Source organism: Nicotiana tomentosiformis, chromosome 1 (genome assembly GCF_000390325.3).
Source record: "Nicotiana tomentosiformis chromosome 1, ASM39032v3, whole genome shotgun sequence".
Classification (NCBI taxonomy): Eukaryota; Viridiplantae; Streptophyta; class Magnoliopsida; order Solanales; family Solanaceae; genus Nicotiana; species Nicotiana tomentosiformis.
In genome coordinates, this window is record NC_090812.1 from 18430473 (window position 1) to 18502561 (window position 72089).

The following is a 72089-nucleotide window of genomic DNA, read 5'->3' on the forward strand; positions in this document are numbered from 1 at the left end:
ATACATTACAAAGGGGTTCCGAGTGTTTGCCATTTTTGGACATTTTCAACACGGTTTTGGGGTGATGTTCAGAGAGAATTCACAGAAAAACATGAGGTAAGTTACTTGTGATCATTGTTAGTCAATAATATTGGATTATCATTGAGTATTTCGACTAGATTACGTATTTTTGAGGTAAAATTAGAGGATTTGGGCCTAGGGATTTGAAAATTATATTTGGAAATTTTAAGGTCGAGTTGTTGTCGGAATTTGGTAAATTTGGTATGGTTGGACTCGTGGTTGAATGAGAGTTCATATTTTGTAACTTTTGTCAGGTTCCTAGACGTGGGCCCCACTAGCAATTTTTGAGTGTAATTTCGGATTTTTGTGAGAAAAATTAGTATTTGGGTATGGAATTAATTCTTATAATTTGTGTTGCCTGAATTGAATTAATTGTGACTAGATTCGAGCCGTTCGGATGATTTTATGCGCATAATGGAATTTCTGGAGCACTTTTTAGCTTGCTCGATATTGGACTCGGCTTGTTCGAGGTAAGTAACTCTTCTAATCTTGGAGCTGAGGGTATGAACCCTAGCTATACGTGTTATGTGTTTGGTGTTGAGGTGACACCCATGCTATGTGACGTGCGTGTGGGCGTGCACCGTGTGAACTGTGACTCTGTTATTTCTGTGGTATTGTGTAGTTGCCTGAACTTATCTGTAATCATGAAATCTCTACGTACTAGAGTTATCGAGCTGTGATTCATGTTAGAAACCATATCTAGACTATATGTTTATCCTGTTTGGACCCACTGAGGTCATTACTGTTGTTGAGTTATTTGCTTACATTGAAATTTCATACTCAGTCGTGTCCATTCATTGCATATCATATCTCAGTCTCTATTATTATTTTTTGATACATCATATCATCATTCCGGGCTAGTTTTATGACATTGTGAGCCCGAGAGATTGATGACTGAGTGAGGCCGAGGGCCTGATTTTGAGATATTAATACTATAGCACGTGAGTTGTTCGTGCAACACGTGAGTTGTCCGTGTGGATCCAGATATTTATACTATGGCGCGTGAGTTGTCCGTGCAGCACGTGAGTTGTCCGTGTGGATCCAGATATTTATACTATAGCACGTGAGTTATCCGTGCAGTTTATAGCGCTTAAGCTGAAGGAGCCCCTCCGGAGTCTGTACACACCCCCAGTGAGCGCATGTACCTACAAAGTGCGAGTGTTGAGTGCGAGTGCCGAGCGATTGGGAGGATTGAGTGACTGTGAGGACTGAGTGACTGAGAGGACTGAGTGACTGGGAGGATTGAGTAAAATGATACTCTGAGAGTATGCATATGGTTTTATTACTGAGTTGCATCGCATTGACATGCACATTTAACATACAGGCATAGAGATGCATTTTTCCTCATGATGTACGATATTGCGTCATTCATGAATTCTCCTACATATTGACATGTAGGCATAGAGATGTATTTTCCTCATGTTATTTAAAAATGAAAGAATTGCGTGTTGAAAGTTTTGGAAAAAATCACAGTTTTCAAACTTACTCATAAATTGGTGATTTCGGTAAAGGATTTGGATTTTTACTAATATATTTGAAAAGCGGGACTATTTTTCTGGAACTATGAATGAGATGAGTATTTTATCTCTGAACTACTTCTTTTATAACTTCTATTATGTTGTTATGAACTGTTATTGGCTATTGGTGTTGAACCCTGACCTTTGTTCCAGCACGTCACTACTTTCAACCTAAGGTTAGGTTTGTTACTTATTGAGTACATGGGGTCGGTTGTACTCATACTATAATTCTGCACCCTGCGTGCAGATATTGGATGTTGATGTTGCTATGACCGACGAGAGATGGATTTGAAGATGTACCTGTGTTCCGGTCGTAGCTGCCTCTTGTTCACGGTATCATTAGATTTATAAAAATCTGTTTATGTACATTTCTAACAGATGATGTATTTATTTCATACCAGCTTTGTAAATTCTAATCTTAGAAGCTCATGATTTGTACTACAAGTCCTTGGGGAGTGTATTAGAGTCAGTTAAATATTAATTGAATTGGATAGTTGTTAATTAGCTTACCTGACGGGTTGGGTTAGGTGCCATCATGACTAGGTAGATTTTGGGTCATGACACTGACCCTGTTGATGCGGCGAGGCTGCTTCAGGAGGCACTTACTCGAAAAGGAATCTCTGGGCCTGCTTCGGGCGCAAACGTTTCTTCACAGAGTCCCCGGCAAGAGAACAAGCAACCAAAGAGAAGACGTTCCTCTGCGGCCAGGAAAAGAATAAAAGGGCAAAGGTTGATGCCCCCGAGTCATCTCTGGTGGCAATGATGACTGGTCCTCCTTCCGGGCTGGTCATAGACACTGTGATGATCGATTATGATGAAGAAGCTAGTGATGAGGGAGCTTCTTTACATAGAAGGATACGATCCTCATCATCTTAACATGATGCTCGACCTGTTGAGACAATTGCACCTACTGATGATGACGTCTCAACACTTTGGGGAGAATCTGATTTAGTTGAACATCCTAACTCCCGCTTTCGGGCCCCAATTGTTGTAATCGGTACCATGGGGCTGAGTACTGGGTCTGTGCCGTCTTTGGTTGGCAAGCATCAAACAACCAGCATTGTATTTAATGCAGCTGCTTCTCACTCTTCAAATCCATCAGCTTCATCTCCACCTTCACCACCACCAGCAACTACTACATCATTTCCATCTTCATCCACTCTTCCAACAGCGGTTGCTACATCATCTCCATCGGCCGCACCTGACCATGAAGAAGGTATCCCTCCTCCACAGTCCCCAGTTCATGAAAATTTGGGGAAAAATTATGTTGCCCCTTCTGAACCCGACCGAGCAAGCCTATTAGATTTTCTTCTACCCAAACTCATCCATGAATAAAGAGGAGATTCACTCCATTAATCAAACACTGAAAATATTTTATTAACAACTCTCATTAATTCCATTAGCAACTTCGTTCATAATTTCCAAAGTATTACAAGTTTATAGGTATAATGAAAAACATATTTGCCAAATAGCAACATTTCTAGTTCAATTCCCAATATAATACACCACCCACAACATGTCTACGTTGCCTCTAAATATGACAGAAGAATAGTATGGAAGTGCCGGCAACAAGGCCCTGGCTATACCTCAAGACACAAAGTGTAACATCAAGTGACATCGGACCCAGAATAGAATAGGGCTCACCAAAACCTACTGAATAGGGAGTAACTGCTAACGAGGACCAAAGTTGTACCGCTGATGAATCACCTGCATCCATTGAAGATGCAGCGTCCCCGACAAAAGGGACGTTAGTACATATAGAATAGTACTAGTATGTAAGGCTAACTATCCTCTTTCAAAATAGAATACCAATGTAAGAAGGGGAAATCCATAGAAACAACAAGTCACAATCAATGATATTCAAATGCCAAGTTAAAACATAATAATTTCTAAAATATGAAGATAACACTGGGAAGTGATAATCAAATTATGATGATAATATTATTTTTGGTTGGGATATCTTTAGCACTGATATACCACTATTTACAATACCAATATTCACAATACCAGTGTTCACAATACTGATGGTCAAAATATCAATGTTCACAATACCGATGTTCACAATTCCAATGTTCACAATACCGATGTTCACAATACCAATGTTCACAATATCGATGTTCACAATATCAATGCCAACGTACTTTTAGCACAGAGTCCGATCACGACTCGATCGGCTAGGCTATCTCATTAGAGAATCATCCACAATTACTATCAATACCAATACCACCATAATTTTAGCACGGAGTCCGATCACAACCCGATCAGCTAGGCTATCTCATTAAATACTCAACCACAATTACTATCAATACCAATACAACCGTAATTTTAGCACGGAGTCCCATCACGATCCGATCGGCTAGGCTATCTCATTAGAGAATCAACCACAATTATTATTAATACCAATACCACCGTAATTTTAGCATGGAGTCCGATCACGACCCGATCAGCTATGCTGTCTTATTTGAATACATCAACCAAAATCTCAATTTCAATTACAATTTCCAGCACAATCACCACCATGTGTGCGACATGGTGTCCGATCATGACCTGATCGGCTAGGCTGTCTTATTCGAGACATCAACCCTTTTATATCAATCAATCTTATCCCAATTAAGAGGAATAATTTTATCACATCAATCTCATCCCAAATAAGGGAAATAATTCACAAAAATAACATATGTACAAATGTATGTAACGACCCGACTTGTCATTTTAAAAATTTATGCCCCGCTCAGTGGCTTGAGGTCTCGAGAAGTTTCGTAATATATATTATAACCCGTGGGTGTGTTCGAGTTTAATTTTTGGAATTTAATTAAAAGAACAATTCTTATTTAGAAGCTTAAATGGAAAGAGTTGACCGGAGAATTGACTTTTGAGCAAACGACCCCGGAATAGAATTTTGATGATGGCAATAGCTTTGTATGATGATTTCGGACTTAGGCGTATGTTCAGATTTGGATTTGGAAGTCCGTAGGACAATTCGACATATTTTGGCGAAAGTTGGAAAATATAAGATTATGGAAAAGTCCGACTGAAGGGTGAATTTTTGATAACGAGGTCGGATTTCAATTCCGGAAATGGTAATAGCTCCATTACATCAATTATGACTTGTGTGCAAAATTTGAAGTCATTCCGGATTGATTTGATACGTTTCGGCGCAAAATATAAAAGTTGAAAGATTTGAAAACTTATAATTCGATTCGATGTGCGATTCGTAATTCCGACATTATTTGATGTGGTTTGAAGCCTCAACTAAGTTCGTATTGTATTTTGGGATATGTTGGTATAATTGGTTGAGGTCCTGGGGGCCTCGGGTGGATTTCGGAAGGTTAACGGAGCAATTCGGACTTGCAAGAAGCTGCTGGAAAATGGCAGCACCTGTTGGAATCGCACCTCCGAAATTTTGGGCGCAGGTGCGACCACACAGAAGCGAGGGAGCCATCGCAGAAGCAAAGATGGAAGGGCATGGCAGTGGTCACAGGTGCGAAGAAAATCCCGCACCTGCGGAAGCGCAGAAGCGGGAAAGAAAGGCGTAGAAGCGGCTGTTTGCGCAGATGCGGATGTTGCATCGCACCTGCGAATGCACAGAAGCGGAAAGGATTCCGCATGTGCGATGTGTTTGTTGGCAGTGGCCTTCGTAGAAGAGAGATTTCGCTCGCAAAAGCGAGCACGCAAGTGAGAAAATTAGTGTGCAGGTGCGAAACTGGGCAGAATGTTAAGGACCAAAAATGGTCATTTCGCCATTTTTCGATTGAGATTTTGGAGCTCGATTTTTGGGCGATTTTGGAGGCGTTCTTCAACACTTTGACTTGGTTAAGTGCTCTATATCCTAAAGTGATTATATTTCATGAATCTATGATTATATTCATTATTTAGTTCGAATTTAAATGGAAGAAATCAAGATTTTTATAAAATCTTTCAAAAACGAAAATTTAAGATTTGGAGGTTGAGTTGTTATTGGAATTCAATAAAATTGGTATGGTTAATCTCGTATCGGAATTGGTGTTTGGATTTCATGAAAATTATGTCGGATTCCGAGAGGCGAGTCCCACGTTGACTTTTGTTGACTTTTTGGAATAAATTTTTAAGTCGACATATTATTATCCGGAATTGTTTCCGATGAATTTTAATGAAGTTATACAATTAATTTGGATAGATTTGAGCTGATCGGAGGTCAATTCAAGCAAGAAGGCGATTTTGAAATATCGGCATAACTTCAAAAAGGTAAGTATCTTGTCTAACCTCGAGTGGGGGAATTACCCCTTAGGCATTGAGTCTTATGTGCAATTTGTGTAATTAAAAATTATGTACACGAGGTGACGAGTACGTACTTGGTTTATATGTGTAAATTTCATTGATTAAAAATCCTTAGACGCCCTTATGTATTAAATTGGAAATTATTGGCACTTATTAAATTCTCTATTTATCATGCCTAGATCCTTGTTTGTTGAAATTGTTTTACATGATGATTTGGTAGGATTGCCACCTTGATTTTTATGTGAAATATTATTTTGTTGAGTTGTTCACTTCCGGATATTTTGTTAAGTTTTTTGTGCTCATTATGGTCGAGCCATTGACTCCTTATTGTGGAAAAATAAGGTATTGTTGATTTTTGTGCTATGTTGTAATATTTAAACACTTGAGGTGCAGTTTATAAGATGTGATATTGGCACATTATATTGTGGGAGTTATGTTCGGGTGTTTGCACGAGATTTTTGTCATGCTATTATTACTATTGATTTATGCACATGCGGCGTGACAAGGCAGGCTATTTATATATGTATGTGGGTTTGCGCATGTGGCGAGACAAGGTGGGAACATTATTATGCACGTGTGGCGAGACAAGGCAGGCACTTACTTTATTATTGCACACGTGGCGAGACAAGGTGGGCTATGTCTGGGATTGATTTGTGATGGCCTGAGGTGTCACGACCCCAAATTCCCTCCGTAGGATGTCGTGATGGTACCTAGTCTCTAATACTAGGTAAGCATATCAATGCGGAATAATAATAAATATCTGAAATAAATAAACTACAATTCAAACAATTTCAACTCCCAAAACCCAGTAGAAATAAGTCACAAGCTTGTAAGAATTTATTCTCTATGTCTCTATACATCAGAGTCTAAAGCAAATAAGAAAGACAATATAGTAAGATAGAAGGGGACTCCGGAGTCTGCGGACGCTGGCAGATATACCTCGAAGTCTCCTCGTACAGCTAGTTTACTGATGCGTGGTTTGATAAGATGTACCTGGATCTGCACAAAAAAATATGCAGAAGCGTAGTATGAGTACATCACAGTGGTATCCAGTAAGTGCCAAGCCTAACCTCGGTAGAGTAGTGACGAGGTCAGGTCAGGCCCTACTGGAGAATAAATAATGGCATGGTAAAATGTTTAAATAATATTATAAGATAAAATGATAATGGAAATGAATCAAGTAGTATGTCACATTTAATTACATCAAATAATGGCAAATAAATACCTCGTGAAAACAGAACAGAATTCTTTTCAACTTGAAGAAAATCACAACAATAATCAAAGGCAACTGCGGCCATAAATCAATATCAATAAGGGCACTCCCGAGGTACCGCCTCATAGTCCCAAATCATAAACAAATTCACAATATCTCATTTCCTTATCTCACCGCGGGAGCCTTCACAATTTATTTGAAAGAAAATATTTTTGCCGAAATAGCATCCCGCGTTTTAACCACCCTTATCACACCGCATGACTTCTAGTAATTCCCCCTACTAGCCACACGTATCAAGCCACCCTTATCTCACCGCATGCGTTTCAATACCCAGACCTTATACCACCGCATGCGTATCAATATCACAATATATCACAATTTGCATCTCAGGGGCTCAAATAATTTAACTTGCCAAAATAATTCAACAACAATATTTTTTCAAAATAAAGAGCTCACAGCTCATGTCAAAATAATTCAACAATAATATTTTTCCTCAATAAAGAGCTCACGGCTCATGTCAAAATAATTCAACAATAATATTTTTTCACAATAAAGAGCTCACGGCTCATGTCAAAATAATTCAACAATAATATTTTTCCTCAATAAAGAGCTCACGGCTCATGTTAAAATAATTCAACAATAATATTTTAACACAATAAAGAGCTCACTGCTCCATCACAATGAGTACGAAAATCTTATAAAAATATTCAGGAGTAAATAATTAAGGAAAAATAATATTTTAAAATCTTTAATACGTTGCTTCAATATCAAGTTTTCAAATGTCAAATACTTCATATTAATAATATTTAATTTAAATAAAATCAACCTTCAAATAATGCACAAAATAAAAGAAATCAAGTTTCAACTAACAAGTAAAACAATTAGCAGGAAAAGGTCAAACAAATTTAAAATATAAACATTTAATCAATGATGAAGAATATAACAAGATAGAATATTTTAATAAATGCGCAACAATGATCTACACAATTTAAAAATATAATCCTTCACATTTAGCCTGTGTACACACTCGTCACCTCGTACACACGACTTTCAACACATTTCAATAATCACATCAATACCAATCCCAGGAAAAATTTCCCCCACACAAGGTTAGACAAGTCACTTACCTCGACTTGCTCCAATTTAACCAAGTATTATGCTTTTTTCTCAATTTTTCCGACTCCGATCGACTCGTATCTAGTCATAATTAATTCGATACAGTCAACAAAATTTATAAGAATCAATTTCATAAGAAAATATTACACTTTTCAATAAAATCCGAAATTAGCTCAAAGGTTGCACGTGGGGCCCACGTCTCGAAATCTGACGAAACTTATAAAATCCACAACCCATTCAATTACGAGTCCAACCATACCAGTTTCACTCAAATCGGACTCCGGATCGAGTGTCTTGACTGTACCTCGTCACTACTCTACTGAGGTTAGTCTTGATATTTACTGGGCACCGCCGTGGTGTGCTCATTTTACACTTCTGCACATTTTTGTGCAGATCCAGGTATTGTTCGTTAGCAGTTGTGCGGGTCGTTGCTGTGGAGACTCAAGATAAACCTGTTGCTGCGTTCGCAGGCTTCGGAGTCACCTTCAAGTTTTCATTTTGCACTGTTTATTCTTATTTTCTAGACAGTTGTATTTAGAAGCTTTCTAGCAAACACTCTGTAGAGCTTATGACTTGTACTACCGATTTTGGGGAATTGTAATTTTATTTTGGAGGTTTCCATTTCAAAGATTGTTAGATGTTATTTAATTATTATTATTATTTAATAAATATTAGGCTTACCTAGTCCCTAAGACTATGTGCCATCACGATACCCAACGGAGGAAAAATTGGGTCGTGACAAGTTGGTATCAGAGCTCTAGGTTCATAGGTGCTATAAGTCATAAGCGAGTTTAGTAGAGTCTTGCGGATTGGTGCAGAGACGTCTGTACTTATCTTCGAGAGGCTACAAAACTATTAGGATAATCCCACTTCTTTCATTCCATCGTGCGAGTTCATTGATCTCGAAGTTTGAACTTTTATCATTCCATTCTCTCAAGATGGTAAGGATACGAGCTGCAGTTGCTGATAACGTTACCCCGGAGCGGATATCGCTAGGGGCAGAGGCCGACGAGGAGGACGTGCCGCAGCCAGAGTAACTCCAGAGCAGCAAGTTCACATTGGTCAGGTTCCGGGTATAGTACCAGTATAACCCGTTATTCCGGTTCAGCCTGAGGTCAGGCCAAAGGCATTAGAAAAAGAACAAAAAAGGCTTGAGAGGTTTAAGAAGTATGACCCACCTACTTTCAGTGGCACAACTTCAGAGGATGCCTAAGGATTTATAGAAAATTGTCACTGTATTCTCCGTACTATGGGTATTGTGGAGGTGAGCGGAGTTGCCTTTACTACATTTCAACTGTAAGGCGCAGCGTATCGGTAGTGGCAAATCTATGAAGAAGGTAGACTAGCCGATGCCACACCACCAACTTGGTCTCAATTTTCGGAAATGTTCTTGAAAGAGTTTGTTCCCAGACTCTCAGAGATGCGTGGCACGCAGAGTTTGAACGGTTGCGTCAGGGCACTATGACATTGTCAGAATATGCTATCAGGTTCAGTGAGTTAGCCCGTCATGCACCTATCTTGGTTCCTACAATCGGAGAGCGGGTCCACAGATTCATTGAGGGGCTCGAATATGATATTAAAATATGCATAGCTCGAGAATTGAAAACTGATACTCCATTTCAACAAGTAGTGGAGATTGCAAAAAAGATTGAGGGTGTTTTGGGCGAGGAAAGGGAGTCTAAGGAGGGCAAAAAGTCTCGAAGATCTGGAGGATTCAGTGAATTTTACTCTTCAGTTAGAACCCATTATAGCGGAGGCTCGAGCAGTCGGTCAGCTCAGTCCGCACATCAGATTACTCGGGGTGCTCCAGTAAGTTCTTGCAATGCACCACCGACACGAGATTCTTACAGTAGTTATTCCAATTATCCGGCACAGACTCAGTATGAGCAGCCGCGACCTTAGAGGGGTTGTTATCAGTGTGATTGTACCACACGCATCAAGAGGAATGTCCCAGACTTGGAAGAGATGGATTTCATCAAAATATTTAGGCTACAAGCTTTATTCCAGTTAATACTCCACGTGCACAGTCAGCTAGAGGTGGGGGACAGGCGGGTAGTGGGCACCTAAGAGGTGGAGACCCGATACGTTAATTAGTCAAACACAAACAATTTCTCACAAAAAGTACTTTTAAGAAAAATACTTCATAAAATAAGCTGATTTTAGAAGTTTGGCCAAACGGGCTATAAAACTTCTTACATACATAGCAAAAAAGAAAACAAAGGGACTTCTTTTTTTTAGGGAGAAATTCTTTGATTGCTTGTTGACTTTTTTAGGGAGCAGTAGAAAAGATTCATCTTTTTTAGGGAGAAATTCCCCTTTTCCAGTTATTTTCATTTAACAGTAAATCAAACTAAATCGACGTATTATCAATTTTTAAAATTTAATACAATACGGAGAAACAAATCGACTTATTTAATTCGTTTGATGGGATTTTCGATTTGAATATCTCTATAGACTATACATGAGTAATTGATTCATTGGATTAGTAGTTGTATATTTCGGGCCGAACTTATAGCCCATAGGAGATAACATTTGACAGAAGAGAATCAGAAAAGGGGCAATTTAGTAATTAAGAATGCAACTTTAGGGTTGAAGCTTTGATCCTCTTATATATGTAAACCTTTTGTACTGCCCCCTTTGCCACTACTGCAGCTCCAGAGCACATCGCTTCGTCTCTTAACTCTTGAGGTCAGAAACCCTTATTCCTAAACTAAACTGTTAAGTGTTAACCCATGACTTTGGGCAATTTCAAATCCTACTGTTATATTAGTTTTTTCTTTAGTCTATGGGAAGTGTTAAATGGATCTTCTTACTCTATTGTGAAATAAAATATCTTTTTTGGGTTGGTGTTGGTTCAATTTTGGATGAGTTGACGCGATATATTTAGTATGAGGGTTTATGGAGTCTGTTATTGATTCTATTTACCTGACTGAGTTTCGTGTTCAACTTACAACAGGTTGCTGTGTTTTTTTGGGTTTAACATTTACCAAGAAAGAAATATGTCAGGGTAAGCTTGGTGATTTGTAAGCTTTCTCGTTAATTTCTGTTTTTTTAATTTCTTATGGTGTTCAAGTTGCTGTCTTTTTTTATTTTTAGTAGTCTGCACGTTGTAGAATTTGTATGGTTTGCTGAATTGCTTGATCCACAGTAAGATTAGTCTTTGCAAGTTCAATGTTCAAAATTGTCTGTATCTCTATTAGAAAGTGCTAGCCAGAAGTATTTCCTGTTGCGATGCATTCCCTGGAATTAAATTAATCTGTCATTATTTTGATTGCTTCAAAGGAACCCAACCAGTAGAACCATCCAAAACCTGGCATTTCGTAGGTCATTTGAAGCAGAACCAAAGACAATTAGCCGTATGACAGTTTCTTAACTCTATCTTTTGGCCACCTATTATGTCTCTGTAGCCTATTTATATACATATTATTTGTTGTTCGAATTACAAAACCCCTAAATTGTCATGCTCCGGATGCAGAGCCGACATATAGCTAGTGTTTTATCCAATTAGTGGACCACTTTATTTTCATGAAAAAATGGACATGTTACTGGATGTAGACAAAGTATCATGAAAAAATAGATTGGCTTAGCTTGCATATGGACATATTTAAGGTGGATTTGATTATTTGCTTTGATATACCGAGCTTTTCTGAGAAAGAAACTTGTTGTGATGTCAACATTCTGAATTATTCGAGTTTGAGGTTTTTGTGGCATTGGCTTTTATACCATTGTAATGTGACATTGGATGGTGATTTCTTGCTTCGCCAATCTGGTCTTTGATGTGTGCCTATCTTTAACTTTAGTGTAAGGTGTTCTCTAGCTGACAATTGTGTAACTGTAGAGAGGATGCTGCTGTTCCTGTTGTCGCTGCTGCCGAGACTCCTGCTCCAGCACTTGGGGAGCCCATGGACATCATGACCGCACTACAGCTGGTGCTAAAGAAGTCTAAAGCTCATGGAGGACTTGCTCGAGGACTCCATGAAGGTGCTAAGGTGATTGAGAAGCATGCTGCACAGCTTTGTGTGCTAGCTGAGGACTGTGACCAGCCAGATTACGTCAAACTGGTGAAAGCACTTTGTGCTGATCACAATGTCAGTTTAATTACAGTTCCCAATGCAAAAACTCTTGGCGAATGGGCTGGTGTAAGTAATTGGTCATTGCTTATCTATGACCCCAGTTACAGTATCTCAGTTTTTTACTATACACGAGTAGCTGTTTTCTGATGTGAAAATGAAATTGGTATGTGCCTTTACTAGATACTCCATCTTTTAGAAGGTGAAGTGTTTTAGGGACTTGTGATAAATAATACTCAGAATGCCATGACTGAAGCCTTAACCTCATGTTGGACTGTTTTTCGCACTTGTAATGGAGTGGAGGGGTACATGTGGGTTCTGACTATTAACTTGTTGACTCCTCTTTGAAGTGTTCTGTATTTCTCATTTTTGTTGAAGTGTATCATGTAAATCGAAATATAATCACTCATCGACTATGATCTTTCTTCGATTACAGTTATGCAAAATTGATTCTGAAGGGAAAGCAAGGAAGGTTGTTGGTTGTGGCTGTGTTGTCGTGAAGGTACATCCTATATATCCTTTGGCTTTACATGAGTAGTATAGCTGATAAGTTTCCAAACTGGAATTTATATTCCATTGTAATGATTTTTCTGATTGATTCTGCAGGATTATGGTGAAGAGACTGAGGGTCTCCATATCGTCCAAGAGTACGTGAAGTCTCATTAAACAGAAGCTTAAGATGGAGCTTTAAGGGAACTATGATGCTAGAGATTCCATGAGGCTATCTTTTTGGCATTTATTTAGAGTTGAATTTTTGAGATTTCAAACTAAGTTCCCTTATTATTGTGTTACTTCGAATTTTGTTTTCCCATCTGGGAAGATCTAATAGTTTGAAACTTCCCTCTAGTTTATAATCTTGTTGCCTGCATCAGCTTAAAAAAGTTCGCATTTAAAAATAAAAAAAACATTAGCTTTGCTTATACTGCTTATTTGTCCATGTAAAGTCGCGGCACGCAATCTCAACAACGGCTGTATAATTTCTGAAGTAGTAGTATCGTAGCCTTTGTTTGTGGTTTCTTTGAATAATTTTTTTTCTCCATGTGCGTGCTTAAAAAAGCTAAAAAAAGATAGGAGAATTACTATAAGCTCTCCATTCCTGATATCATGCATTCTGTTTACCTCTGCTGGTCGATTAAGTTGTTTTCTGAGCTTCTATTCTTTCCGGCATATTTTGATAGCTATACATGGATTTCAACCTAAATGCTCAACTCAAATTAGAGATTCCAAATAAAAGATTGACATCGGCAATTTGACAAAAATAGTAGCTTTTGTAGAAAAGGAGAGAAAAATTAGAATCAGAAGGATATGAATTACACGAACCGTTTTTAAGTGGTGATTGTTGTATTCAAGGCTATTATTTAAAATAGAAAACTCTCACCATTCCGCATCCTTCTTTCCTTTGTCATTCCCCCAATTTTGCCCGTTCACTAGCGGTTTACCATCATTCACCGTCATAAATGCCCCTCGTACATTTTTAACTATTGATCATCTAATTTTTATAAACAGCATCATCATGTGAAAATAAACACAAGCATCATCTTCAAGAAAAACAGTTTTCAATCCTAGTTAGGATTGAGAGAGAATGTCTAATTCTTATAAAAAAAATCTAAAATTTTACTTTCCTTCGTCCTCTAAGTTCATCAATTAACTCTAAACAAGTAACAACACATTTCTAATGATCAAATTTATTCATTTATGGAGAGTTTTTTCTCTATGGGTTGATATTTGCTGGTTTTGGACAAAACTTTTGTCAACAAACGTTTTCAGTTTTGTACTTTTGAGTACTTTAATTTAGAACATTACGGTTTATGGCTCTATGTACTAGTTAGTATTCAAACCGAATAAACCAAAACCGAAAGGAGAAAAATCAAACCATACTGAGTTTAATTAGGTACGGTATTGATATAGAATTTTAAGAAATTGAATACTGAAAATACCGAATCGAAATATCTAAATAACGTCACCCCTACCTAGAAGAGGGGGTATAATTTGACAATAAAAGATTGTAAGTTATAGTAGTTTATTTTATTAAATTGAGATAAGAATGTCGTATTTGTTTAAATGTAGAAAGACTTTTAATATTTTATTCGTCTAGTTGATATTCCTTTTATCTCCTTTCCTCTTACAGATCGTTTTGTTTATAATCAGGAAGATCACACAAATCTTTCGAAAGGATAATTTAATACATGCTAAAGAATAAAGTGGTTTTCTTTTTAAGGAGACTTTTGTGAAATTGAATATAAGAATTAGACATTCTCTCTCAATCCTAACTAACAAACAGTTTTCAAGAAAATAATTAAAAGAGTAAACTCAAATATGTTCTTTATGAATTTATGTTTCATTACTACAAATTCTTGAAGGATAAAAATTCCCTTCCTTTTTATCGTTAAGTCCCAAATTGAATTCCTTCCTCTTCTTACATGGATGGAGACTCGACAACACAATACAACTCGACATTGACACGACTCACGAGCACAATTAATGTTCAAGAAAAATAAGACATTACATGATCGTGATTTGTCATATTTAAGTACGACGAAAATTTGTCTAATCAAAACTTTTTACATTGTAATCAAAAACTAAAACCTAAGAATTGTATGATGTTAATTGTTAACCACGTTGAATATAATGTTTCATTTCCAAAATCACGAAAAGCTAGCATGTCGGGTGAATTAATCTCTTAAAAGAAGTAGGGAGTAGGTAAAAATAAGGAAATACATCAAACACAAATTTTCTTTTTATTTTTATTTTAATTATCTCACTAGTCAGACTAATTTGGATTTATCTTCATAACATTTATTTAATGCGAAAGCGTTTCTTACCGAATTATAAAACACATATGTTGAAAACGCGAGTTGCAAAATAAAGGCAACAAACATTATCCCCAATGTAAATGTTGGAGAAGTCTTGCGTATTTGACACAAGAATTTCCCAATAAAAAGCCATAGATAGAAGCGTAACATCACAAAAGAATGACACGGCATATTTAGAAAAACACACAAAATAATAGATTACAATATCTCTACCTACTTTTGAGAATCTTGTGTTTGGAAATAATGCATGCGCCTAAAAGTCGACATTTCCTTTTCTATAATCTATAGTAGTACGTGATTGGTAATCTCATCATTGACCCACTCCGAGTTTCTCCACTCAACCGATCGAGTCATCCCCTCTCATTGACTCAGTTTGGGTTTTGCTCAAAACGGAATTCCCCAAAAAGTAGGATCGGAGTTTTCTGCTTCGATAAAAGCAATATAATCGTAACAGGCAATTAACCTCATCATCAATCATTCATTACTCTGAGGTGGATATTACATTATCTGCTAAGTTCAATTGAATCAACTAATTTTGACACATAACATGAATATTCAACTAAAATTAGTAAATTTTGTAATAAACGTTAAACATGCAATGAATTCAACAACAAGAAGATAAAGATTGAACGATTGAACTCATCAAATTGATATTCTGGATCATCGTCTGCATCTACTGTATGGCTTTATCCGCCAATATCTCCCTAATCAACAACTTCCCTCTTGACATATCCATTTCTACCTTCCCTTCATGTTGTGCACAAGTCTTGGCAACTGTGGTAGTAATAATAATATTGCAATCTTTTCTGCATCTTTTTCGTTTCCTTTTCAAAAGTGTAAGGCTACGTAATATATTCCACAAAGGATACTTAGTTGGTTCTATTATCACATTCTCCATTTCCTTCACAATTTCTTGGATTGATGGTCGAGTTATTTTCTTTGGAGAGACACAACGTGTAGCAATGCGTAACATGTTCTTTATCGTGGCTTCCATATACCATGGCACATGCATTCTTTTGTCACAAATTTCCAAATCACGTCCTTCTTTAATCAATATGATTGCCCAATCAACTATAGAAACGGGTGATTTTGAAACATCAATCACTTTTCTTGAAGACATAATCTCAAGGAGTAATACTCCAAAACTAAATATATCATTTTTCGTGCTTAATTTGCTTGGTTTGGTGTAACTAGGATCTAAGTATCCGATCGTGCCAGCAGGTCGAGTCACCGAGTTGGAACGATGACTCGGCGAGTAGGGATCGTCATCTTCGCAATCAGTTTTCAACCTTAGGGCAAGTCCAAGATCAGCTAACTTAGCATTCCAATTTGAATCAAACAAAACATTAGTAGACTTAATATCTCTATGAACAATTGAAGGCTTAGTTTGGTGAAGAAATTGGATAGCTTTGGCTACTTGAATTGCCACTTGGGCACGTTTAGGCCAAGGAGGAGGGACATTTTTTGCATGTATCATTTCATGTAGAGTGCCATTTGGCAAGTATTCCATGATCAGAAAAGTTTCATTCTTGGCCGAGTTGTTATTACTCGTTCCAAGAAAATTAACGATGAGAGAGTTTTCGAACAGAGATGATAAAATACTTACTTCATTTTCTAATTTGGAGTAGTCTTGAATTTTTTGAAGTCCCAATGATTGCTTCTTTATGGCTATGATTTTACCATCTTCTAAAATGCCTTTGTATACATATCCATGGCTTCCTTTACCAATGAGTCTTGATTTTGAGAAGTTCTCTGTGGCTTTTTCAAGCTTTTCATACTCAAATACCTTCATTTTTTTCTCGTCTAGACCTTCTGCTGCTTCCTCTTGTTTGACAAGAAGATGTAATGAAAATCAGAAACTTTGGTTGTTGAAAACCATATTTTGGTTATTATGAAATGAACATTCTTTCTGTTGTGACTTTGGAGGTTTAATATATAGAAAACAAGGGAATATTTATGGCTTACACCTTAGGCAGCTAATAATTTTTCTTAGTTTATTCGAGTTTGCTTGTATTTATTGTCATTCTAAATTCAGTAATATATACACAAAACACGTAAATGTATCTGCAATTACTATTGATTTGTGTAATCATGATGCTTGTTTCTTAAAACGACCAAATCTAATGAATTTAAGTTTTATATATTGACAACGTTAATATTTTTTTTAAATATATTATAATTTAATTGGTCCCAACATATCGCGATTATCTACCACAGATCACGATTATCCACCACCTTTCTAGGTTAACTACACATTTTTAGGGTAACCACTTACTTTAGCCGAATTTTTAGAAACTAAGCGTATAAATACTTTCCGATTAGTGGAGAAAACTTATTACTATAGCTGATGAAACATAAGGTGTACTACCTTCTTTTCTCATTCATGTTAAGTTTACAAAATTGCATATTAGCAAACCTAAATATCGAAAGTCGTGGTAAATAAATGGAGTGAGTAGGAAGATGCTACAAGTACAATTCCAACTAGAGAAAATAAGATTATTGGGCTTTTTTCAGTGGTAGGGTTAATAAAAAAATAAACTAAGGAGCAGAAAAGAAAAAGTGAAGAAATTGGGCAGAACAAAAGGCAAAGGTACTAGTATAAGAGAGTGGTAAAATTAGCTGGTTCTTGGCCCCTGCTCTCCTTTAGTGCCTTTTTCAGACTTTTTTGTGTACCAGATTGGCCAGTGAAAATTTTCTGGGGATCTAAAAACGATTCTCATTTTATGGAATTATTAGGTCTTAATATGCTCATATCGCTTTTGTAAAAGCTGAAGAAATCTTTTTCATATTTTAGTTTCGTTGTCTCGGGCTGTCTCTTCCTTTTTTAGCTTTTTGAACTTTAGAAATTCCATTCTCATTTTACTCCTGGTCACAGCCACAATCACCCATTAACAACAATTCTTACGAAATGTTCTGATTCGATCTCTCGTATATCAAAATTCATGATTTTTTTTTTTCAGATCGAAGGAGTTGGTCTTTTTCTTATTCTCTAGTTTAAAATTTTGTTTTCCAACCTCAAAATGTCATTAATTTTTTTTATCAACCAATAGTTTAGGAAACTAATCTCTAGTTTTATTTTTTGGAATACGTTTAGAAAGAGTGTTAGTGTTAATTATAACGTGAAAACATAACCAGTACATTTAAGCAATACTTCTCCTTGTCCAAAGTGGGTCAAGCAGTTTCTACACTTGGTAGATATCAGTAAACTATTTTTTGAAATGCCAAAAATTGCGTTATTATTAACACTAACAGTAACACTTGGTACTCATATTACAGACAGTTAAAAAATTTAGGTAATGTTTTCATAAATCATAACCATGCTAGTTTAAAACTTCACCTACAACTTTTTATTTTATTTTTTGGTTTCAAGCATTCAATATTCAAAATTGGATTCGCACAACAAAGGCACATATAGAGTAGTAAAATGCTCCATGCCGAAGGATAACTCTATTTTCATGCTCGGCCCAACTTAAGATTGTGGATGTACTGGATTTTAGCCAACAATTTCTACTGGCAATAGGAAGCAAGTGAGCTGTTTATCTCGTTGTTACAAGTCCAGAGCAATGGCACTAATAAAAGCCCAGTACTCAACAAACTAGGGATCTTTACACAAATAGCCGATCATATTTATCGTTTACTTTTTCTAACCATATACATAGATTATACATTTATTATACATAATTATATACATATAATACATAAATTATACATACATTATATCTCCAACGAAAGCTATAAAGGCAGGGAAAGAAGAGCCTGTTTTAAAGCCCAAAACGTCTAATATTTGAGTTTGGGATACTTGTTACCTTTTCTTTTTTGTCAAGGGTAAGAAGCCATTTAAAATATTTTTGCAAGGAAGTACATTTACAATACTTATGTAACACCAGAATGTTAACATAGGAGTATAATTTAACAAGAATACTCATACCGTGGTGCAATCTGATAATACTTCTACGTCTCAGAATCTTCGTTTATACTTGTTAATCATTAGGTCAAGACTTGACTTGTTTCAAATTTAAAAATACCTTACCTTTATTTCACCTCCCATATGCTTCATTGTCAAATATTCATGAGCTTATTCAATTCAGTCAATGTAAAACATTTTTTTGGTTTCCCACCCGATATTCGGTACCCATATTGGGGCCCGACTAAATGTAGATTCGCGCCGAAAAATCCCACATTGTGGGGGTAAAGCACTCTCTAACAAAGGCGAATCCATACTCAGGGACTCGAACCCGAGACCTCGCCGTTATAACTCTCTCTAAGATGCTCGACATCGACCTTGATGTACGACGACTTCTCGACCTTGATCTTCGCTTACTCTTCGATCGCACCCTCCATCGCTTCACGGACCACTTCGACCTTGGGCGCGTCTTTGTTGAAGTCGTACTGATAACACGTGGCAGTCTGTGAATGCCTCCTTAATGTTAACATGATTTGATCATATCGAAGATAATTTTTTACCCATACAGAATTCAGGAAAGGAAAAAATCCTTAGTAGAAAACGCTTCTCTCTTTAATTAATCTCATGCACACAATTTTAGACTAATTGAACTGGTCGATACTGGATATCTGTTATTAAGCAAAGAAAATAAGTGATATCTGAACCAATTTACACATCTTGATTAATCCTACTTGCATCACTGTGAGCTCTCCAACTACTAAGCATGAAATATTTCTACCGAGCAAAACTAAGATAAATTGAACAAATTAAGAAACAAAAAGGGAAGAAACCAAATAAGATCAGCAAATAATCTTCATTCGCTTTAAACTTTTTGATGGACAATTTTTTTCCAATGAGAAGAGGCTTTCCACTCAGTTTTAAAGGGGTTTTAGGCCTTCATGGCCTTTTACAATATTTGAATTTAAAAAAATATCTTTTTCATATCTCTTATGTGTAAAAATAAATCTCTCTTGTATAAAAAAAGATATGATGTCATAAAACTAAGTACAAGTTTGTAATGGGCCACAAAATCAATTGACCCAACATTTTTCGAAAAATATTTTCCCATTTTTCACTGTTTGGTTGCACAAAATAGTTTAAAAAATATTTTCCTAGATATCACATTTTCCTGAAATTGGAGGAAAATGACTTTCCTAGAAAAAGTTAAGAAAATATTTTCCCCACCTACCCTCACATCTAACCCCAACTCCCTCCCCCCTCTCTCCCCACCCCACCTCTCCCACCTCCTCTCTCCAAAAATATTTTTTTTTCAGATTTAATTTTTTTTCTTTTTCGTCACCACCCACCGGCTAACCCCCGATCGAAATTTATTTTCAATTTATTTTTTGTATTTTTCATTTTCTGTAATTTCTTCTCTACAGCACACCGCAACCCCCCTCCCTCCGCCCGTGCAATTGTTTTTCTTGTATTTTCAATTTTCTGCAATAGTTTGGAAAATATTTTCCGCACCACCCACTCCCCCTCCCCCCGCATGTTTTTTTACTTTTTTTTTTTTGTATTTTCAATTTTCTATTTTTTCGTTTTTCTGCACCACCCACCCCCGTTACCCCCCCTCCCCACGATAATTTTTATTTTATTTTCAATTCTGATATTTTTATTTTTCAGTTTACGGTTTCAAAATTTTACGAGTTATAAAGTTATGAGTTTAGAAGTTTGCGGGTTTAGAGTTTAGAAATTATAGAGTTTACGGGTTCGAAAGTTTAGCGGTTCGGAAGTTTATGAAATTTGTGGGTTCGGAAGGTTGTTGGTTCAAAAGTTTATGGCTTCATGTTTATTGTATCTAAATTATTTATGAATACTTTAGAGAAATTATATTCCTTAATTTGAGTACCAAACACCGAAAAATGAGTAAGATTACAATTTGTTTTTTAAGAAAATATTTTCTTGAAAAATATTTTACATGAAAAATATCTTTCGTGTTACCAAACACACCCTAAAGTTAAATCTAGCAATGTTTTTAATTTTGATATGTATAGATGTACAAATAGCACGGGGGTATACTGTAAGTTACATAAAATTTGCAAATGGACCATTCTACACAGTAATAAGGGTGTGTTTGGTACGAAAAAAAATATTTTCAACCATTCTACACAGTAATAAGGGTGTGTTTGGTACGAAGAAAAATAGTTTTCGAAAAATATTTTCCAATTTTCAATCTTACCAATCTATTCCCCATCCCTACCAACCCCCCACAAACCCACCCCAAACCCCCATCTACCCACTCCAACTCTTACCCCCACTACACCCCACCTTCCCTAGCCTCGTCCATCACTCACCCTAAATAAAAATATTATTAATAGTATTTTCTTTTTTATGTCATAGATACATATTTTTTTTCATTTCATCAACTGAGTATTTTCTTTTCATAATATAAAAAAAAGTATTTTTTACATTTTAACAAAAAAGTTACTTTCTTTTCATGATGTAGAAAAAATATTTTCTTTCATTTCAATAAAATAATGAAGTAAAAAGTATTTTTCTTTCATTTTAACAAAAAGAGTATTTTCTTTTCATGATGTAGAAAAAGTATTTTCTTTCATTTCAATAAAGTATTTTTTTTATTTTAATAAAATGAGTATTTTCTTTTCATGATGTAGAAAAAGTATTTTCTTTTATTTTAATAAAATGAGTACTTTATTTTTTAACTAAAAAAAAGAGTATTTTCTTTAGTTATGGAGCACAAATTTCAATGTTGTTTTTGCGTAAAAATATAAAGCATCACATTAGTTCCTTTGGGTTTGTGTGAATTTTTTGAAAATAATTAAATTCTTGAAGAAAATAGAGTTCTGAAAACGTTGGGTACTTTGGGGGAGGGGGGTGGAGGTGTAAGGAAACATGTGGACTTGGGAAAAAGGGGGTGAGGAGAGTACCATAAAAAAATATTTTCCTAAAAAAATATTTTCTACTCTCTAACCAAACACTAGAAAATATTTCCGAAAATATTTTTCTACTCACCAACTAAACAAGGGAAAATAAGTGATAAAGCCACTCATTTTCCATGAAAACATTTTCTGTCATATCAAACACACCCTAAATGCTGTACAAGGAAGCAAGTTCAAAGATTAGTACTATCTTCCTAACCTGTAGAGGCAATAATGTTTCATAAAAGAAGGAATTGGACTCTTAACCAAGATGGAAAAACCTTGAGGCAAAATAAACCCCTTTCTTTTAAGGAATTGTCACAATTCTAAACTTATAGGCTTTGTGTTTTGTAGTATGATTCTTTAGGTCCATTCCTATTTTAGAATTTTAGAAGAATCCTTTTTATTTGGAATTGTAGTAGTGATAATGCTTGTATTGGCATCTTGAACTAGAATTCTACCAATTATGCTATAACCTTCTTTGTTGCGAATTTCAATAATGAATAAAAATAAATTAATAAATCTCTTACATTGATGTATTTTCACTATTTTTATGACTACTTGACCAATAAATTCACAAAGAGTGTCAGTATAAATCCAGCAAATTATGACTTTTGGTTGATATATATTAGATGCAGTAGTTGTCATAAGTTGGGTAAAACCCACATTTATCATTCTAGTACTAAAACAATTAGAATTACCACACCGTAATCATTGCCTTGCCCCTGTACATTGCTTTTCTTCTTTTGTTTTTTAAAATTGGGAAAGTGTTCATGCAAAATGGTAACTATTGATTTGAGTTAAAAAATATTGACTACATAATTTTCACTTTAGATGCACTACTCTCTTTAATTAGGTTGGCTATCTTTTGGACTTTTCTCATCTAAATGCAATCTTTCTTTTCACCACAATCTATTAGCCTTTAACCCACAAATGATTGCATTTAAACGTGTAGCTTTGCTATTGATCATTTGAACTAATAAATATCTTTGAATCATTACTTAAATATCTCCCCTCATTTCAATTGTTAAAAAGCCTTCAATGTTGAATTCTCTGCTATTTGGTTATATTTCTTAGTTTTTTTTTCCCCTATGGTCTAACTGGGTACCCTGGTGAATCTATACTTTACTAGTGGAGAACATATAAAACTGATAGAGCTCAAATATCTATTTCGTTGTTATTCTTTGTCGTGTTCCTGTTTTACACGTCCCTTTAAAAAAAAATAGGAGGGATTTGGACTATTTTACTTTTATTTATATCTTAAGATATAATCTTTCTTCATTGAATATTTACTCTATTTATGAGTTATCTCCTTCTTCAAGAATTGTTATTAAGGATAAAATGAAAAAAATATAATTAATATTATATCGAACTTCTAAAATGACAAATAATTTGAAACAACTATTTTTAGAAATATAACAGATAATTTGAGACGGAGGGAGCACAATTCATACACTTTAGTTCACCTTTTAGAAATATAATTAGTGTATATATGTGGTGAAAAGCTTAATAAATTGACTATTCCAACATTTGTGCTTGATAACAAAATTAACTCAATGGCAAAAAAAAAAAAAAAAAAAAAAAAGGGAAGAAGAAGAAGAAGAAGAAGAAAAAGCAGCAGCTGGAAAGTCAGGATTATATTACAAAATATCGACATTTGCACTTGATAATAGAATTTACATCATTTTAAAATGGTGGAAAACCCATTAGCAGCCCAATTGATCAAAATTTAAATATAATTAATTTGAAGCCCCGGAAAAATTCAGACAATAATTATATCTTTTGTACCAAAAGGGTATTCAATGTAGATATATTTTTTATACCCCCATTGTGGAATTCAGCTGTACAAAACTAGTAAAATGAAATGATTGGGGGGTGGGGGGTAGCAGAATTCAGGTGCGGTAAAATTCCTATTTATTACCCTAATATGGTAAGTAACTGGGTCAAGTTCACTCACCACAATTACTTTCAAACAAAAAAAGAATATTTAATCTTTGACTTGGTTATAGGTGCATTGATTTTTTTTACCAGCATATATAGTACAAATCAGCTGATCATGTGGTACCAATTGAAATATTCAGAAAAACTAGTCAGTCAATAATTCCACACACACGTACGTACAATTTCATCAGAGAAAAATGAGAGAGGTAGTTTCTTGCAATAAATTATCTCATGGTAGGGTCAATTTTTAGGTACTGTATCTCTTTCTCTTTTTTCCCTCTCGAGTGTCGATTCTCAAACTGTTCAATAACCTTGGAAACGTACAATCAACTAAAAAAGGCGAAATAAATAAATAATAAATGAGATGGAGTTAAATACCTCAGTGGTATGAATTTGGACTAGTTAAAATCGGCTAAATTAATATCATAATAATTACTGGGTCAAAATGGACAAAAAAAATGTGCAGCAATTTAACTCGCCTAATACTTGATTTAAGTTATATTTTTATTGGTTAATTTTGATACCCTTAAGATCACCCTATATACTTGATGTGGGATATATATACCTTTATATAACTTAAACACCAAACTAATGTGGGATTAAGTCACAATATTTGTTGCTGTATATCCCTTACCTAAATGTCCGACATTTTAATTCTCTCAAATCACTGGGAAAGAAAATATTACCTAAATTGTAAAAAATACCCAAAAATAACTCATGTGGAAATCTTTGTAAGGTTGCTAGAAGAAACAAACTCCAGAAACCAAAATGGAGAAAAATCTTCTTAAAACAAAAGAAAATGATAGCATTTCCAACCAACGATTGTACAACAAAATTGAAGCTCTTACTATAATCAAGTTGTTGAAAAGAAAGGAGATTAATTGAAGAAAGGGACATTGATAATGAGAGCCAAATTACCAGTAGCTGTCTAGCTTGAAATGACTTACGTGCACCATTTTATAGGATGATAATAAAGTCTTATTCCATCAATAACAGATTTCACACCTCTAATTGAATTTTTTTTTTTATTTTTTTATTCTGATGATCTCTAGTCTTCTAGCATGTCCATAAACAACAACCACAATAATAGCAACAACTCAGTATATTCCCACTAGCGGAATCTGGAGAGGGTAGTGTGTACGCATATCTTACCCCTACCCTGGGTTATAGAGGCTATTTCCGATAGATCATCGGCTTCCTCCCTCCAAGAACTCCCCACCTTGCTCTTATGGTGACTCGAACTCACAACCTCTTGGTTGAAAGTGGAGAGGCTCACCACTGGAGCAACCCACTCATATCCATAATAAGATTCTAGAAATGATTTGCTTTAGCTTATTTGTTGTTAAGACAATAACCTATTATGAACAGTTTAAGGAAAGGTGCCTCTATATTCTCCTTTTTTTAAAAAGAAAATCTTCTTCCAAATAATTTCTTAATTAAAAGTTTACGGTGTCTAGTTAGGTATACTCATAATCGACCTATTCTTGTGTCCACCTCTCTCATTATTGATACTAATATCTCTTGAATTTTGACAAATTAATTTAATAAAGTATTCAAATATTTTATATGGAAAAGGGACAAAATTATTCCTAACCTATTCGCTTAGGTTTAAAAATACTCTTCGTCCACCTATTAAAAATTTGGTACCTTATTGTTTATTGGTCAAAATTAAAAATTCCACTCTGACCCAGATCTGATCCGTAAATAACACGATTCATCTTAGTCGTTCCAACCGCTAAACCCCTTTTAGCCCCTCAAACACCTGATTCCGTACACGACTCATAATCCTATCATTATTTAGGTTTCATTTGTCAAAATTTCATTTTTTTTTTATTAATTTATTATTTGGTACCCTATCCCTTTCCCCATTCATTTTCCCCAACTTAATCACCGCCAACAGTTTCCCAACCAAATCACTGTGAAGCTAATTTGCTCACATATTTCAATTAACTCCAAAAAACTACATGGTGGCACAACAAATATAACTTTGACAGAAAGATAACTTATTAATTTAATTCCAAAGAATATCAGATTTCACTCAGAAAATTGATTTAACAAAAAGATGTTAATTAAAATAAAATTAAGGCTGAAAATTCTGTGTGGAAGAGGGAAATCCATGGGTATTGAAGGGTAAGATCTGAAAGTTGACGTCGATGTTGGTCCTCTATCGACATTGGTGAGTTAGTATGCTTTGTCCACGGAGGAGGATGATTAGAGAAAATATGGAGTGGGAGGGCAGGGATGGAAGAGGAGAAGTTGAGAGGTGAAGTTAGACCATTTTAAAATATGGATCATGGATCTAGTATGTATATTTTGGATCATGGAGTGGGTTAACAAGTGGATGTGGGGTGAGGTTATAATTTAAGCCAATAGAAAATTAACACATAATAAGTAATAAAACTTTTTCTTAATCAAAATAGGGTCGTTCATTTTTTCGGGTAAGAGTGGGCCGAAATGTTAACATTAGGGGCAATTTTTACAAAATAGGCGGACAAAGAGTGTTTTTAAACCTAAGCGAATATGTTAGAGACAGTTTTGGTCCTTTTCCATTCATATACTCCTCCGCTACTAAAAAGAAGGAAGTGCAATGAAATGATTGCGATTAATTCACCTATAACAACAAGTTTTAAGTTCGACCTCTAAGAATATAATAAATGGAAAATATTTTCGTAAGAAACATTTTACCGTGCTAGTAAGCTTTCGTATACTAGTATAAATGGTTAAATGGGAAGAAAAAAAATAAGGAGTACGAGAAGTACAAAATTTGCTTCCTTTTCTTTTGTTGGTTTCTTTGATAAATGATACTCCAATTTTGAAACAACTAACTTGATGAATCCCACCAAACCTTCTGTATTTTCACCACAGTGAAGGTACACTTATGATTTGCTATTGGACCATTAGGACAAACCCCTAATTGATGTTGAAAGTGACATATGATATATTGACACTTTCTCACAAATGCACTAAAATAAAGGGGTAGTTAAGAAAAAAAAAGAAAAAGAAACTCACTTCTTTATAAAGTTTTGGATTAAGATAAAGTTATCGACTACCCAGCAAACTTTTATAATTAAATACCGTTCTGTATGTTGTATGAATTATAGATTAAATGTTCAAATTGTAAAAGCAGCCAATAATGCTTGCATTAGGATAGACTGTCTACATTACATCTTTGAAGTACGGTCCTTCACTGTACCATGTGCGAAGTCAAGATGTTTTGTGCACTAACTTCCTCGCGATGCAAGTACACTTTTTCTAAAGGACTTACTATTATGTTTGCATTTACTTTTACCTCATCACCAGATCACAGATTTGAAATAAAATATATAGAGAAAGGGCGAGAGAGGTAAAGTTGCAGCTTTCAGTAACTTTAGGGTAACTAACCCCACAAATTTCAGTCTCTTTTTTTTTTTCTTTTTTGAGTCATTCTGAACAGCAATGTTTTTTTTTTTAACCTTCTGAGGAAAGGAAATGGTAAATATTTGGAAGTGAAGAGGCAAAAAGTGGAACGTCAAAAGGGAACAGAAAGAAATGAGGATCAACATTGAATTAACATTATAACTGCATAGTAATTTGACACTTCAGTACACAATTTTCAGGAGTGTACTGTCCAATAATAAGTAGTACTGTTTCTTGTTTTGCCCAAAGGGGTTAACCCCTAGCTATAGGTTTGAATATTTCTGATACTATCAATTACTTCGAGTCCAGAACGCATTTGTGGTTCTTCTAGACAAATGTGACGGAAATGTATATTAAAAAAAAAAAAAAACCTTTCTATATGGAGTTTTGGCCGTTAAAGTATAGCACCCTTTAAAAGAGCGCTATATATATAACGACACTGTAAACTGCGCTATATAGTACTGATAAGACAGCTATGCATAGTGCGGTATATAACTGCGCTATATATGTAAAGCGCAGTTATATACCGCACTATACATAGATAAATAAACGTTCCCCCCTCCTTCTTCCCCACATTCAAACCAGACGACCTCCCCCCTCCCCTCCCAAATTTTCTTCTAAAAAATTGTAGTGGACCCCACCCGTCACACAAAAAGATGAGATTGTAGGTCCCACATCCTAGCCAAGCCTTCTATTATTGTGGTTTCCTCGTTTCGGGCTCAAATTTTTAATTCATCGACTTTCCGAAAAAACATAAATCGAAATATTCCGATTTAGTTTATGTCGAAACTCGTATAATAATGCATATTAATTATTTTGAATGTGTTTTTGTGATTATTTATTTACTTAAAAACTAGTGCCCTTTTAGCGTAGTAAAATGTAGAGCCTTTTAGCGTAGAATTCATGTAGTTTAAGTATCTTTTATACTGATAGATCAAACACAAACTCTGTCCAATTTACAAAAAAATAATTATTTAATTTACAGATCAAACATACAAAATTACGAAAATAATAAAATTGACACACATAAGAATTCAGGATAGCTTGGTGCTACTGAGCCTCAAATATCGAGCCTGAAACCCATAGATATATACTCTGTCCAATAAAAAATTGTATAATTATAAAAAATAATTATTTAATTTACAGATCAAACATATAATTAATGTTGTTTAATTTACAGTAGACGACATGGACGTGCCGCCTATGCATCCCGGACCTGTCTCCGATGAGCTATTAGTGTTACAGGGCGATCATAGGTCCGCCTACGTATGGGAGGGAGAGTTACTGGCCTAGACTCTCCACGCCAGGAGAGTGGACGACATGTGAAATTTTATGAAGGACAGAGATCTCCATCCCCGTGTAGTCCATGCGGGATAAGGGCTTCTACAGGATTTTGGAGATCGGGCGGCTGCAGCTCGACTGGTCTTTGATCACGGCCCTGATAGAGCGGTGGCGACCAGAGACGCACACTTTCCACCTGCCCATTGGCGAGGCCACCATCACGCTGCAGGACGTGGAGGTTTTATATGGGATGTATGTTGATGGACTGCCCGTTACACTGCCTCAGGCCATGAGAGAGATGACGCATGAGCAGTATTTGGACTTGCTGCAGCAGCTCACTGGATTCATGCCACAGGATGAGACTGCACACTCAGGGGCCAGTCGCATGAGTTTGACAGCTATTCTACAACATTTGGAGATATTGCACCCCGACATCACCGGCGAGACAGATGATCTGCATATTCATCGGTATATGAGGTTGCTGCTGCTCTTTCTGTTTGGGGGGGTCTTGTTCCTGAACACTTCGGGGAACCTAGTAAGCTTGCGATTTCTTTATCATCTTCAGCTGCTAGATGATTTACCCCAGTACAACTGGGGTGCTGCTCTTCTCGCCTACTTATACAAGCATCTGTGTCGGGCGAGCATGTGCACCCAACATGGCGTATGTGGATTTTTTCCGCTTCTACAAGTGACAACATATTCGAATACTCTATTCATTCCTTCCAATTCTATCTAGTCAAAATTTATCTTAAACTTTATATCAACTTTGTATGTTAGGTTTCGGCCTGGGAGCGGTTCCTACAGTTGCAGCCACCTCTACTACCATTACCTCCGGATGTATCATCTCCGTTTCTCCCTCTAGTTAGGAGGTGGGTTCTCCGGCATGGATATGTACGAGATTACGAGGCTCGGTATAATCTCCCCATTTGCAGGGATGTGTTGGATATGCTGGAGGGCGTACAGGTAAATGTATACCTAAACTTACTTCATACTCACGTTTTCTGTTGTTATTTGATAGATCATCTGGACGCCATACATCGACGACTTGATAGGTGGCTTGCCCGATTATTGCTCGGCCGACCGACTGATTTGGAGCACTTTCGTCCCGCTGATGTGCCTCGATATTATAGAGCATCATGTCACGGAGCGGGTACTTTGCCAGTTTGGTCGTTCGCAGTATATACCGAGGGGGCCTAGATGGGAGGCCACACATTATCAGCGGGATGATCGTTCCAAGGCGGACGACGCATATGTAGCATGGCTAAAGGCGCAGGTCCATACTTGGGACCAGCGAGCTGACCTGATTCCGCCCCCCTTCACAGATCCAGACGGAGACTATTCAGCTCTATATGCCTTGGTACCGCCGCGTTACCTGACTTTTTGTCGGGAATCCCATTCATCAAGCTGGCGGTCGGTACGTTCCATACGCCGGGCGGTATGAGGCCCTGGTATATTTTTTGTTATTATTAATTATATAATTATAACTTAATATTCTGTAGTTTATATTTTATACGTTGTGCAGGCTATTGGCCTACATATAGTCTACCAGATAGGACTGCAAATGCAGTAGCATGTCGGCGAGGGAGCGGCCGCTTTGCACGATTACGGCCGGCAGGTTGCAGAGATGGCTGCCCGGACACTGCAGCGAGCTCAAGAGGATCAGCGCTTGGGACACGACCCTGCTTATGTGGCGCCAGAGTAGTACCATCGAAGTAGGGGTATCGCACGAGGTAGGGGTGCCCCACGAGGCAGGGGTGCCCTCGAGGTGGGTGTGCCCCACGAGGCAGGGCTGCCGCACGGGGTTGAGGCCCCTGTTGATGATGTTAATGCTGATCTGCCGGGTGACCTACATGAGCCGAATGAGTATCCAGTAGCATGCCGTCATATAGCCTTACCGGAGAGGATTGGGAAGCATACTTCCCAGGTTCATCGACCGCTACTGAGGATTGGCCGACCCAAGATTTGGATAGTGGGCATCGGCTGAGTTATGGCTCATCATCACAGGCGCAGGTATGTTTGTATTAGTATTAAATTTAAATTTATTTTTTCTTTTCTCATTTATTTTCCATAACTTTATTAATTTTATTATTAAGGCTTCATCCTCGCCCGTCACGGAGGCCTATTTGTGCGATGCTGACATGGCTGCGACGGATGATTATATTCAGGAGCACGACGAGACCATGGTAAGACAATTTAAATTGTTGTGACTTAATATATACTTTCCTATACTGAGATGACTTATTCTTCTGTAGGTTTATACTGGACCGATGACCCCTTCTACCGATCCTGCCAGCACCACTGATGATTATGCTGCAGCGCATCCTGCTATAAAGAGGCACCGTGATGAGGATGATCCTGATAGCGTAGCTGAGCGGGATGGGATGCGCCTCAGGCCAGCGGCTGCATTGAAGAACACATGTTGTAGGACACGTTGATTTTTTTTTTTTTTTTTGTATTTTATGTAAATAATAACAATAATTTTTTATGTTTACATAATATGCGCATTATGTTTTTATTTCCCTATTCCTTCTTTATTTTAATACTACAACACAAACACAAAAAATAGCAACTTAACATAATTTAAATTCAGTATAACTAATGAAAATACATGACACAGGAACATAAAGATAAAGTAGTACACTCAACACATACATGTCATTGTTTAGTAACTGTCGCCCATTATTCTCTGCTCCAACCACTTAAATTTCTCTTCCATCTTATTTTTTTCTAATTCTGCCTCTTTCAGTTTCTCCTTCAACTCCGCAATTTCTTGTTTATATTCTTTTTCATATTCACACTGTTTCAAATCATGAAGATACTGCAAAGATCGTTTGTAGCATTCCTGCTTATAGGGTTCATCAATCCATACCTCAAAATTGCAAAAAGGTTCGTCGGGAATCCTATAAAACTTGTTCACACACATCCAGTAGCGGCGTCCAACTTCACCATCATCCCAACAGTCATTCATCATATATTTTTTGCCGCACTGGCACCTTAGTACATAAAGGCGTTCAGACATTTGTTAAAGCGTAAAAAAAACTTGCTTTTATGGTAAGTTTTGCTATTGGTTATTGTTAAGCACAAAAAATAACTAGAATGCGCCCGTTATTTATAGGCAAGGCAACACACATAACGTAGTATTTAACCGCGCTATATATATATTCACATAATGTAGTATTTAACCGCGCTATGCTTTGCGTATTAAATATTCTTTCAGATAGAAAATAACTTTTTCTCAGACGGGCATCTTTTCAGTTCGACAAGACAATACGCGTAATGTAGTATTTAACCGCGCTATATATATTCATATAACATAGTATTTAACCACGCTATATATATTCACATAACGTAATATTTAACCGCGCTATATGTATTCACATATTTATCAAAAATTTACCTTTAACTCAACTATTTTTTAACTATATTTATCAACTATATTTATCAAATATATTCACATATTTTTCTATTTTTTAATCCAATACTATTTTTGATTACATGAACGGGAGGGAGAAATGCATTAATTTAGTCAACTAGAAAATGTTAAATATCAATAAGATTTAACAATAATGGAAACATAATTTTATTTGATACATCTTGCAACATAAACAAAACAGCTACTTATTACAACATAAACTCATTGATAGTTGGTCACATTAGAAGAACACCCACCACGAGCTTGATTACCACCGCCACCCAAACCACCCGAAGGACATTTTTGATGGTCGTGTCCTGTTTGCGAGAATATACCACATTTGCGCGCATAAACGGTATCGCTAACATCCATTTGGTTCCGTATACGCGCTCTCTTCTGCACTTGTATTCGACGCAAATAGTCCTTGTTACACACCATTTTAAATTATTCCGGTGGCCAATAATGCTCAGCACCCACTGGCTGCAAACTGCCCACTATAGGTGTTTAAGTAAGCAGCAACACTATATTGTTTATCAACGTAGTTGTTTAGCCCTAAACTTGTATGTTGAAAGCACCTGATGACATGTGAGCATGATATGTGGTAGATGGACCATTTCCCACAAGAGCATAACCTTCTAAATTTATTTATGGTATATACATTATTCCCCCGATTTTGATAGATAGCGGTGCGAACTTCAAAATATTTCTATCGTGATTATACTGCAAAAATGAATGCCAATGTGCTCGCCGCTTGCATTTCTCAAATCTCTTCATCGGCAGTGGCATAAATTCAACACCCCTTTCCATCAATGACGTTGCATTTGCATCCCTTTCAACAAACCTCTCTGCCATTTGCTTGAACGACATTCGCACCATGGCAGTGACAGGCAATCCTTTTGCCGACTTCAATAACCCGTTGAAAGACTCTGACACGTTTGTAGTCAGAATTCCCCATCTTCTTCCACCATCCGCATGCAAAGTCCAATTGTGAAGCTCATGTCGCATCAACCAATGATAGGCTCTCTCATCTTCCTTCCTGGTAGATTTCATGTGCCTCCAGAATTTATGCTCTTGGTGGTCTGTTACTGCCATCCACATTAGATCATGCAGATCCTTGTTGGGATGTGCCTTCTGGAAATTGGCCTTAAAGTGCCTGATACAATAACAGCGGTAGGCATAAGGTTCTTGCCATGCAGGCAAGTTCTCTACAGAACTTAAGATACCACCATGCCGATCAGATATTAGACAAATGTCGGAACGTTGTTTGACAACGTGCTCTTTCAAATGGTTCAAAAATAACGTCCACGTCTCTTGGCTTTCATTGGCACAAATAGCAAAAGCTATAGGAAATATTTGTCCATTAGCATCTACTGCAACGACTATCAACAACTTGATATCATACTTTCCATAGACATGAGTGTCGTCTATGGATATTACCGGCCGTCAATGCAGAAAACCATCAATTGCTGGTTTAAATGCCCAGAACACGTAATTGAATATATATTCTGGTTTTCTCGGACTCCGCTCAAGCTTCCATTCAACAACAGTCCTGGGGTTAAAGTGTTGCAGTGCGACCATGCACTTGGGTAGAGCTACAAATGACTTATCCCAATTACCATAAATAATTTCAATCGCACGTTTGCGCCCGAGAAATGCCTTTCTTTTGGTAATGGTATGGCGGTGGACTGATGTAATGCACTATTTGATTTTATACCTTATAGACGCTTCAAGGTGTGGAATAAGGATAAGAGAAATCAAGTCAATATCCAAGTTGTAGTGATTCCCATTGAATGTGTCCATTTCATATATGTGGGTGGGAATGTATTTACCCACTTGCCACAAATCTGTTTTCTTCTTGCTCGCACGCAGCATCCAATGACAACCCGTAAACCATCTACGGCAAACAACCTTGTATACCTCCGGAGTAGACTCCTATACCGTCATCTCACGACACTCTTTTATGTTGTGCATTTTCGTCGCCCTACTTAGGCGCGCTTTATCAGGAAAAAGTATGCCATTTGCCAGTACCGTTGGTCTAGAATCATCCCACATTGCTGTCCGAATTTCATCAAAATCCCTTGTGAGAGCATCCACATCTTGCGTACTTGGTAAGTTATCAAGGTAGAAAATCTTCCTTGAATGAAACGACACTTGGGACTCGTACACTCTTGGTCTAACGGGGGGTGGAGCATACTCCCTTGTTAAATTAGGTCATTCATTCTCTTCCTCCTCATCACCATCCTCACGAGGGAAGGGTGTGCCATCTCCGGAATTATCGGCATTGTTGTCATAATCTTTGTTCTCTTACTCACTCTGTGCATCTACCAGATCCCGATTTAATATGTCGTCTTTGGGCAATTGAGTGAGGACATGTGGTTCAACTTGCTCGTTTTCACTGCACAAACAACAAAATAATAAGCTACTTCAATTAATAAATACTTTCCATATAGCTGTATCACTTCACTTACAAGTCGTAACGTGTTTGACATCCCTTGATGGACATTATTCTGTTGGTGATGACTCCCGGATGGACCACCATGATCCAACACACTAGAACTACGCATATTCCAACTGGGCGTGGGTTCATAACTTGTAAAAGTCATATCTGGCCGGTACCCCTTGTGAAATATATGAGTGTTAATACAAATTCAATACAATAAAAATATACATCGTAACACTAAGGAAAATTGAAGTTTACCACTCGTCTTGTGGATTATGTAAAGCAGGAGAGAAATTATTTCCTCGATCCTTATTCGCCCGTGGTGATAAGTTTAAATCAGGGAAAACTCTTTTATCCGGAACTTGTCCGGCAAAAACTGCTCCAGAATAACCACCCAATGACTGAGGGTTATCCCTACTATGCGCAACCTCATTATTGCGAACGTCTTCGACCTTGACGTACATTTTCAATATTTTTATCATAAGAAATTCCCGGTATTCATTCGGAGTCCTCAAAATATTCCTCAAAGTTTTATCATCGTCGATGTTAAACTCAGCGTAACAAGCAAACCCTTTGCGGAGTGACGGATTACAGATATCTTCCGGTTACTTTAAGGTTCACCGAACGTTTCCTCACACTCATTTTATTACATAACAACGATACCAATCTATCGTACTCCATTATAAGTGGCAACTTAACATGACACTGCAGAGATAAACTATAGCTCACAGAGTTATTCGCCACCATAACCTCACCCTCCCCAATATAATAAAACCCTTACTTTTCGCACTTCAGACATTATGAAAAAATGCTTGAGAATTTAACAAGAAGAAAAATTTGAACGAGAGTTAGGAATATTTTTGAATGAATTTTTGTAAAATCCTAACGCCTTTAAATAAGACAATGCCTAGCTCGGGGGGCTGAATTGTTTTAGGTATAGCGCTCTTTAGAGCGCTATACCCATTTGAATTATTGTTATGTCAGTTAAACGCAGGAGACTTATTTGTGGGACCACAAAACGGGTATAACGCAGTTTACAGTGGCGTTATATATATATATATATAACGCTCTTTTAAAGAGCGCTATACTTTAACGGCCAAAACTCCGTTAAAGTATAGCGCTCTTTAAAAGAGCGCTATATATAGAAAGGTCTCTTTTTTTTTTAAACACACATTTCCGTCACACTTATCCAAAAGAACCACAAATGGGTTCTAGACTCCAATTACGCCTACTAGTTTTTTTTTCTTTTTCTTTTGGAAAAATATTGTGATGTCATTTTCTTAAATTTTGTTAATTAGAAAAGGATTAAAAAGAAAAAATTGGAAGGTCTCAATCAATAACTCCTTTACAAATGGGAAATCAGACAGAGTTTGGGGTATGTAACAGTAAAATCCACAGTTACCACTGTCTTTGCTTAGCAAGCACAACAGTGAGCAGTTTTCTCTAAATTAAGAATAGTAGTAAGCAATTTTGGAATTGATATCTGGTCCCAATTTTAAAGAAACTGAACTCCTTCCTTCCCAATTCAATATGGTATTTGACCAGACATGTCGTTTGAAACATTTATCTTAATTAGTGCTCTCTTCGTTTCAAATTATTTGTCATGTTTCTCATTTATACGTTCATAAAAAAAATCTTAATTAGAAGGAATTTTTGACTATTCTACTTATGTTTTTCTCTCCGTAGAATATTTACTCTACTTATGTGCTATTTACATTTTCAAGAATAATTACTACTAACGCTAAAATAAAAAATATTTGATTATGTCTTGAACTTCTAAAATGACAAATAATTTGAGACAACTATTTTTTAAAAATTATGACTAATAATTTGAGATAGAGGGAGTAATATAAGTAATTACTCTTTTGTTCACTTTTACTTGTCCTTTATATTAAAAATTAAAAAGAAAAATTCGGTGCATTAAGATCCCGCTATGCACGGGGTCTTTCATATTAAAAATATATTTTTATTTTTATTTGTCCATTTTAACAAATCAAAAAAAAATAATAAATGAAATTTTCATATCAAATGTTAAAATTGAATAATTAAATAATTTTACACAAACGACAATGTTCTCCAAAAGAATTTCTCAAAAGATTATTTAATAAATAATTTTTCTTTAAAAAACTTTTATAGACAAAAATTCTAGCGAAAACTAAAATCAAACGCCTGGGGATCCTAACAAGTAAATCTATAGAGGTGATGCACAGAATCTTTACAACTAATACCAAGTCAATTTAGCACTACTATTTTAATGCATTTGTAAAATGAGTAAATATATACAATGAAAACTCTGTTGTTCCAAAATGAGTGGGTGAATTCAACTTTAAAAGCAGAGTCTCTTAATTGGGACAAAATGGGAACAAAAAAAGAAGAAAACATATTCAAAAGCAGATGCTCCAAATCTAAAAACCTCGAAATATCATGGCCAGAAAGAAAGAATAAAAGAAGCTTGTCTTCCTCTTTTCTTGCCAAAAATTAATGATGTAACTAATTTTTTAAATTATCAACGACATTTTAATACATTATAACCGATTTTGTTGTTTTTCTTTATCATCAAGTCTTAGTCAGGATTATTATACGCAAGTATATGCTCTTATAGTCGATTTAATTTGATAGTGTAAATTTATAACGGTGCACATAAATTAACCTCTTTATTGTTTGATTCTCAAAATATTATAATTGGCTTAAGATGATTGAGGATGAGGATGTGGGTTGGGTGTTACCTTATGCTTATTTATTTTATTATCTTTGTTTAATCAATGGGATATAGAGGAGTGGGTCCAGATGGGACTTGTCTGGCTGATTATTATTACAAGACTTTTTAAATATTTGTTGGGTTTTTGTTAAATATTTTATTAGCACAAGATAATATGACTACGGGCTACGGCCCTGCTCAATAATATTTTTTTTTTCCAAAAGTTTATTGGATTTTTGAAATGATAAGTGGACAAGGCTGTCCTTTTCCAGTGATGATAACTTCCCCAAAATTAAAGATCTTTGAATTATTTTAACAAGAAATTTTAGCAGGTATAGAGTTAGGACTTAGGAGTAATACCCAGTATAATTCAATCATTTATTAGAGGATTTATTCTCATTTAATGTCAGATCAATATGTTTAATTTTAGAGTTGTAACTCGTAATCAAAGTAAAAAAATACATCATTTAAAAATAATTACTAGTTTAAAAAAGTTATATGCAAGTCATATGTATTTGATAATTAGCACAAATACTAAATGCGAGTAAAAAATTTCAACCAACATCTTATGAATTAAAACCGCATAAAATAAAGACGTCAAAAAATGAAACGTCAGTTTAGTAAGCATTGTCATTACTCTTTAGGTCTCTATTGTTTTGCATATTATCCAATATTTGTAATAATTTAAATTATTATATAAACATTAAATTTTTATCGTAATCATGTAACAATGCTAAATTTGTTAAGGAATTAAAGCGGAAAAATGCACAAAATGAAGAGGGAAATAGGCAATTCCTGAATATTATATAAATTTTATTATTTAAACCATTCTTTTACACACCCAAAAAAAAAGAAAGAGAGGTAAGTGTAATATTTCAAACGATAAAGGAGATTAGTGTTAAAAAGATAAATTTGAGAGGCCGCAATTTATTGCAATTTGTATTAAAAACTTAGTCCGCTAATAAAATATTATTTTTTATCCTAATTTATGTGATAGTTTTTGGTTTTCGAGATTCAAACTTCTCAATTGTGACCACATATTTGAACATAAAATCTTTAATTTTTTTCTATTTGAAAACTATATTAAAAGTACTATAAATCACAATAATTAATAATTTAAAATATGTAAAATACATATAAAAGAATTGCGGTCAAAAAATAATTCGTTTGAGTCTTAAGATTCGAATATCGTTACATAAATTGTGACATAGGAATAACTTTTAAAAAGATTTTCCAAATAAATTCAAAAACAACAACTCAATAATAATAATAACAACAAAATAGAATAGAAAATAAGAGAAGTGTAGGGTTAGGTTGGTATGAGTTGTCCTACATCATTTGATGCCCCCCCCCCCCCTTCCCCCCAAAAAATTAAAAAAATACATCCCGCTTTGATGTCTATCTGCCGATCTGGACTCATCTCCCTCCTCAACCTTAATATTTGGCACTTAATCGTATAATCCTACTACTAATTATGCTTAACCCACAAGACGACTGCGCAACTAAACATCATTTATTCTGCTTTAATAATGTTTTTTTCAATCCAGCGATTGTCAAACTTGAAATGCAATTAACCTCTGTGTCTTAGCTTTGGGTTTCGCAAATGAAGATGATAATGTTATACTAATGCACACATAATTAGAAATGGTGCATCTATTGACAGTTTGACACCTAGTAACAATTACCATGATTAGGTTATACTGAAATGATGAAGTAAACAGAAACTAAAGCAAAGCACTTGGCACACTCCCTGTTGTTCAAAGTATAGCTGTCTTGTGTTTATTTCAAGATATTCAAACTTCTCAGTAACGATATTGTTTGTCCCGATATTTTTTTATGATTATAGTGAAATATTATTTTAAAAATATATATAATATAAGATAACATGAAAAATTAATTTTTAAAAAACTTGACCATTAATAGTAAAATAATATTATAAAAATAGATGTTATAGAGAAGTTTGACTGTATATATTTGATATTTATAGAAAATAAAATTTTTATTTCTTATTTCTTTCAATTATTGTTACATTAATATATTTTTGCCTTGCCCTCTGAAAAAAATTGAACTTTAAACAATTTTTTTTTGATTCAACCATCTAAAGGAGATATAAATTATTGTAATATAAAAGGCATAATAACAACATATCCACGGCCTATATTGTTCTAATAACTTATCTACTTGCATAATAAATACTTCCTCCGTTCACTCTTACTTGTTCACTTTCGATTTTTCACGGTTCTTAATAAATAATAATTGTAGTATGTATTTTACCGTATAACCCCTAATAATGATAGTATTTCAAAAAGTCTTAGGGATTAATTTTGAAAATGAGTTATTAATGATACCGGTAAAACATAAAAAAAGATCGTCTTTCTCTTGATTTAGTATTGTGGACAAGTAAAAATAAAAATGTATCTTTAGTATAGTGGACAAGTAAAAGTGAACGAAGGTTTGAGTAAACTCATAAAATTTAATTGAGTTGCATTGATATTTAAGCACATCAATGAAATCTGTAAGGAGTACAACATTCAGCACAACCTAATGTACTCAACCTTTATTGTTTGCTAGAAATGTAGTATCTAAGTAATTAATTATCGAAGATCAAAATGTGAGTACGTAAAATCCTATGGCTATGTGTATTTTATTTTCGCATTTTCCATGCCAGTCTTAAATTATAATTCAGGTGGGCACCTAGCTACGTGGATGATGACGACAATCTTTGTCTCAATTTTCTAACAAAAAATTCATGTCGTAAAGATTGAGATTGCAAGATAGAGAGTAGTGCTACTTAAATTGTTTGTATTTGTGTGACTAAATTACATAACCACGATATTTATGGTCCCTTCAAATGCATGTAATAGTAAAATAGCGTTTACTTACATGCGTTCAACATAGCAGTATTTCACAGTACTTAGAAACAAAAGAAGGATAGTACGTAGTACTTTTTTCATGAGTTTAATTTTCTTAAATTAAAAGTGTGAACAAAAAATTTGGCACTATTGCATCATTTAAAAAATATGTGCAAATATTAGAGTAAAATAAAAAATAACGCATTATTTGTTATAATATGTTTTACAATAACATAAAAATAAGTTAATTTATTTAATTCCCCCATTTCTTCTTAAAATATATCTCCTTATATAAGCACTTCTCTATAACCCCCTCCCCCCCCCCAAAAAAAACACCGTACCCCCACAAACAACTTTATCAAACTACAGAGTTTCTTCTTTCTTCCTTTCAGAACTATACATCTGCTTCTTTCTCTCACTCTTGGAAGAAAACAAGAGTCAATCAGAGAAGAACCTAATGAACCCCACAAAAACTCTTTGTCCAAGTTAGACCCCTACCCACCCCCTTGTCAAATACCACTCTCTCTCTCTCTCTCTGTTTTATCTTTTTCTCTCTTCCCCACCTTTCTCTCTTATCTCTTTCTTGAGTTTGGAAGAAGAGAGGGGGGAGATGGAGATGGGGTTGCTGCGAACTTAGAAACAAAAATCATCCGACAGAGAAAAAAGGCAAATAAAGAAAGATCAGTTTTCTTGAACCCACCAACAAAATTCTTGATTACCCCACCCACCCCCACATTCCAAACCCAGGCCACCACTCTCTCTCTCTCCCCCCTAAAACTAAAATTATGGAACTCTCTGATTTACAAAACAACAATACTAATAGCACTAGTAAACAAAACAACACCACCACCGCCACTTCCACCACCAACACCGCCCCTTCTCAACCTCTACACCACCAACATCAGCACCAGTATCAGCTCCTCTCCCACCACTTTCAACAGCAACATGGCCGATCATCTGTTCCTTTTATGACCTCTATCTCCATCCAACCTTCTGCTCCACCTGGTCTTAATAATTCTGCTAGTCCTACTCCTACTGCTGCTACTAGTGCTTCTCCTTCTACTTCCTCTCCTACTCCTCCACATCAGCAGCAGCAGCCACCTCATCTAGTTGATGCTTCTCTTGCTATCGCCACTAGATCCGACTCCCTGATTGACCAAAACAAGAAATCTCAACCCCAACAGCAGCAGCTGGCAATACAGCAAACACAACTTGTGCAACAACAACAGCTGCAACCCCAGCCGCCGAAGAAACAAACCAAGGATCGGCACACCAAAGTTGACGGACGAGGGCGGCGCATCCGAATGCCAGCCGCCTGTGCAGCTAGGGTTTTCCAATTGACTCGAGAATTAGGCCATAAGTCCGACGGAGAAACCATCGAATGGCTCTTACAGCAAGCCGAGCCAGCTATCATCGCTGCCACAGGCACCGGCACCATCCCAGCCAACTTTTCCACTCTAAACATATCTCTCCGTAGCAGCGGCTCCACTCTGTCGGCTCCGCCGTCTAAGTCAGCTCCACATTCGTTTCATAGCGCTTTAGCCCTAGCTGCTGCTCACCATCCGCCTCATCCTTTTGAAGAAGGTTTCTCTCACATGCTAGGGTTTCATCAAAATCCTCATCTTCTGACGGCAAATCCAATCGCCGAATCAATACAAGGAGGTGGTGGCGGTGGTAGCAGCGGAGATGGTGGTGGAGGACAAGAGGGAACGGAGAATTACCTTCGGAAGAGATATCGAGAAGATTTGTTCAAAGAGGAAGGTTCAAGTAATCCGCAAGGAGAAGTTTCTGGAGGATCTAGTTCACCTTCAAATAAGCAATTCAAGGGAAATTCTTCGCAATTGCCTAAACCTTCCCAAGAAGCTGTAGCTGGACCATCATCCAATATGCTTCGGCATGCTAATATGATGCCAGCAACTGGCTTGTGGGCAGTGGCACCACCGCCCACCAGTGGAACCACTGGTAGCCCGTTCTGGATGCTGCCAGTCACTGCTAGTGGTAGCGGACATACGTTGTCCGCACCCATGGCAAGCACGTCAGGAACTACTACACTCGAGTCTCAAATGTGGCCTTTTTCTATGGGTAGCTCAAATACGATGCAAGCACCATTGCATTTCATGCCTAGATTTAATATTCCAACAAATCTCGAATTTCAAAGTGGGAGAGGAAATCCATTGCAACTAGGCTCAATGATAATGCAGCAGCAACAACAATCTCAACATCTTGGGTTGGGAATGTCTGAAAGTAATTTGGGCATGTTAGCAGCCCTTAATGCTTATTCAAGAAGTGGTTTGAATATGAATTCGGACCATCAAAGTCACTCATTGGAACATCATCAGCAACATCAACAACAACATCAACCTCAACCTGCGGATAGCGAAGAGGATGATCCAAACAGCTCTCAGTAATAGTTTGAAGTAAAATCTATATTATTGGTCAGTTCTTGATTCTTAGTTCTTTTTAGTAAATGCATATATCAAATCCTTAAATTCTTAATTCTTTGTTTTCATAATTTGTTATGAATAATGGGTTGAATTTGTTATGCAGATTTTTAAATTTCTAAAGTGTGATGAGTGAAAGTGCTTGAAAGATTCAGTTCATATGAATGAGGACTTCATGGAAGACAGACAGAGAGGTATATGTTAGTTGTCATTTGGTTTTGTCTGTCATTATTACCTTTTTTTCTGTTTGTTTGTTTCTTTTTGAGAACTTTTTGCTAGAGAGTTGTGAAGAATTTGAAATGTATTTTGTTAGTTTTGGTCCTTTGGGATATTAGCTAGGACTGAAGAGAGAGATTTGTATAGGAGGATATATTTGTGTTTAGTATTTTTCAAAAGCTCAGCTTGCCGTTGTGTGTATGAGAAAAATGCAAAAACAGTTCAAAAAAGAATTATAGAGATAATTCTGTACTATAATATCCAAGTATATTTGTTTAATTTCTTGCATTCTTTTTCAAATTTTATGTAGTGGATATAAAAACACCATTTTTTCTCAAAGTTACTGACAATGGATAGAGTAAAACAGGAAAAGCCCTTTTACATCATCTCTTTTTTCCCCACTGTGAAAGATGAGGAATTGGCAGCTTTACTTTTTAAATTTTCTTTCCTCCCTTTTTTTTCACTTTTGATTTTCTAATTTCCAAGTTTTTTTTTAAATAAAGGGAAAAAAACAGAAACTCTTGCTTCAATAGGAATGCATATAGAGGAGGATGCTATTGTATTTATGGTACTACTTACCTTTTTCTGGTTTCAATAATTTCCTTTTATTCTTTTCCATGTCTTGTGTTTACTGAGGAAACCCCATGTGACTTCTCTACACTTTTCTGGATAGGAATTTCAAAAATACAAAATTCTGAAAAATCTAGTGTTAGTATTTGTGGAAAGAAAGCATTTCTCCAGCTAGTGTTTCTTGGATGGAAACTAGAGAGTGACATGAACTAGTTGAATGAATAGGATAAAACAATAATATTTTTTTTGTATGTTAAAATCGCTTATAACAAATTATATACTGTATATTTTAGGTTAACAATCAAGATTACTGTAAACAATTACCTGCAGAAGTAGTTAATCTTAACTTGATGTTGGTAAAACATTTGTACACGTCAGTGCATAAGTTAAACTCGTTTGGTCTCAAACTGTGTTCTCTTCTGAGGACTGTGTTCACACGTTCTGAGAGTGACATTTTGTATTTGACCTGTACAGTCAATTCACATAGACTTTCTCGTTTTCATTGCTTAATTGCTTAATCATTTTCTCGCATTAAATTATTACGGGTGAGGGTAGTTTTGTCCTTTTACTCAAGTTTTTGGACTATTTCTGCTTGTCTCCACTTAGTTTTTAAGTATTTGTTTTAGCACATCTGGCAGCCCCATTTTGTCGTTAATTAGTTATTTGTTCGTACTAATAAATCATTTTCACGTAAGCCCAAATGTCATTAATTATGAGATTTTAATACACCTCTGGCAAAATCTTGAATGGCACATAACAGAACAGACATTGTGTTCAAGATTTCGGTTTGTAAATTATAGTAGTGGGTCACATGCGACTACTGACTACCAAAAATTTTATACGGATGAATAATTATTTTCCACTTGTGTCTTTTCTTTTCTGGTTTTGAAAGTTTTATTTGATGTACTCTCGCACTATTTATTTGTAATGGTTATAGTACATTGGATTCTCTTTTGGATGGATGTTATTTATTGTGACGATTTTTAGGAATTGTATTCGCAGTCTCGTAAATTTATGATTTTGTTTTTTTTTAAAAAAAAATCTTGCAAGGTATAATATAACAATGAATATATGGTATTTAAAATCGACCATAGAGAAAACTAGGTCTATGACAAAACTTCGCTTTAATCAAATTATTTACAAGGAATATTAATTTTTAAAAAAGCACAGAAATGTGCTTTGGGATGTGAAAACAATTCGGCGAGATTACACAGATACCACATGTTTGTCTGAAAGGCTGAGCAGCCACTATGAACTAGCGAGTCTTTTTTATTTTTTAAGTTTAACTTTTGGTATTTAAAATCCATTGACGGACTAATCTAATATACCAAATAAGTTCATTAAGAGGGGCACAGACGTACAGTACTTCCTATGAAAAGTGGTTAATTCAGAGTTAAACTTAAAATCTCTATGATTAAATTTAGAGGGATCATAATCATGCCTTGCGTGACAAGCTCTGATTGAAGACTGTTGGTGAGGGAAATGACAAGCTCTGATTGAGAAGACCGATGATGATGAGGAAAATCGATCCCAAATTTTACATATAAAAAATTGCTCACCCAACCAAGGCAGTGGACAATTTGATTATTCTTACTACTACTTGTCATAAAGAAAGACTTTGCCTCTAAATTAAACTAGTTGGAAAAGTTATACTACTACTAGACTAGTAGTTAAGCTTCCATTAATCCGTGATTTTCGCAATGAAAGGCTGCACTATTCTGCCGATTGATGTTAACTTTATGGACTTATTTAATTATTACTCTTACGGCGGGGAAAACAAACATTAACGTTATCCTCATGGTTTACTAGTGTTTCTGTTGACCACCAATTCACTAGGTGATAATTTGATCAATTAATTTGAAAATCAATTTTGAGTAGTAACTAGTGTTTGACGAAAAATTTAAAAAGTGCTTCTAAGTGTATTTTTTTCTCAAAAATATTTTTCAAAAAGTGTGTTTGTGAAGAAGTAACTTTTGTCTACTTCTCAAAAACTAGTTCTACTTCTACTTAAAAATACTTTTTTTTCTAAAAGCTTGGCCATATGCCTTAACTTTGGAAAAAAAAAATACTTGGCAAAGAAAGAGCACAGGCTATAAGCGGTATCGCATTATGAGAATTGCAAATTCTCAACGGAGAGTAGTTTACACTCCTTAGCGAGCCTATCTAGTACAAATCCGAATTAATTAGAACTAATAGATATTGAATTCCATATGCCTAAAAATGAAACTGTACTTGCATGTTCATTTTACGTCAATTTTTTTAAATTGGTGTTGACCACTCAGGCCTCACATCTTTGGCATTTAAAAACAAATCTTATTACATTGTGGAGGTTACTGTTTTGGGAAACAGACTGGAGGACCACATTTCATGACTTCTTCTATTTCTTTTATCTTTGAGTATATAGATGTAGTTTAGAGAATAGTATTTTAAGTGTATTTAAGTGGACGAACGGTTTTGCCAAATGGTCACGGATGAAACAGTAGTAGTACTATATATATGCAACAAATGCATAATATATGTCATACATGTGTCTGTATGTGTGAGTATATAAATATATTCCGACTATTCTTTTGAAATTGGAGTTGTTGTTATTATGAATTTGTTCCTTCACCCACGGTCTTCACGTGCACCCACTAAATGTACATTTTTTTTTTGTACATCCTGTTTTGTTATCATTCACTCATTCTTTGCAGTACCCTCCTACTCTTAAAAAATAATCTTGAAAATAAAAAATATTCAGCATTCGAACGACACTTATTTGACATTATGTAATTGATGCATTGAATAGTAAATATATAGTAACTAACCGTTGTTAAGTAATAAAAAAGGTGTATATAAAATATATGTTATATATTCATTAATTTTATGTAAATAGCACATACACCTAATAAAAGATTTCCTGTGTTTTTGTGGCACTAGATGTAGTAATCCTCAGTGTTTTCCATTAACTATACTTGATTACAGTTGATAAATATTGAGTAAAGCATATATATTTACGTCAAGACAAGTCATTAATTTTCCACAAAAAATTAGTGGGCGCAACGGTATTATGCACTGATGCAAGATATAATTCTTTCATACACACATTTATCGGTTACTTATGGTTAAGTGATATGTATTAAATCACTTTAACTTTTAACTATTAATATTAAATTAATGTTTTATGTAAAGATGGAAAACTATTTTCCCTTCAAATAATTAAATGCGGAAAAAATTATGATATTGCCCATTCCACATGTTTAGCTTCCACCATATGAGCTTAACACACTCTGGAAAGTAAAATTTCCGCAATCTTTGGAAGGCACGAAATCCCTTTCTTACTTAAAAGACCACAAAGAAATTTTCTACAAAATATTGACTAACCAGAAAAGCAGGAGTGGAAAATCTTAAAAAGTGAAAAAAAATCGAAAGCTCAAATTTCAAAAGTTTTGATATTCCATCAATCCACATCATGACAAAGATATTTCTATCGATTCCTCACAAGTTAAAAATAGTGCTGCTTTTGGTCTTAGCTCAATCAGATTATTCTTCTCTTTTTGTCCATAGCAAAATTAACTCACACTGTTAGTTTGTTACCTAGTTTTTAGATCTATCTCTCATTCCACTCTGTTCCACAAGTTCTAACTACTCGGTATTCGATAGAAAGGAAAGAGTAGTCTGTATTTTTAGTTGGGAATTTTTGAGAAAAAATTGTCATATTCTTTTGATTCCTTATAAAAGATATTCAGTCCGTTAGAATAGAAGTTAAAGTCACTATGATTAACTTTATACTCTAAATAAAACTAGAATCGATTTCTATTATCTTACACACATATGCATAAGAGTAATAATTATCAGTTTAGAAATATTAATTGCGCAAGCAAAGTGGATTTAAGAAATATGTATTTCTCATGATATATTATTAAATTTTGAAAGATACAATTATTTGAGCACCAGTAGTAACATTGGGATGAATTTTTAAATGGATATGATACAGTACAAATCTTCTCTAATGAACTACAACTTTGCAAGTGCATTGGCTTTTAAATAGTTCCAACACTTGTATCCTGTTAAAGAAGCAAACAAAAGATGTAGGAGTAATATAATACAAATAGATACTATTACAGTTTCAAATGTTCTCTGAGACTAATTCAAGCAGTTCAAATTTGGATTCACAAATACCTCTTGGACCTATTCATGGATCTTGAATATTTGAATTCTTCTGTTATAATTCTATGCCTTCGGAAAGTATGTAGTAGTACTACTACTTTTGCAAAGACAAATCACGATAAAGTTCAAACGTGTTACAACTTCTCTTCTTTTTACCTTCCTCTTTCAAATTCTCATAATACTATGATCACAAAAGACCAAATTTCAATTCTACATTTACTGCAGAGAAGTTCTGATTCAGATACATTATTTAGACCGAACTCTCTTGTGTCCTTGCAAAAACCATAGAACAAGCATTACAAAAATTGAAATCAATTTCAAAGACCTATGGTACCAAAATCAGATAAAACATGCATAGAAGTCCAGAAATATTTCACTAATACCTGGCAAGTCACAGAAATTCTAATAAACGTTATTTGTCAATAGCACAAACAAAAGAGAAACTGAACTTAGAAAGTGCAACTTACTCAACAATAGAGTACACTCACATCAACGAAGGAAGCAAAAAGTTTAGATATATATATATATATATATATATATATATATATATATATATATATATTAAAGGAATAAAGTTACCATATATAATTGGCATTGTGGTTAAGCCAAGTGGCAAGCTAATAAATGCCAATAGTATATGGTAACTTTATTCTATATTTGACTATGTTAGTCAAATACATATATATCTAAAAAAAGCTGAATATGAATTAAATATTAAAAGATAATTTTGAATTTATAGATAAAAATTTTAAATTTAAATTAAAATAAAAAATAAATTTATCTTTTATTATCATGTTATCATACTTAATTCGGTTAATGTTCATATGCAATCATGTTAGAAACTTTTATTATTTTCTAATTATTTAAATACTACTTCGCCTCTGGAAAAAAAGAAAAAGAAAACTACTCAATATAACGATAAAACTCTTTCACATTTAAAACCCTATAATTATAGTTCTTTAAAATACTATAGCTAAATTTGAATAAAGCGATTTTTTTAAAAAATAATTTAAATCGAATAAAAGTTTACTTACATATATAATGAAGTAAACATACACGCTGAAGAAAGAAACATCACAAAAATCAGTCAATATTCAATTTTTTTTTCTTTTGAAGAATATTTGTTTGAAGAGTCAATTTGTATAAATGGACACCAAACAAATAACAAAATATTGGCTATACAGTTGCTATCATTAATTTCAATTTAGCACCCTCTAGGAATTGAAGGGTATATGTTGAAACCTCTTCATTTAGCTGCAGTTAAGCCAACATTGCAAAGGTATAATATTTTTTTCGTTGAAGAATATTAGTTTTGAATCATTAGATTAAGTGAAAGATTTTTTTTTTCTCGAATTCAACAAGAGAAATATTGGTTTCTAATTAATAATTTTTATAACGATTTTCAAGTGTAACAAAAAAAAAAAAATTTTTAAAAATTTGGTATGACGTGAAATATTATTTTTTAAATGTAAACAAATTATTCGAAATAAGATTATTTTTTAAAATATAAAATAATTTTAAAAGTAAAAAGATAAGATGTTTTTGAAATTTAGTAGAGAGTTTTTAAAATTATTATAATAGAAGTCATATCATGGATAAAATCAAGATGTATGGAATATTTACATGAATATCCCGCCAGATGTATTATTTACTTTTTATAGCTAATATACGTAGATGATATACAGACAACACACGATTATACACATATTATATATAGATTATATATATAAGTTACACATCCTTCAATTTTTTAATTTAAGTAGTTGGGTGAGAACCTATGTAGGTTAATTAGATAAAGCCAAAAGAAAAAATATGAAAGAATTTCTTACCAAAGACTAAAACTATAAATAAATTTCTTATGTGGACAAAACCTATTAAAACTCATCCTTTTATAGTGATGTCACGACCCAAAATTCTAACATGTCGTGATGGCGCCTAACGTGGTACTAGGCAAGCCGATTTCTCACAAATATTTTCAACTCTTTTAACAAGAATGAATTTAAAGTAGTGTTAATATTAAAAGTTCTCATAACCGGGATAGAAAACCCAAAACATAATGCGGAATTCCCAACTATTGGGGTGTCACAGAGTATATGAGCATCTATACATCACAAGTCTGGAAAAAACACGGTCTATAATAGTCTGAGACCAAATACAGTAATCAAGAAGATAAGAAAGGAGATACAAGGTCTGCGAAACACCGACAACTACCTCGAAATCTCCGGATAATCAACTGTGCGAAAAAATCAACACTCACTGTGTCCAGGAACACCTGGATCTGCACACGAAGTGCAGGGTGTAGTATGAGTACAACCAGCTCAGCAAGTAATAATACTAAATAAAGGACTAAAAGTAGTGACGAGCTTCACAGTTGAGTCCAATTACAGTAAATTCCAACATAACAAGGTAGGCATGCTTTCAGGTTTAACATTTAATGCCAAAACAGTAATTTCATGTCAAGTTCAACTGAAACATAGATAATAGCTCTCAAAAATTTCCCAAAGCAGTGATATATGACAACTGAAGTACAAAAATAATGAAATCAATGCATCCTCTTAGGGAAACAGTCAGTCAGTCCTCCCATTCGCTCAGCACTCGGCACTCGCACTCAGTAGGTTCCTGCGCTCACTTGGGGGTGTGTACAGACTTTGGAGGGACTCCTTCAGCCTAAGCGCTATAATCCGCACGGACAACTCACGTGCTGCACAGACAACTCACGTGCTATAGTATAATATCTGGATCCGTACGGACAACTCACGTGCTGTACAGACAATTCACATGCTATAGTATAATATCTGGATCCGCACGGACAACTCACGTGCTGAACGGACAACTAACGTGCTATAGTATAATATCTGAATCCACACAGACAACTCACGTATTGCACGGATAACTCACGTGCTATAGTATAATATCTAGATCAGCACAGACAACTCACATGTTGCACGGACAACTCACGTGCTATAGTATAATATCTCACAATCAGGCCATTGACCTCACTCAGTCATAAATCTCTCCAGTATCTCGGGCTCTCAGTAATCATTAAAATCAGCCCCAACAGAAATGACATAATGTATCAACAAGAAACAATAGAGACTGAGATAAAATAAATACGTAAACTGTGACTGAGTACAAAATAATAATTTAGCAGATAATTCAACATGTACACGACCTCTGTGGGTCTCTGCAGTGCCAACACATAATTTGAACATGATTTGTGATTCAATTTATCTACTATATGGAGAATAAACACATAACAACAGATTATTCAATTACACAGTTCCATAGAATTTGACCAAGTCATAATTCCTACGGTGTACGCCCACACGCCCGTCACCTAGCATGTGCGTCACCTCAAAACCGATCACATAATACAAAATCCAGGGTTTCATACCCTCAGAACCAAATTTAGAATTATTACTTACCTCAAACCGTGAAATTCTTTATTTTGCTACGCCCTTGCCTCGCGAATCGGTCTCCAAATGCCTCAAATCTAGTCACAAATAATTCGATTCAGTCAATACAAATTATAAGAATTAATTCCATATGAAAATACTAATTTTCCAACAAAATTCGAAATTACACTCAAAAATTGCCTATGGGGCCCACGTCCCAGAACCCGACAAAAGTTACAAAATATGAACGCCCGTTCAACCACGAGTCCGGCTATATAAATTTTATCAAAACCCTCAAATCTTCAAATTTAACCAAGAGGGTCCAACTTAATTCACCAATTAAATGTTAAAAACAACCATGGATTCAGGTAATTTGACCAATATTGAGTTAAGAATACTTACCCTGTTGTTTTCCTTGAAAATCTCCCGAAAATCACCTCTTCCCGAGCTCCAATTCGTCAAAAATGGAGTCCCATTTTCAGAACTTAAATCTCTGCTCAGCGATTCCTTCTTCGCGAACGCGGTCACTGCCTCGCCTTAGCGAAACACAAATTTTGTTCGCCCAAATTCCTCCTTCGCGAACGCGGCATTACCCTCACGTTCGCGAAGCACAAATGCTTCTGCCTCACATGCCTTCTACGCGAACGCGTTCAACCCACTGCGAACGCAATGTTTCGCTGACCCCTCACTTCGCGAACACGACCTCTGATGTTTGGCATATTTCGATATGTGTTGATGTTACTTTACCCATGTTTTAACCGCTTCTTGATGTTATTTGATCTTTAAAATGCCCAACATGGTTTAATTATTGATTTTATGACTAATTGAGTTGTGTGTGGTGAATTAGGGTGTATGGAGTGCAAAAATATGAAGAAAAGGTGCTCTAGGTAGAGGAAGAGATATTGGATGCGTCGCATCCAATCTAGAAAAAGATCAGATTTCGTACACCCTTAGCAGTGAAGTCGGCCCATAGCATCCGCCTTAGCATCCGCACCTGGGCAAAGCTGAGAAGTGGAGGACGAGGTTGATGCGAAGCATCCACCCTAGCATGCGAAGCTGAGAAGTGGAGGATGAGGTGGATGCGACGCATCCACCCTAGCATCAATCCCTGAAGCTGATTTGGATTAGAAATAGGAGAACTTTGGCCCACGACTTTTGTACGCAATATATAAGCCAAAAACGCCTCTTTTAGGAGGGAACATATTGGAGAAGAGGAGAAAGGCACAACAAAGTTCTAAAACCACAGAATTCGTCTTGAGTTCCTATTCTCTCTTTCTTTTATTGATTCTTATGCACTCTTGTGAATTTTTGATGATTGCCTAAATATGAGTGGCTAAGAACCCTATTGTTCTAGGGTCATGGGTATACATGAATGTTGATGTTTGAAGTTTAATTTGACGAAGTTGATTTTATCATATTGGGTTGTTTATTTAATTCTGTTTTTAATTATTTTGCTGAGTAGCTAACAGTGAAATACTATCTACGAATCTAGAGTTGAACTCGAAAGTGGGAACTCTAGATTGCATATAGAATTAAATAGAGCAAGTTCTTAAACCCGGGCATCGGGGAAAGGATTTGCAATTGGGATAGACATATACCTAATTGCCTTGCTCGGTTGCAATACAGGAATTGTAAATGCGTTCTTGTTAAGTTTAATTCCATAGACATATAGGTATTAAGTTAGCTTGAATAGGCTAGTAAGGGCTCGACAGACTCTTATGAGTAATATCAACCCTGTGAACCAATAATCCAGATAAATCAATTAGTTATTTTAAGCTAAGAATGCAACATGATTGTTAAATAACCCGTGACCCTGGAATATTATCTCCCATTGATTGTTATTTAAAACTATTTAAGTGTTGCGTTGATTTCTGGTATTCCATTACTTGATAGTCTTTAGGTAGTAAATGAGACAATTATCTATTTTATAAGAAATTACTTGAATCGATAAGCTATTTGAGTTTGAATTAGTCAAAAGTTAATCATAAGTCCTTGTGGGAAAGATACTCTATTCACTACTCTATTACTTGACGACCACGTATACTTGCGTGAGTGTGTTTGGTCGCCAACAAGTTTTTGGCGCCGTTGCCGGGGACTTAGAAATTAACTATTTTTCTATATTAGGCTTTTACTTTTATCTTTACAAGTTTTTTTTTCTTCTCTTTTTGTAAATATTTTATTTTTATAACTATTTGATTTTTCTCTTAGTGTGTTTCTAGTTCTTTCACCATGACATCTGGGGATGAAATATATAGAGGTAAGGTTATTGATGAAGACTCTTGGTTGACGGAAGACTTATATGGCCCGTCATTTTGGGCTTGTCATGACCTGAACTCTTGGAAAGCTGAATTTGAATATGGGAGTAAGGGTTGGTATTGGGACGAATATTCTCGATTAAGGAAATATGCGGAACGACGTTGTCTTCTGAAAACGTTGGTGAATGATTGGTCTAAGGAGAGAGATGATCTTGCACATAAAATTGATAATTTTGGCTTGGCTGTGCATAACTTGAATGCAAATTTGAATGAAAAGGTTGATGCGCGTAATGGCCAACAATTTAATGATGAGTTGTGTGAAGCTGAAAAAAATCTTCTAGACCAAATTGAGGAGCTAAAACGAGAATACCAATCATTAGACCATGTTTTTCTTGAGGAATCCAATGTTGAGAAGAATACTCTAGAGTCATATGAGGGAATAGATAACATTACTTTGGGAGACTTGAGTGTGTGTATATATGGGGATGTAAATAGTAGTACAATTCATGAGTTAAGGCGTATTAGACCTCATTCCAATCATTTTTCCACATTGTGTTTAGATAGTAAGATAGCAATCGAGCCATCTGAGCCAATGAGGGGGTCAAAGGTTGAGGATGAGAGTGCCTATATTTTTGAATTTGTTGTGCCAAAAAGCAAAAATTACATTCCTCATCTAAAGGCCGAGAAGTGTAGAGTGAAAAATTTATTACTTGGCCTGGTTATCTTTGTAGCCCCACCACTGGAGCATAGCCGCAAACTGGATGCCATGTTAGGGGCTCAATTCATAAGTTCGAGGTGGAGGCAAAAAGTGATTCACGTTGTGTCGCTACGTTAAATCAGGCGCTTGTTGGGAGGCAACCCAGCTTTACTGCTTTCTTTTATTTTTGTTTACATTTTATTTTATTTTATTTTTATTATTTTGTAGTATTTATTTTTGTTTTGTAGGATTATGAGCATAGGAAGCAAAGCCATTAGAAGAGTGCAAAAGCGAGCTAGATGGTGAGGACTAAGTGTGGGGTGCCCACACAAAGGACGATGCCTGGGAAAAGTCTGAGTACCTCGTGAGCCGCTATTGCTTCGGCCTTTGGTCTACCAGGGAGTCTCATTTACCCTCTTATTATTTATAGTGTGCATTGAGGACATTGCAAAATTTTAAGTGTGGGGTAAGGAGATCGTTTGGATGAGTTTCTGTGCTATTTTAGCTTAGTTGTAGTACTCATTCTTAAGTGTAGTAGCTTTTGTGAAAAAAAAAAGAAAAAAAGAAATTAAAAAAAAACGAAAAAGTAGAAAAATTGGACTTTTCCCGACGATTGATCTCCTAGACAGTTTTCTTGAGGGATTAAAGTCTAAACAAAAATCCAAAATATGTCTTTTAGCTTTTTTTAGGTAGTAATAATCCCCTGTGGTTTTTCTTTGTGCCTCGGTTCTTTTCCATGGGATGTAGTTTGAACCGGGTAGCTTTTTTCTTTCCGAGTAGATTAGGAATTTAGGAAATAAAAGGAGCAAGAATGATGAACCTAGGCGCCCTTGACTTGTTTGATAGTAACATATTTATGCTTTGGCATGTGTAGTATCTTCTGTATAATATGAATTTATTGATGATGCCTTGTTAAATTGGATAGCATGTTTTGTGGCGCCTATGTCTCGTTTACATGACTTATGTTCACCTTGTGTTTAATACTTAATATCTCGTGGCTCCGTGAATACTTGCATTGCTTGAGAGTCGGAATGTGATCGTCCTTAGTGAGTCATGTGCCATGTGTGGTGAGGTTTTTTGTGTTGTCCATGTATTGTACTTGTGTCTAGAACTTGCCCGGTATGTGAGTTGAAGCGAAATTTTAGGTGATGCTCGGTTTGAAAAATGATTTTAGGATTTCTTTGATCTTTTTGAGCTTATTGCTTATCACAAATAAAATCTATCCCTAGTTAACCCTTTTGAGCCTGTAGACCTTTTATTTGGTACCCACATTACAAGCCTATACCCTTTTTATTCTTAATTGACATTGTTTTGATCCTTTTACCTCTTAAAGCACTTTAATTGTTAGATGAGCGCTAAAAGAAGTAAGAAGGGACTAAGTGTGGGGTGACTTTTGAGTGGAACCAATGAAAGAAAGAAGGGTGCACTTATTTTGTAAAATAATACACCACTAGCGGAAATTGAAAGAAAGAAAAATATAAATGAATAAATTGTTGTCTTGTTCTTGCTAGTGGGTATGAATTAAAGTAGTGCTTAAAGAAAGAGGAAATATTGTTGGGGTGATATTATTTGTGAAATTGAAGTGGTGTTGAAGAATTTGCGCTTAAGTTATTTGATGATGTGTTAAAGTGCTTAGGAGGTTGAGTCACTATTCCTAAAATATATCCTACCCGTCCCTTAGCCCACATTACAACCATGAAAAAGTCCTAATTGATTTTAGATCGAGCGAGCTTACATTAGTAGAGATTTACATTAAGGGCAAGCCTATGGTACCAACTACATGCATGTGACTTCTTTTGTGAGAGTGAGCGATTTTCTTTGTGAGCATGAGATTCGAATGTGTGGATTGATTCTACTCTCTCTGGTTCTTGTTGTGAGGGCACATGGTTTCACGAAGGATAGGTAACGTTATTAGACTTCTCTATGATGTTGGTTGTTTAAGCCATGAGTGCATTGTGATATTGAGTCAGTTTTTGAGGTTAGGATTGTTGTGAGCATGTTGTCTTTGTTCGAATATGTTTAAAGAAGGGCATAAGTAAAGGGAAGTGTGTGTGATGCATAGTCTAGAACCTAATTGTTGAAAATAACCATGGTCATAGGTGCAGTGTGCTTTGAATGATAAGAGCTTAATTTTGTTTCGTCTACTATAGGATGGTTTGTTCGAGGACGAACAAAGGTTTAAGTGTGGGGTAGTGATGTTTGGCATATTTCGATATGTGTTGATGTTACTTTACCCATGTTTTAACCGCTTCTTGATGTTATTTGATCTTTAAAATGCCCAACATGGTTTAATTATTGGTTTTATGACTAATTGAGTTGTGTGTGGTGAATTAGGGTGTATGGAGTGCAAAAATATGAAGAAAAGGTGCTCTAGGTAGAGGAAGAGAGATTGGATGCGTCGCATCCAATCTAGAAAAAGATCAGATTTCGTACACCCTTAGCAGTGAAGTCGGCCCATAGCATCCGCCTTAGCATCCGCACCTGGGCAAAGCTGAGAAGTGGAGGACGAGGTGGATGCGAAGCATCCACCCTAGCATGCGAAGCTGAGAAGTGGAGGACGAGGTGGATGCGACGCATCCACCCTAGCATCAATCCCTGAAGCTGATTTGGATTAGAAATAGGAGAACTTTGGCCCACGACTTTTGTACGCAATATATAAGCCAAAAATGCCTCTTTTAGGAGGGAACATATTGGAGAAGAGGAGAAAGGCACAACAAAGTTCTAAAACCACAGAATTCGTCTTGAGTTCCTATTCTCTCTTTCTTTTATTGATTCTTATGCACTCTTGTGAATTTTTGATGATTGCCTGAATATGAGTGGCTAAGAACCCTATTGTTTTAGGGTCATGGGTATACATGAATGTTGATGTTTGAAGTTTAATTTGACGAAGTTGATTTTATCATATTAGGTTGTTTATTTAATTCTGTTTTTAATTATTTTGCTGAGTAGCTAACAGTGAAATACTATCTACGAATCTAGAGTTGAACTCGAAAGTGGGAACTCTAGATTGCATATAGAATTAAATAGGGCAAGTTCTTAAACCCGGGCATCGGGGAAAGGATTTGCAATTGGGATAGACATATACCTAATTGCCTTGCTCGGTTGCAATATAGGAATTGTAAATGCGTTCTTGTTAAGTTTAATTCCATAGACATATAGGTATTAAGTTAGCTTGAATAGGCTATTAAGGGCTCGACAGACTCTTATGAGTAATATCAACCCTGTGAACCAATAATCCAGATAAATCAATTAGTTATTTTAAGCTAAGAATGCAACATGATTGTTAAATAACCCGTGACCCTGGAATATTATCTCCCATTGATTGTTATTTAAAACTATTTAAGTGTTGCGTTGATTTCTGGTATTCCATTACTTGATAGTCTTTAGGTAGTAAATTAGACAATTATCTATTTTATAAGAAATTGCTTGAATCGATAAGCTATTTGAGTTTGAATTAGTCAAAAGTTAATCATAAGTCCTCGTGGGAACGATACTCTATTCACTACTCTATTACTTGACGACCACGTATACTTGCGTGAGTGTGTTTGGTCCTAACAACCTCCTCTCCACGAACACATTGACCATATGCATGGGGTCCCCAGCTGCCTCCTCTCTTCTTCGCGAACGCGTCACACTTCTCGCGTTCGAGATGCACAACCTGCCCAACCCTTCGCGAACGCGTCCTCCTATTCGTGAACGCGAAGAGCAAATCTTGCCGGCCCCTCAATTCCTCTTTGCGAACTCAAGACTCCTCCCGCGAACCGGATAGTGCATCAGAAAAATTCCAGCAGTAATCCAAGTCCAAAAATTTATCTGTTAACCATCCAAAACTCACCCGACCCCCCTGTGACCTCAACCAAATACATCAACAAGTCCTAAAATATCATACGAACTTAGTCGAAACCTCAAATCACATCAAACAATGCTAAAATCACGAATCATACCCCAATTCAAGCCTAATAAAACTAAGAATTGTCAACTTCTACATTCAACGCCGAAACCTATCAAATCAAGTCCGATTGACCTCAAAATTTGCACACAAGTCATAAATGACATAACGAACCTATTCAAATTTCCAGAATCGGTTTCTGACCCCGATATCAAAAAGTCAACTCCCCAGTTAAACTTTCAAACTTAAATTTCTATTTTAGCCATTTCAAGCCTAATTTAACTACGTACTTCCAAATAATATTTCGGACACACTCCTAAGTCCAAAATCACTATACGAAGCTATTAGAATTATCAAAACTCTATTTCAGGGTCGTTTAGTCTACATCTGGTCAACTATTTCAACTTAAGCTTTAAACCTTGGAACTAAGTGTTCCAATTCATTCCAAAACCTCACCGGACCTGCACCAATTACCCCGGCAAGTCACATAACAACTGTAAGGCACAAATTGAGTAGTAAATGGGGGAATAGGGTTGTAATACTCAAAACGATCAGCCGGGTCGTTACATTCTCCCCCTCTTAAACAAACATTCATCCTCGAACGGGTTTAAAATCATATCTGGAGTCTCAAATAAGTGTGGATAGTTTCTCCGCATCTCCCGCTCAATCTCCCAGGTAACTTCTCCGATTGGCTGGCCTCTCCACTGCACTTTCACTGAAGCTATGTTCTTTGACCTCAACTTTCAAACCTGCCGGTCTAACATGGCCACCGGCTCCTTATCATAAGTCAAATTACCGTCTAACTGCACTGTGCTGAAATCCAAAACATGAGACGGATCTCCGACATACTTCTAGAACATAGATACATAAAACACTGGACGAACACCCGATAGACTAGGCGGCAATGCAAGTTCATAAGCTACCTCTCAAATCTTTTTAAGTACTTCAAAAGGTCCAATATACCGAGGGCTCAACTTGACCTTCTTCCCGATCCTCAACATACCCTTCGTGGGTGAAACCTTGAGCAAAACCTTCTCCCTAACCATGTAAGCAACATTACGGACCTTCTTGTCAGCATAACTCTTCTGTCTAGACTATGTCGTACGAAGCCGCTCCTGAATCAATTTAACTTTCTCCAAAGCATCTTGAACCAAATCAGTACCCAATAGTCTAGCCTCACCCGACCCAAACCAATCCACCAAAAACTGACACCGTCTCCCATATAAAGCCTCATACGGAGCCATCCGAATGCTCGATTGGTAGTTGTTATTGTAGGCAAACTCTGCAAGTGGCAAAAATGGATCCCAAGAACCCTCAAAATCAATGACACAAGCGCATAGCATATCCTCCAATATCTGAATAGTGTGCTCGGCATGTCCGTCCGTTTGAGGGTGAAATGCTGTACTCAACTGAACCTGTGTACCTAATTCTCGCCGCACTGCTCTCAAAAACTATGATGTAAACTGCGTGCCCGATCCGAAATGATGGACACTGGCACACCGTATAGGCGAACAATTTCGCAGATATAAATCTCAGCTAACCGCTCCGAAGAATAAGTAGTACTAATTGGAATAAAATGCGCGAACTTGGTCAACCGATCTACAATCACCCAAACAACATCAAACTTTCTCAAAGTCTGTGGGAGTCCAACTACGAAGCCCATGGTAATACGCTCCCACTTCCACTCCTGAATTTCAAGTCTCTGAAGCAATCCGCCCAGTCTCTGATGCTCATACTTTACCTGTTGACAGTTTAAACATTGAGCTACAAACCCAACTATATCTTTCTTTATTCGCCTCCACCAATAGTGTTGCCTCAAATCCTGGTACATATTCGCGGCACCTGGATGAATGGAGCACCGCGAACTGTGAGCCTCCTGGAGAATCAACTCACGGAAACCATCTACATTAGGCACACATAGCCTGCCCTGCATCCGTAATACACAATCATCCCCAATAGTGACTTCCTTGGCATTACTGTGCTGAACCGTATCCTTAAGGACAAGCAGATGGGGGTCATCATACTGACGTTCTCTGATACGATCATAAAGAGAAGATTGAGAAACCACACAAGGTGACGTGAAAATATGGTATGACGTGAAATATTATTTTTTTAAAATGTAAACAAATTATTCGAAATAAGATTATTTTTTAAAATATAATATAATTTTAAAAGTAAAAAGATAAGATGTTTTTTAAATTTAGTAGAGAGTTTTTAAAATTATTATAATAGAAGTCATATCATGGATAAAATCAAGATGTATGGAATAGTTACATGAATATCCCGCCAGATGTATTATTTACTTTTTATAGCTAATATACATAGATGATATACAGACAACACACGATTATACACATATTATATATAGATTATATATATAAGTTACACATCCTTCAATTTTTTAATTTAAGTGGTTGGGTGAGAACCTATTTAGGTTAATTAGATAAAGCCAAAAGAAAAAATATGAAAGAATTTCTTACCAAAGACTAAAACTATAAATAAATTTCTTATGTGGACAAAATCTATTAAAACTCATCCTTTTATAGCGATGTCACGACCCAAAATTCTAACATGTCGTGATGGCGCCTAACGTGGTACTAGTCAAGCCGATTTCTCACAAATATTTCCAAATCTTTTAACAAGAATGAATTTAAAGTAGTGTTAATAGTAAAAGTTCTCATAACCGGGATAGAAAACCCAAAACATAATGCGGAATTCCCAACTATCGGGGTGTCACAGAGTATATGAGCATCTATACATCACAAGTCTGGAAAAAACACGGTCTATAATAGTCTGAGACAAAATACGGTAATCAAGAAGATAAGAAAGGAGATACAAGGTCTGCGAAACACCGACAACTACCTCGAAATCTCCGGATAATCAACTGTGCGAAAAAATCAACACTCACTGTGTCCAGGAACACCTGGATCTGCACACGAAGTGCAGGGTGTAGTATGAGTACAACCAGCTCAGCAAGTAACAATACTAAATAAAGGACTAAAAGTAGTGACGAACTTCACAGTTGAGTCCAATTATAGTAAATTCCAACATAACAAGGTAGGCATGCTTTCAAGTTCAACATTTAATGCCAAAACAGTAATTTCATGTCAAGTTCAACTGAAACATAGATAATAGCTCTCAAAAATTTCCCAAAGCAGTGATATATGACAACTGAAGTACAAAAATAATGAAATCAATGCATCCTCTTAGGGAAACAGTCAGTCAGTCCTCCCATTCGCTCAGCACTCGGCACTTGCACTCAGTAGGTACCTGCACTCACTTGGGGGTGTGTACAGACTCCGGAGGGACTCCTTCAGCCTAAGCGCAATAATCCGCACGGACAACTCACGTGCTGCAAAGACAACTCACGTGCTATAGTATAATATCTGGATCCGTACGGACAACTCACGTGCTGTACAGACAACTCACATGCTATAGTATAATATCTGGATCCGCACGGACAACTCACGTGCTGAACGGACAACTAACGTGCTATAGTATAATATCTGAATCCACACAGACAACTCACGTGTTGCACGGACAACTCACGTGCTATAGTATAATATCTAGATCCGCATAGACAACTCACGTGTTGCACGGACAACTCACGTGCTATAGTATAATATCTCACAATCAGGCCATCGACCTCACTCAGTCATAAATCTCTCCAGTCTCTCGGGCTCTCAGTAATCATTAAAATCAGCCCCAACAGAAATGACATAATGTATCAACAACAAACAATAGAGACTGAGAATGCCTCAAATCTCAAAATGCCCTTGCCTCGCGAATCGGTCTCCAAATGTCTCAAATCTAGTCACAAATATTTCGATTCAGTCAATACAAATTATAAGAATTAATTCCATATGAAAATACTAATTTTCCAACAAAATTTGAAATTACACTCAAAAATTGCTCATGGGGCCCACGTCCCAGAACCCGACAAAAGTTACAAAATATGAACGCTCGTTCAACCACGAGTCCGACTATATAAATTTTATCAAAACCCTCAAATCTTCAAATTTAACCAAGAGGGTCCAACTTAATTCACCAATTAAATGTTAAAAACAACCATGGATTCAGGTAATTTGACCAATATTGAGTTAAGAATACTTACCCTGTTGTTTTCTTTGAAAATCTCCCGAAAATCGCCTCTTCCCGAGCTCCAATTCGTCAAAAATGGAAAATGGGATGAAGTCCCATTTTCAGAGCTTAAATCTCTGCTCAACTACAAGCCTCTCTGCTATCGGAAAGTATGCTAAGCTGCCCAAACTCTCCGCCTTACGACTCAAGGCATCGGCCACCACATTGGCCTTTCCGGGATGATAGAGAATGGTGATATCATAATCCTTAAGCAACTCCAACCACCTCCGCTGCCGCAAATTAAGATCCTTCTGTTTAAACAGATGTTGTAGACTCCGGTGATCGGTATAAATCTCACAATGGACACCGTACAAATAATGCCGCCAAATCTTCAAGGCATGCACAATAGCTACTAACTCAAGGTCGTGGACCAGATAATTCTTCTCATGTACCTTTAACTGTCTTGATGCATAGGCAATCACCCTACCATCTTGCATCAGCACTGCGCCGAGACCAATAAGCGATGCATCATAATATATAGTATAAGACCTCGAACCTGTAGGCAACACCAATACTGGGGCTGTAGTCAAAGCTGTCTTGAGCTTCTGAAAGCTCTCTTCACACTCATTTGACCACCTGAACGGAGCACCTTTCTGGGTCAATTTAGTCAAAGGCGATGCAATAGATGAGAAACCCTCCACAAAGACGATAATAACTGGCCAAGCCGAGAAAACTCCGAATCTCAGTAGCTGAAGATGGCCTGGGCCAACTCTGAACTGCCTCTATTTTATTCGGATCCACCTTAATCCCTTCACTGGACACTATGTGTCCCAAGAATGCCACCGAACTAAGCTAGAACTCACACTTAGAGAATTTGGCATATAGTTTCTCCTATCTCCGCCTCTACAATACAATACCCAAGTGTTGTGCATGCTCCTCCTGGCTACATGAGTACACCAGGATATCATTAATAAATACTACGACAAATAAATCAAGATATGGCTGAAATATACTATTCATCAAGTGCATAAATGCTGCTGGGGCATTGGTCAGCCCAAAAGACATCACGAGAAATTCATAGTGACTATAACGAGTCCTGAATATCGTCTTTAGAATATCCGAATCCCGAATTTTCAACTGGTCATACCCAGATCTCAAATCAATTTTGGAGAATACCCTCGCTCCCTGAAGCTGATCAAATAAATCATCAATATACGACAAAGGATACTTATTCTTGGTTGTAACTTTGTTCAATTGCATGTAGTTGATACACATCCATATAGTACCATCTTTCTTTTTCACAAACAGAATCGGTTCACCCCAAGGCGACATACTAGGCCTAATAAACCCCTTATCAAAAAGTTCCTGAAGTTGCTCTTTTAATTCTTTCAATTCAGCTGGTGCCATACGATATGGAGGAATAGAAATAGATTGAGTGCCCGACTCCAAGTCAATACCGAAATCAATATTCCTATCGGGTGGCATACCCGACGGGTCTGCAGGAAATGCATCCAAAAAGTCTCGCACTACCGGTACTGAATCAATAGTAGGAATATCTTCATCAACATCTCTCACAAAATCTAAATATGACAAACACCCCTTCCCAACTATACGTTGGGCTTTCAAATAAGAAAATACCCTGCTGGGAACATAATCTAGAGAACCTATCCATTCGACCTTCGGCAACCCCGGCATCGCTAGTGTCATGGTGTTTGCGTGACAATCCGAAATAGCATGACATGGAGACAACCAATCCATACTCAAGTTTATATCAAAATCAACCATACTGAGCAATAAAAGATCAACTCTAGTTTTCAGTCCCCCAATAGTTACCACACACGACTGATACACACGGTCCACAGTAATAGTATCGCCCACCGGTGTAGATACATGAACAGGTGAAACTAAGGACTCACGGGGCATATCCAGATAATGAGTAAAGTATGATGATACATACGCATAAGTGGAACCAGGGTCAAATAATACAGAAGCTTCCCTGTGGCACACTGGGACAATACCTGTAATCACTACATCTGAAGCAACGATGTCTGGCCTGGCAGGAAAAACATAGAATTGGGCCTGACCGCCACCTGATCGGCCTCCCCTTATTGGGCGACCCCTAGCTAACTAGGCTCTACCCCGAGCTGGCTGGGCGGGTGGTGTAACTGCTGGTGCTGGTGCCATCGGTCGAGAACTCTGTTATGGAGCCCCACTCAATAGCCTAGGATAATCTCTCTTGAAATGACCAAATTCCTCGCACTCGAAACAACCCCTCATCTGACGGAACTGCTGCTCCTGATAACCCTAGGAATTATCTATAGAAGCCTGAGCGGACGAGGCATGATGAGAACTCTACGCTGGTAGTACACTGAATGAAGACTGGCCTGAGTGAGCACTGTAAGAACCTTGGCTAGCTGATGCACCACGATGAGCTGGATGAGTCATCTGAGCAAGCCTATAAGGGTGACCCCTCCTGTGGTAGGACTGCCTCCTAGAAGGTACCCCACAAAAACCGCCCGAACCTCGAGGCCTCTTGGCCTCCCTCTCACCACGCTCCTAGCTACGGACCATCTCTATCTGTCGAGCAATGTCAACTACCTCGTCAAAAGTGGCACTAGATACCCTCTCCCTAGTCATAAGAAACCATAGCTGATACGTGAGTCCATCAATGAACCTCCTAATACTATCCCTATTAGTGGGAACCAACCAATTCACGTGACGAGCCAACTCAAAAAACCTCATCTCGTACTGGCTCACAGACATGCCATCCTGCTGAAGCTGCTCAAATTTTCTGCATAGCTCCTCCTTACAAGACTGCCGCATGAACTTCTCCAAAAAGAGAATAGAGAACTCCTGCTATGTAAGTGGTACTGCACCGATCGACATGCGCCTCTCATAAGCCTCCCACCATCTGAAGGCAGCCCTAGAAAACTGAAAAGTAGTGAACGAGACCCCACTGGTCTCCAAAATACCTGCTGTTCGAAGCATCCACTGACACTTATTCAGAAAACCCTGAGCTTCCTCTGACTCAGCACTGCTAAATGAATGATGGAAGTCAAAGCCTCCCAAATGTCTCAAGTCTCCTCTGCTCATCATCTGCCATAACGAGGACTACCGGGGCTTAAGCAGCTGCAACCGGCTGGGATGGTAGTTCCCCGGTATCTGAAGTCCCTGCATTACCTACTCTAGTGTACGGGCAATAGGGGTATGAGTACCTCCCCCGGCCTGAGAAGTGGATGGTGCAGCCTGAGCCGAAACAATATGAGCAAGTCCAGTGCAAACTATCAATATCTGTGCTAGAGCCTCCTGAAGGCCTGGAATCACAATGGGCTCAGTCGGTGCCTGACCTGGTCCCACCGGCTCAGCTATATCTAGAATCTACTCCTAACCTGGAGCAACTAGTGGTGCTACAGGTGCTGTACGAGCTACACCTCGAGCCCCGTCCTCTACCACGGCCCCGGCCTCTTGCGGCCCTAACTACTGGCACTGGTGGCTGACCGTCTGATCTGGTAGTATGTGTCCTCACCATCTGTGGGAGAATACAATAACAGAAATTTAGTTCCCAAATTCAACAAATTCGCATGACAGAATACAAGAAAGTGAAATTTTCCTAAGGGTTCGGCAGCCTCTCGAATATAAGTACAGATGCCTCTGTACCGATTCACAAGACTCTACTAAACCTGCTCATGACTCGTGAGACCTATGTAACCTAGGCTCTGATACTAATTTGTCACGATCCAAAATCCTAACCAGTCGTGATGGTGCCTAAAGTGGTACTAGGCAAGCCGATTTCTCACAATATTTCCAATACTTTTAACAAGAATGAATTTAAAGCAGTGTTAATAGTAAAACTTCTCATAACCGGGATAGAAAACCCAAAACAGAACGCGAAATTCCCAACTATCGGGGTGTCATGAGCATATATACATCACATGTCTGGAAAAAAGCATGGTCTATAATAGTTTGAGACCCACTGTGCGAAGAAATCAACACCTATTATGTCCGGGAACACCTAGATCTGCACACGAAGTGTAGGATGTAGTATGAGTACAACCAACTCAGCAAGTAACAATACTAAATAAAGGACTAAAAGTAGTGATAAGCTTCACAACTGAGTCCAATTACAGTAATTTCAAACACAACAAGATAGGCATGCTTTCAGGTTCAACATTTAATGCCAAAATAGTCATTTCATGTCAAGTTCAACTGAAACATAGATAATATCTCTAAAACGTTTACCAAAACAGTGATATATGACAATTGAAGCACAAAAATAATGAAATTAATGCATCCTCTCAGGGAAACAGTCACTTAGTCCTCCCGTTCGTTCAACACTCAGCACTCGCACTCAGTATGTACCTGCGCTCACTTGGAGTGTGTACAGACTCCGGAGGGGCTCCTTAGCCCAAGAGCTATAATCTGCACGGTCAACTCACGTGCTGCACGGACAACTCACGTGCTATAGTATAATATCTGGATCCGCACGGACAACTCTCGTACTGCACGAACAACTCACATGGTACAGTATAATATCTGGATCCGCACGGATAACTCACGTGTTGCACGGACAACTCACATGCTAAGTATAATATCTCACAATCAAGCCCTCGTCCTCACTCAGTCATAAAACTCTCCAGTCTCACGGGCTCTCAGTAATCATGAAAATCATCCCCAACAGAAATGACATAATGTATCAACAAGGAACAATAAAGACTGAGATAAAATAAATAAGTAAACTGTGACTGAGTACAAAACAATAATTTAGCAAATAATTCAACATGTACACGACCTCGGTGGTTCCCTATAGTGCCAACACATAATCTGAACATGCTTTGTGGTTCAATTTCTCTACTACATGGAGAATGTACAGATAACAACAGATTATTCAATTACACAGTTCCATAGAATTTTACTAAGTCACATTTCCTACGGTGCACGCCCACACGACCGTTGATAAGTTGGGATTTTGACTACTTATTAGCGTCTTTTTGCTTTCGTTTTAGTCCAAAAGCACTTAATTGTGTTCCCGAAAACTAATAAAATATGCTTAATTGTAGGAATATTGGAAGATGAGCCCAAAAAGAAAATCCATTTCAAGAAGGAGTAATCTGAACTTAAGGACAAAAACAACATAAAAGCTCAAAGTGTGGTCCGCAGAATACCATCTGCGGCCGCAAATCATGAAGCAATTCCATCAGAGAATATTGCAAGATGCGGACAACACATGAAATTGTGCGGCCACATAAACTGGGTAAAAGCCAAAGTTCAGAGAACCTGCATCTCAAATTCAACAAGAGTGTGTGCGGCCGCAGAAGAGCATGATGCCGCAACGACCACATTTGTGCGGACCGCAAAAGAGCATGGTGAGGCCGCAGACATATTTGTGCTGTCTGCAGAAAGAGAGAAGTGCAGCCGCAATTCAGAATTGTGTAGCCGCAGGTTTCTAATCTTGTCAGGCTGAAGCAAAGTACGGTCCACACATGGAATTATGCGGCCACAGAACCTCCGAAAGGGCATTTTTGTCCGAAAATTCCAGCACTGTATAAATTGAAGAGTTTCACCTTTTTAGGTTAACATTTGACATCAGCAGCCATACTAGACGGTTTCCTTTGCTCTTTTTAGTAGTTTTTGCTATTTTGAGCTTTTTTAATATTCATTTCTTCATTTTAGTTATCAATATGGGTTTAATTATCATTTTCTTTCTTTTTCTTCCAATTTAAGCATGAGTAGCTAGATTTTCACTTGGGTTGTGACCCAACCCTAGCGTGTAAACTTAATGGGTGTTTGGTTTATTGCTTGTTTATGGTTGAGTGTTGATTATCTAGCCTAGTTTGTTCTTTTATGTGAAGAATTAATGATTGCAAACATTATTTCATGCCTATTTGACTTGGTCTCTACTTGAGAAAGAGAAACTTAGTCTAGGAAAACTTAGATAACAAGAAATTGGGTCAATCGAGAGATTGATAAGCCCAATTAAATGGTTGAACCTAGAGATAGTAAAACCCGACTTGAGCTTATTATCAACTGTTTTGTTCAATACCCATTTGGACTTGAGAAAGCCAAATTGGGCATAACCACTCTCTGACCGAGAGGTAGTGAGTGGGTACTTGAGTGTTGATAGCTATAATACACCCCGACCAATAAAACAAGTTTTAAAGTTTACAACCCATTAGGCAAACACCTAGGTGAAGGTCATAGCCATAGGCCTTTTATATTATTTGATATACAACTAAAAACAATTTTCTAGTTTCATTTTTTAAATCGCAATCGTAGTTTAATTTAGATTTTCAAACAAAACCAATCATTGCGGAAGTGCAAATTTAGATATACAAACTCACGCGCTAAAATATATACTACTAACACCCATTCACATAGCTCCTTGCGAAATTCGACCTCGACTCTTGTTGGGTGTTGCTATTGCATCGATCGTTTTTTTATCCTCAAATAGAGGAGTGAAATTGGACGAGATCATTTTTATGCATCATTGCCAAGGAGCTAAAAAACGGTGTTAGCTATATATTTAGGTGTGTTTTGGAATATCTTCTTTTCCCTCATTGTTACTAAAGTATGAGTATTGTAGGTGCAATCATGGCAAACAAGGAGCTTAGAAACATAGCCATAGGGGGATGTGGACGTTGATGATGATGCAATGGATGAGGTCCCTCTTGAACCTCAAGCTAATAGACAAGGCCGACCGCCTCAAGACAATGTACCTATTCAACCCCCACTTCTACCACGAGCGGCTCCACACCGGGTGTTGCCGAATGAAGGGTATGCAAGTGCTATAGTCCCACCCCGAATTAGGGCGGGCAACATTCAAATAACCAATGTGATGCTCACTTTGCTCGAGCAACGAGGGTTCTTCACCGGTGCACCGAGACAAAATTCATATAAACACTTGAAGAAGTTCATTGATACGTGTTAGGGGAGCAAACAAACAAATGTCTCCGAGGATGCTTTGAGGCTAAGGCTTTTTCCCTTCTTTCTATGGGGGAAAGCTTTAGAATGATTGGAATGTTTTCCAAATCATTCCATTCGTAATTGGGATGAACTAGTGGAGAAATTTATTTCAAAGTACTTCTCTCTCGGGCACATGGCCTTTCTTCGGGATGAAATTCTAGCATTTAAGAAAGAGCCCAATGAACCACTACACGAGATATGGGAAAGATATAGGACAATGGTGAAAGAGTTCCCCAACAATGATATGACGGAGAACATGATTCAACAAACTTTCTATTGGGGGATCAATACCACCAACCAATGTATAGTGAATCAACTTGCCGATGAGAACTTCATGACTAAGCCTTATGCGGAGCATGTGATATTTTGGATGAGATGGCGGATACTTCATTGGCATGGCAATCAAGAGCTAATGTTCCACAAGATGATCCAAATGCGATTCTTCTTCTTAAAGAGTTACATGACCATGGGCAAGCCATAGTCGAGTTGATAATCATCACGAACCAATTGGCAAAAGCTCAACTTCAATAAGTGCAAAACCCGAGGCAAGCCAATGCTATGGAGGGAGTCACTATGATGGTAAAAATGAGAAGTACAAGAAGTCCATAAGTGCAACAAAGAGTGGATAATTTTGTGCAAGAAGATAGTAGATTTGATCAAGGTGATTCATATAATGATCAAGAATAAGAGGTCCAATATGTGAACAACTTTCAAGGGCAAAGAAACAACTTCCAAAGCCCTAGTCAACAACAATGGAGACCTTCGAATAATCAAGGCAATTGGAATGCTAACAACCAAGGTAATTGGAACAACAACAATCAAGGTAATTGGAGTGGAAGCAATAACCAAGGGAATTAGAAAAACAATAATAACCAAGGCAATTGGGGAGGCAACAACCAAGGCGGGTGGAACAACAACCAAGAAAATCGGGGGTTGGGTTTTCAAAGGCCCCCGATGTATCAACAACTGAGCAACCCACCTCCTTATCCTTCTCATGCTCCTAGTTCCTCTAACAATAAAATGGGTCGTATTGAGAGCATGTCCAAGCAAATGATGGAGAAGAATGCCTATTCCGATGCCCAACTTACTTCACATAACATATCAATCCGAAACTTGGAAGTGCAAATGGGTCAAATATCTGAAGCTTTAAATTCTCGTCCTAAGGGGGCACTACTAAGTGATACGGTGGTGAACTCGAAGGGTGGGAATAATATGGGGAACGCCATGGCTGTTATTATAAAAAGTGGAAGAGGTGGGAATGCACCTACCTTAAGTCAAAAGCAACTTGTGGAAGATGAGCAAGTGGTAGAAGAAGAGGAAACCCCGAACAATGTTGTGCAAGCAAATGATGAAGTGCGGATTGATGTTGATGACACAGTGGAAAATACTCAAGAGGATGTGAACCCCTCCAGGTATTATGTGATTGACATACCGGAACCGGTAGTGCAAAAAGCTAAGGCACCATTGCCTAAGCCACCTCATCCCTATCCTCATATGCTAGCCAAAAAAAAAATGGCGAGAATCAATTCAAGAAGTTCATTAATATGATGAAGAGTCTCTCTATAAATAGGCCAATAGTTGAAGCCTTGGAGTAAATGCCCGGATATGCAAAGTTTATGAAGGACTTGGTGACGAAGAAGAGATCGATGAATTTTGAAACTATCAAAGTCACTCACCAAGTGAGTGCAATTGTGCATTCAATGGCTCCGAAGGTTGAAGATCCCGGTGCTCTTACAATTCCTTGTACCATTGGAAGTGCAGAGTTTGCAAAAGCTCTTTGTTATCTTAAGGCGAGTATCAACTTGATGCCCTATTCAGTTTTCAAGACATTGGGAATTGGGCAACCAAGACCCACATCTATGAGATTACAAATGCTCGATCGTACAATGAAGAAAGCGTTGGGGGGTATGTATTGGTTCGAGTTGACATGTTCGTTCTCCCAGCAGATTTTGTTATTCTTGATTGTGAAGTGGACTATGAGGTGCCGATTATTCTTGGTAGACCTTTCCTTGCTACGGGGAAGGCTCTTCTTGATGTGGAAGCCGGTGAACTCCCTTTCCGGGTGGGTGATGAAAAGGTGGTGTTCCACGTGTGCAAATCTATGAGGCAACCGAATAGTAATGAAGTATGTTCGTTCATGGACTTGGTGACTGATGTGATTATTGATGATACAAGTGCCATGATTAATGTGGGTGACATGTTGGCAATCGTTTTGCTCAATTTTGATAATGATGAGATGGATGGCTTCATGGAATATGTTAATTCTTTGCAAGGGATGAGTTCGTACAATTATGCACCTCGGAAACTTTCCTTGGATCTTGAGAATAAGAAATCTCCTCATACAAAGCCTTCAATTGAAGAGCCTCCCATCTTGGAGTTGAAGCCATTACCTTCACATCTCATGTATGAATTCCTTGGCCCTTGCTCTACTTTACCACCGATTATTCTTTCCTCTTGTTTGACTAACGTGCAGGTTGACTCTACATTGGCGGTGCTCCACAGGAGAAAGAAAGCTATTAGGTGGACTTTGGCGTATATTCAGGGAATAAGCCCCATATTTTGCATGCACAAGATTAACTTAGAGGAAGATGCCAAACCCTTCATTGAACATCAAAGTAGACTCAATGAAGCTATGCAAGACGTGGTCAAAATGGAAATCATAAAGTGGTTAGATGCAGGGGTGGTCTACCCCATTTCTGACAGTTCGTGGACTTCTCCGATGCAATGTGTTCCGAAAAAGTGAGGCATAATTGTGGTCACCAATGATAAGAAAGAGTTGATTCTAACAAGAACGGTGACCGGGTGAAGAGTGTGTATGGACTATCGGAAGATAAACAAAGTCACAAGGAAAGACCATTTCCCACTACCCTTTCTTGACCAAATGCTTGATAGGTTGGCCGGTCGGGCATTCTATTTCTTTCTAGACGGATATTCAGGCTACAATCAAATCCTTATTGCCCCGGAAGATCATGAGAAAACAACTTTCACTTGTCCCTTTGGCACTTTCGCTTTCAAGCAGATGCCATTTGGCTTATGCAATGCACCGACAACTTTTCAACGATGTGTGATGGCGATCTTTACGGATATGGTAAAGAACTACCTTGAAGTGTTCATGGATGACTTCTCGGTAGTCGGGGATTCCTTTGATAATTGCTTGGAAAATTTGGATAAGGTATTGGCAAGGTGTGAAGAAACGAACTTGGTGTTGAATTGGGAGAAATGACATTTCATGGTCGAGGAGGGTATTTTCCTTGGACATAAGATTTCAAAGATGGGAATATAGGTCGACAAGGCGAAAATAGAGGTGATTTCCAAACTTCCACCTCCAACATCCATGAAGGGAGTGAGAAGTTTCTTGCGTCATGCGGGGTTCTACCGGCATTTCATAAAGGATTTTTACAAAGTGGTGAACCCCTTGTGCAAGATTTTGGATAAAGATGCTAAATTTCACTTCAATGATGATTACATGAGAGCATTTGAATTGCTCAAGTTCAAGTTGACAACTACTCCCATTATCACCGCTCCTAATTGGAGCATTCCTTTTGA

The 72089-nt window shown here is 36.8% G+C and overlaps 4 protein-coding genes across 5 annotated transcripts; 3 read left to right on the plus strand and 1 right to left on the minus strand.

The window, feature by feature from the left end:
- The first annotated feature begins 10654 nt into the window (after positions 1-10654).
- LOC104089747 (small ribosomal subunit protein eS12-like) lies at positions 10655-13087 on the plus strand. Of its 2 annotated transcripts, XM_009594715.4 has the most exons (5): positions 10655-10851; positions 11120-11170; positions 12002-12302; positions 12670-12735; positions 12840-13087. In XM_009594715.4, the coding sequence occupies exons 2-5, from the start codon at positions 11163-11165 to the stop codon at positions 12897-12899; spliced, it is 435 nt and encodes a 144-aa protein (XP_009593010.1). In that variant the 5' UTR covers positions 10655-10851; positions 11120-11162; the 3' UTR covers positions 12900-13087. The 2 variants fall into 2 exon arrangements, with proteins under 2 accessions (XP_009593010.1, XP_009593011.1); XM_009594716.4 differs by lacking the exon at positions 11120-11170 and having other exon boundaries at positions 10730-10851.
- A 2632-nt stretch (positions 13088-15719) lies between these two features.
- Positions 15720-16838, minus strand: LOC104089748 (serine/threonine-protein kinase-like protein At5g23170). Its single transcript, XM_009594717.3, has one exon. It carries the CDS (start codon positions 16836-16838, stop codon positions 15720-15722), a length of 1119 nt encoding a protein of 372 aa, XP_009593012.1.
- An 11736-nt stretch (positions 16839-28574) lies between these two features.
- On the plus strand, positions 28575-30059 carry LOC138903754 (serine/threonine-protein phosphatase 7 long form homolog). The gene is made up of 3 exons (XM_070192329.1): positions 28575-29150; positions 29267-29452; positions 30012-30059. Exons 1-3 carry the CDS (start codon positions 28575-28577, stop codon positions 30057-30059), a joined length of 810 nt encoding a protein of 269 aa, XP_070048430.1.
- A 10472-nt stretch (positions 30060-40531) lies between these two features.
- On the plus strand, positions 40532-42827 carry LOC104089749 (transcription factor TCP8-like). The gene is made up of 2 exons (XM_009594718.4): positions 40532-42326; positions 42439-42827. Exon 1 carries the CDS (start codon positions 40677-40679, stop codon positions 42297-42299), a length of 1623 nt encoding a protein of 540 aa, XP_009593013.1. The 5' UTR covers positions 40532-40676; the 3' UTR covers positions 42300-42326; positions 42439-42827.
- Positions 42828-72089: the final 29262 nt, after the last annotated feature.

Coding starts and splice junctions, on each gene's coding strand:
- LOC104089747 (XM_009594715.4), top strand. Junction 12,303..12,669: donor CTCTTGGCGAATGGGCTGGT/GTAAGTAATTGG, acceptor CTTCGATTACAG/TTATGCAAAATTGATTCTGA. Junction 12,736..12,839: donor GTGGCTGTGTTGTCGTGAAG/GTACATCCTATA, acceptor TTGATTCTGCAG/GATTATGGTGAAGAGACTGA.
- LOC104089749 (XM_009594718.4), top strand. CDS start 40,677: ATGGAACTCTCTGATTTACAAAACAACAATACTAATAGCACTAGTAAA.
- LOC138903754 (XM_070192329.1), top strand. CDS start 28,575: ATGCGGGATAAGGGCTTCTACAGGATTTTGGAGATCGGGCGGCTGCAG. Junction 29,151..29,266: donor GCATGTGCACCCAACATGGC/GTATGTGGATTT, acceptor TTTGTATGTTAG/GTTTCGGCCTGGGAGCGGTT. Junction 29,453..30,011: donor ATATGCTGGAGGGCGTACAG/GTAAATGTATAC, acceptor TACGTTGTGCAG/GCTATTGGCCTACATATAGT.
- LOC104089748 (XM_009594717.3), bottom strand. CDS start 16,838: ATGAAGGTATTTGAGTATGAAAAGCTTGAAAAAGCCACAGAGAACTTC.